This window comes from Gekko japonicus, unplaced genomic scaffold (assembly GCF_001447785.1).
Source record: "Gekko japonicus isolate JY-2015 unplaced genomic scaffold, Gekko_japonicus_V1.1 scaffold2215, whole genome shotgun sequence".
NCBI classification, from domain to species: Eukaryota; Metazoa; Chordata; class Lepidosauria; order Squamata; family Gekkonidae; genus Gekko; species Gekko japonicus.
Genome location: NW_015173204.1, coordinates 119,610 through 191,698, shown reverse-complemented (window position 1 = coordinate 191,698; position 72,089 = coordinate 119,610).

The following is a 72,089-nucleotide window of genomic DNA, read 5'->3' as shown; positions in this document are numbered from 1 at the left end:
GTTAAATTGGCCCTTAATCTGATAATAATATTAAATAAAACTTCAGAGTTAGTCAGTGAAAGAGTTTAAAACACAGTAAGATTATTACAGAATTTAGTACAAGTCTACAATCATTTTTTTCCACTACTTTGTAAGACTTCATAAAATAGGTGCGATTCGAACAAGAATCATTCTAGTTCACAGCTCAGTATCTTGTGTTACTATGCCACAGTTGGCCTTATGGATATGTAAATATTTGTTTTCATTACAAAATCTTCATTCCTTTTTGTTGCATCTGCTGTCACATATGTTTGTTTTATCACATTTTTCATTCCTGCTCGTTTTGCTTGGAAACGTGTTTCCAGCTATAACTTCCTTTTCATCCAGTGCCAATGAGACTGTCAAAGACTCTATGTATTATCCAAAAGACCCCCTCTACCAATTAAAATTAGGTCTTCTTTTGGACAACACAAAAAAACAATCAAATCTTATGATGTCTGTTCTAGAAAGAGAATCAAGAAAGCCTGAACCAAACCACTGAAGCAGCAATGACTGATAGAAACAAAGTGAGCAGAAACCCCAGTCAGTACAGATCTCTTCTTTCACAAGACGTATTTGACATGGATGACTGGAAAGTTTTAATGTCAGTTGCACATCTCCTGATCTCACCTGACTCTACCACCATCACTACCTTCTGAAACTCTCCTTGCTCCCTAAAATCAGGATGTTTCATTATTCAGCAAATATTACTAGACATGCTTGGGGGAACTGCCCTTACAAGACAATCTGATCCTAGACAGGATCACCCCCAACCTCACCTGTTCCTTAAAAGCAAACTGAGGCCCACACTATGTGTTATGCTTTCTTAGGTGTAGAAACAGGGATGCTCCAGCCTGGCTTTGAGGTCAACAATCAGATGTCAGGAGCAAAACAACTTGTTTCTCAACTGCCCGGGGCCCTGATTCAAATGGAGGGAAGGGCTGAGGCTCACTGACAGAGCGTCTACTCGACATGCAGAGGGTCCCAGGTTCAATCCCCGGTATCTCCACTTAAAAGGATCAGGTTGGAGGTGATGGGAAAGACATCAGCCGGAGAGCTGCTGCCAGTCTGAGTAGGCAATACTGACTTGGATGGACCAAGGGCCCGATTCAGGAGAAGGCAGCTTCAGGTGTTCATGTGAAGTCAAGGCATGGGGTAAAGAAAAGGCCCATCTCAAATGGCCCAGGGGCATTTGTCGGGCTCCTTAGTCAGGTCACACCACACAGGGCTTCATAAGAAGATAACTGTTTATTAGTGGTTTCAGTACTAAAGAACACGTGTACAGATTGTGTCAGGGATAGCCTTCAGTATAAGGGCCTCTGACTTATAGTGAAATCAAACATTCCCCCCCCCCCATAAGCATAAGCCAATGGATATAGTTTGCACGCGGGGCAAAGCAAGCAGGCAGAGCAGAAAAGCCGTTAACTCGCTCCACTGGAGGGCTGCACTCCATGCACAGGCCCAAAATGAGACACATGACGCCCCCTCCCCCCATTCAGTGGGTCATGCATGAACAAATAATGATGTGTAGCTCAGGCCTGAGAAAGCAACTGATTAAAAAAAGAAAACATCTTCACAGCCCCTGACCCACCAATCCAATTCCTGCCTGCTGCTCAGTCACAGGCAGCTTGCAAGGGCCTGACAGGGCTCCCATGTAGACAACACTGACTCGATCTACAGAACTGGAAACATCACCCTGTAGGGCTGCCAACCTCCAGGTGGTAGCTGGAGATCTCCTGGGATTACAATTGATCTCCAGGCTACAGAGATCAGTTTACCTGGAGAAAATGGCTGCTGTGGAAAGGGGAATCTACACCCCATTGAAGTCCCTCCCCTGCCCCTCCCAATCTCCAGTATTTCCCAATCTGATGCTGACAACCGTATCAGAATTGCTCAGGTTCGTTGAGTTTTAGGACTGCAAGGAGATCAAATCAGTCAATCCTAAAGGAAATCAAGCCTGACTGTTCCCTGGAAGGCCAGATACTGAAGCTGAAGCTCAAATACTTTGGCCACCAAATGAGAAGGGAGCACTCACTGGAGGAGAAGACCCTGATGCTGGGAAAGACTGAAGATCAAAGAAGAAGGGGACGGCAAAGGATGAGATGGTTAGACAGTGTTATCGAGGCAACAAACATGAAATTAAGCAAACTCCGGACTATGATGGAAGACAGGAGGGCCTGGCATGATGTGGTCTATGGGGCCATGAAGAGTCAGACTCAACTGCAACTGAACAACAGCAACAAAAAGGATTGCTCTAAAAACAAGCTCCTCGTGGGCAGTGTTCCCTCTAAACTGAGTTAGTCTGAGCTAGCTCACAGTTCTTTAGCCTCCGGCTCACACATTTTTGTCTTCACTCAGGATGGATGGCTCCAGAGCAAACTAATTGATGCAGCAGCTAAATCGCTCGCTCACAACTTTGATGCCAGTGGCTCACAAAGTAGAATTCTTGCTCACAAGACTCCACAGCTTAGAGGGAACATTGCTCGTGGGCATGACCCTAATCCTCCTGCTCTGTGAAAGAATATACAGTTTAATCTTTTCTCAACTACAGGGTCACCTAGGTTGCTACCTTTGGGTTACACCGAAACCATAAACCAGGCTCTCACACATCGTGTTAGGCATCAGTGAGAGAAATGAAAGTTCTGCCAGTGCGATACTACACAGTAAAACAGGGCAATGATCTGTAAATTTTGTCTATGATGAACCAGAGGGAGTATGAGATGAAGAGAACACTCAGATTCATGATTGGCAGTGCTCTTTGAAAACACAATTTACTACAACAATATCACCACAAGGGCCTAAACTCAGTCCACATTTTGTTTTCATATCTTACAGATGAGATTTTGCAAAAAAAAAAAAAAAAAAAAAACAGAAGGCAGGAATAAACAGAAAATCCCTGCGAACCAAATATCCCCCTCCAAAAGCAGCAGGCTCCCGGGAGAAACAGACGAGAAGGATTTTAACCTGCTGCACTTGATGGGAAAGAAGAAAATGGAAATTGCTTTTGCAAACCGTGGCAAAGCATGGGGGTGGAAGTGAAAAGGATTGTTGTGACGGGCGCCGTCTGTGAAACGAAGACGTGTCAAAGGGGGCCGAGGAGCCCAAAGCTAGGAGCCGGGGTGACCCGCCTCAACCCAAAGGCGGCGGAATGGCGGGTGCTGCGCAAAGTGCAGCCGCTTTGTACTGCAATGCATAAAGATCGGAAACGTTACATTCAGCAGCGCGAGGAGCTGGTGTGGAAAAAGACTGTGCTGATGTAGCATGCCAGTTTGGTGTAGTGGTTAAGTGTGCGGACTCTAATCTGGGAGAACCGGGTTTGATTCCCCACTCCTCCACTTGCACCTGGCTGGATGACCTTGGGCAAGCCATAGTTCTGACAAGAGCTGACCTTGAAAAAGAGCACTTTCTGTCAGAGCTTTCTCAGATCCACCTACCTCACAGGGTGTCTGTTGTGGGGAGGGGAAGAGAAAGGAGTTTGTAAGCCACTCTGAGACTCCCTTGGGTAGTGAAGGGCGGGGGATAAATCCAATCTCCTCCTCCTCCTCCTCTCTTCTTCTCTTCTTCTCCTTAGTTTCTGTCAAGAGCTCTCTCAGCCCCACCTACCTCACAGGGTGTCTGTTGAGGGGAGGGGAAGGGAAAGGAGTTTGTAAGCCGCTCTGAGACTCCCTTGGGTAGTATAAGTCCAATCTCTTCTTCCTCTTCATGCAACAATTTCAACCGCAAATAACGCGACGGTGTGTAGAGGTCAGCTGAGTGGTGAACCAAGGGTTGGACTGACAACCTCCTGGAGGGGCCTAGAGGCCTCCCGCTATTACAATGGCTCCCCAGATGACAGAGGCCAGTTCCCCTGGAGAACAATGGCTGCTTTGGAGGGGGGACTCTATGGAGTTGGACCCTGCTGATGCCCCTCCCCAAGCCCCACCCTCCACAGGCTCCACCCCAAAAAAACCTCCAGATATTTCCCCACCCAGAGCTGGTAACCCTCACAAAGGGGTTGGCTAGGCACACAAATTGATACAAAATAGATGCGAGCAGCCAGGCTGTTTGTGGTGAGAAAAATAAAGACCTCATACTAAGGGCCTCCATTACTACAATCTGGGGGAGGGGGGAGAGACAGGATCTTTATCTTGCATGGTATAGGAGCTGCGGTGGCTCAAGTGGTTAAGATGCTGAACTGCAGGCTGTGGAAGGTCGGTAGTTCAGCAGTTCGAGACCCGAGTTGCCGCATGACGGAGTGAGCTCCCGTCTCTAGTTCCAGCTCCTGCCAACCTAGCAGTTCGAAAGCAAGAAATTGCAAGTAGATAAATAGGTACCGCTTCGGTAGGAAGGGAACAGCGTTCCGTGCGCCTTGGTGTTTAGTCACGCCGGCCACATGACCATGGAAATGTTTTCAGACAGTGCTGGCTCTTCAGCTTTGAAACGGAGATGAGCACCACAACCCTAGAGTCGGATTCAACTGGCTTTCAAGCAAGGGAACCTTTACCTTTTACCTTACCTATGGTATGTGGTGGTCAATGCTTCACTGACCCTGGAATGATGCCACACCTCTCCTTGAGGTCCCTTTCAATATAAGTTGCCATCCCTGAAGATCTGGGAATGGCACTTATTATATACTGAGCTTAAGGCAGCTTTTCTCAAAAGTGATTTCTTTATTCAGCTCAGAACACAACAACGCAAGCACACAGAACAATACCAACTTATATACAATCTGGAACTAGCTAAACCACACCCCTAGAACACTGAGGTCCAATCACGAGTGATCCCTTAGGACCAATAGGGTTTGTTCCCACCGAAAGTCATAGTCTTTCTTGATTGGTCCATTCCACAACAACAGCCAATCAGGTTGAGGGAGCATGTGACTGACGCTCAGGCTCATTCTTCATTCAGGCTACCTACATAAGGTAATACCTAGCAGCACCTGCTCCCCGAAGTTGCCATTTCCTCTAGGAGAACTGATCTCTCTTGTATGGAGATCAGCTGTGAGTCTGGGTGAATGCCAGACCCCACCATGAAGTTGGTAACTCTAGCTGACCCTCCTCATGGGAAAGGTAGCATCTCTGAGAATGGTACCTTGGAAGTCCTGGATTTCAACCTCCCACCTAGTAATCTAACCGCACCCCTGCAGGACAGCAGGACAATGCACCACAACCGCTGGATCCTTGCCTGTGTTACCTATCACCCTCCAGGAGCATGGCCTTTCCCCCCAAGATTTACTGCATCTTGGGTATCAAAAAGCAAACAAAACAATTAAACATTGGATCTGGGATCATGCCCAGCCATCAGACAGGGCTCAGAAACAGAAATATCCAGCTATTCTGCAACAAGCTAAATGTTTTCAGCCAGCAGATTATCTTTTAGATCCCTTGAGATCTCCAAAATAATGGATTTTTTTTTTTACCCTGGCACACTTTTATGCTCTACCGTCAGCCCTTCTGAAAGGCAGATATCATTGTGGCTGTGGTCACACAGGCAAGGTAATTCCACTTTGTTCCCCGGCCCCTCTCTTCCACCACCCGCTCGTCTGAAAATCCTTCCCCTCTCTCCGCCGCCTGCCTGCTCACCTGCCAGCCCACCCAGGCGGCCCAGGAGACAGCTTGAGGACTCAGCGGAACTTCCTGAATCTCTCCCAGCAGGGGGAATGCCCGGTGAAGACCAACGGCCCCGAGATCCCAGCAGGGTCCGCTCCACAGCCGCTGCAAAACCTAAAGGCACACAAAACTGCTGCCACTGCCTCGCGCTCCCTGCGCCGCCACTGCCTCCTTTTTCACCTTCCCTCCCTTCCGAAGCCTGCAGCAGCCGCCACCGTTGTCACCCGGAGCGCCTTGCAGAGGAATTTGCTCTGTATGGCCTGGCCCATGCGCCTGAATGTTTAAATGGTGAATTACCCATGTGCTCAAAGGCTGAAGTCTGAAAAAAAAATCTCATTGTGGGGGAAAACGGTCAGATGGCCCTAATCGCAACCATATTGATAGCTGGCTGTCCAGATAGGTGAAATCACGTGTTCAAAGCGCGAGTACAAGGAAAACACTCGATTTTCCAAGGGGCAGGAAAAACCGCGAACATTGTGTGAGTGAGCCGGCTTCGCCATGGGAGGTGGATCGGCCTATCTAGTCAGCAAATTTAAATGCGGGAGGGAACAGCAGTGAAACCCAATCAAACGGACCGTGTGACCACACCCTGTGTCCCGCTCCCTCAGTGGCTTTGCCCAGGCCACACAGGGAAAGTAGAGTCTACTGAACATGTTCCGCTATCTTGCCCATTCTACAATGACATCCAACATCAGTATATTGCTCCAGTTCTCTCAACTATACCGGGAAGATCAGAACAATTTTATGTCTCTCTCCACTTACAAAGTTGCCAAATTTTGCCTCCGGGGGTGTGGGATATGCAAATGGCTGATGGAACCCCAGTAATTTTACTTGTTTGTTCAAGGAGGTTATTACTTTCGTTGTCCCCTTCTCTTAATTTGCATTCATTGTTTTCTGCTTGTCGCATTGCATGCTTTTTCCCTTTTATTATTTGCTGATACGTGGAGCTGATCTTGTATCGAAATTAAGTTGATTTGATTTGATTTGAGTCGACCTATTGCCCTATCTGTTACCTTCCCACTGAAGTGGTACCTATTTATCTACTTGCAACCTTTGCCCCATCTTTATACTCCAAAGGTTCAAATTTCCCACTACTGATCACCCCTTATGCGACCCCAGAGTAGTGTCCTCAGCATAAGAGTGAAATATGGACAATAAGAAAAGGAGTATTGTGGATATGTTATTTTCACAGTTTTGTTGCATTTTGTTTTTTTGATCTGAGAGTGAAATATGAGCAGCACAGAACATACTCCCCTCCACCCCCGTCAAGTCACAGCTGGCTTATGGCGACCCCATGAGGTTTTCAAGGCAAGACATTCAGAGGTGGTTGGCCATTGCCTGCCTCTGCATGGCAACCCGGGACTTCCTTGGTGGTCTCCCATCCAAAAACTAACCAGGGCTGACCCTGCTCAGCTTCTGAGATCTGAAGCTACAATCTGAGATCACAGTAAACTCTTTTTCCAAAATACTAGAAAAACCCAGTATAAAAATTAAAAGCCAAGGGGAAAAAAATTAAAGCAGGCCAAAACAGTGATATACACAAAAATAACAATATTAACCAAATGAGAACTGAAAGAAAAATGTCTTTACGCTGCATCTAAAGAACACTAAAGATGGTGCCATCACTTCCTTAACTTCTTCCCGGGCGCCGCACTTGTACCTGTAAAGAAGCTCTGCCTTGCATTGTTGGGGTGCTGTCAACACAGTTTCCTGTTGGGGATGGGGGGTAGGGTGTCCAGATCCAGGTTGAGAAAGCCCCGGAGACCTGGGGGTGGAGCCAGGGGAGGACAAGGACCTCAAGGGGGGGGGGGTACAAAGCCATAGAGTCTACCTTCCAAAGCATCCATTTTCTCCACGGGGACTGACCTCTGTAGTCTGGAGATGAACTGTAATCCCGGGGAATCCCCAGGTCCCACCTGGAGGCTGGCATCCCTCGCTAACAATGACCCTTCTGACTGGCCCCAAGGCAGCCATTTTGTGGTGGCACCTACTTCCTTTTCCGAAACAGGAGGTGGTGGCGGCTACAAGCATGGACGGCTTCAAAAGGGAATTAGATAAGCATATGGAGCAGAGGTCCATCAGTGGCTATTAGCCACAAGGTATAGATAGGGACTCTGGGGCAAGGGATGCTCTGTCTTCTTGGTGCTTGGGGGGGGGGTCAACAGTGGGAGGGCTTCTAATGTCCAGGCCCCACTGGTGGACCTCCTGATGGCACCTGGTATTTCTGGCCACTGTGTGACCCAGAGTGTTGGACTGGATGGGCCTTTGGCCTGATCCAACATTGGTGTCTCTTATGTTCTTATCTTCCAAGAGGGCTAATATCCTTAACAAGGCTGGGGACCACTGCCCTTGGCCGACCTGCAGTCAGGACACCACAACAGAAAAGGTCCTTTTGTAAGTCTTCACCCACCTCAACTCATTTTGTAGGTGCACCTTGAATGGGGCCTTACCCCATACATCAACAAATGGGCAGGATGTTCCCTGATATACCATACGTCAGATCTCACCAAGTGAAGATACAATTAAATAATAGTTCATGAAACAAATCTCAACCTCTGATGGCATTATTAGGTCAAAACATAAGGTTAGAACTGAGCCTCGGGCACTTATGGGAAAAAAAATCTGCTTCTGAATCCCCCTTGGCTTCTAGCTGGCTACTGTTCCAGACAAAGTATTGGCCTCAGGAGACTTTTGGTCTGAGACAGCATGGCTCATGGGGGTGCCATCCTCCAGGTGGAACCTGGGGATCCTCTGGAATTATGGTTCAACTCCAGTATACAGAGATCTGTCCCCCTGGAGAAAATTGAAGCTTTGGAGGGTGGGGTCTAGGGCATTGTACCCCACTGTGGTCCCTGTCCTTCCCAGACCCCACCCCCAAATCTCCAGGAGTTCTTCAGCCAGGATCTGGCAACCCAACCCTCCCACCCCTGCCGGTGGCCAAGGGGGGACTGGGAACTCTAGTGGCTCACCTTAAATTCTTAGAAACACCAACAGTTTGCGACATTTAATCCAGCTAGCAGACTATTTCAAAAATACAGATTATTTTTTTCCCAGGTTTTATCTTCTGGAGAGTTAAAAGTCTTGTCAGATGTCCTCATGTTGGCAGCTTCTTCCACGTTTATTGTTCCTCGGTGCCTCAACACACAGGAAAAGCAGTAGATGTGTATCAATGACTGCCGATATGATTAAGTATTAATTAGGCTTACTGCCGCATTTAATTGAGCGATGCTTTCAGCTCTAGCAATTCATGAGCTGTCTGAACTTAATTGTGTAATTGCCACAAATGGCAAACAGGACTAAATCAAGCTGAATTCCAGTTATTTTCATGCTCCTGACTCCTTTGCGGGAGGGCAGGCTCCCACAGCCAACGAACCCAGTGTGCAACATTAACACTTTCTGCAACCAAGCATTCATTTGGAAGTCTTGGTTTAAATCATGCCTGCATTTTCATCAAAGTTTGTTATAGCAGATCGCATTGTTAACTAACACATAGGGTTGCCAGGTCCCCCCTGGAAACCGGTGGGGGGTGGGGGGACTTACCAGGAGCAGCAGGGAGGTCCAGCCTACGTACAGTCTACATCACTGTCCAAGTGACCTGGAAGTGACATCGTCACTTCTTGGACCTCGGGGACACTCTTGTATTTGGGTAAGAACTCTATGGTAAATTTGGTTTCTACCATAACACATTTGCCCAAATACCAGAGTGTTGTCCCCAAAGTCTCAGAAGTGATAATGTCACTTCCGGGTCATTTGTGTAATAGCACTGGATCTCCTCGTTTTCGGGGTCAGTTCTTCCATGCCAGCCAGCTGATTGGTGGTGGGGAAGTGGAACCTGGGAGTGGGCGACCCCTGCCTTCTGCAGGGGATCTGGAAACACTACTAACACAATAAAGCACTTTGCATAAAAACTTTTCTGGCTGTTTGGTGTTTTTTCTTTAGGACTGTATTTGGTTATTTAAAATCACAATTCAGGAGAGCCAGTTGGGTGTAGTGGTTAAGTGCACGGACTCTAATCTGGGAGAACTGGGTTTGATTACCCGCGCCGCCACTTGCAGCTGCTGGATGACCTTGGGTCAGTCATAAGTTCTTTCAGAGCTGTTCTCTCACGAGCAGTCCTTGAAAGAGCTCTCTCAGCCCCACCTACCTCACAGTGTGTCTGTTGTGGGGAGGGGAAGGGATGGGAGTTTGTAAGCCACTCTGAGACTCCGAGTGAAGGGGGGTGTCAGCAAGCTGCCAAATGTTTATTATTATTTACTATATGCATCTATACGCTGTTCCCCCCATCCTTCCATGCGCTCAGGTACCCATGCGCACATTTTCCCTATTACTTTGTATTCCGTTCAGCATACGCCAACCCTGCTTTGATGTAACGTTATCTAGTCAAGGCCACTCGAAAAGAACAAGCTCGCTTTGCTTTGTCTGTAATTAGTAGAGACTGTGTGAACTGCAGCATTGTTTATATTAAAGTAGCAGTTGCGTTCCCAAGGTTTGGGCGCGAGAATAACCCTCTGGGCGTGCGCGGGAACCATGCTTATTGGCTGTATTGATTATGAATTTGCTTTAACCTTTCTAGCCCTCTAAGGAATAGTTATTCTGAACAGAACCTCTGTTCAAGTGCTCCATGTCTTCAATAAAGTAAAACCTTCTTGCAAGTGTGTACTACGTTGTTTGCTGTGGGACCTGACAGGGGGTTATAAATCCAATCTCCTCTCTTGTTCAGAGGACATCCATCAATCCATCCATCCATCCATCCTCTATCTTTGTATTTATTTACAACATTTATTAAAGTCTAATGAAATAAATTAGCTACCATTCTAACTTACGGAGCTCAATGGGGCTTATAGAATGGATAAAACACATAAAAAAGTAAAAATGTATAACAAACATAAAAAACAAGATTTAAAATCACAGTTCAGGACTGCTAAGAAACATTACCAAAAACAGTCCTAAATAAAATGGTCTTCAACTGCCCCCTACAGATCCCTGGGGAGGCTGTTCCATAATCATGGGGTTGCTGCTGAAAAGGCCCTGTCTTGTTTACCCACCAAACAAGCCTCTTTGATTGATGGGACAGTCAGGAGGGTCTTAATCCCTGGCAGGAACATACGGGAGAAGACGGTACTTCAGATACCCTGGTCCCAAGCCGTGTACAGCTTTTAAGGACAAAACCAACACCAGAAATTGGGCTCAGAAGCAGATTGGTAGCCAGTGCAATTGTGTAGTATTGGGGCACATGCTCCCAATAGCTGGCCTTGACCAGCAGTCTGAACTCAGCATTCTGCACTAGTTGCAGCTTCCGAACACTCTTCAAGGGTTGCACCCAGGGGTCATTTTGTAGAAAGAGAGGTGCAGGAGCTCATTATCATAACTCATTAGAATAACTCATCTGCGTATGCCACGCCCCCTGGCGTCACCGGAAGTGTGTCAGAAGGCAACACCCACCGTACAGGCTCCACTGGACTGTTTTGGATTGCTAGCTATTGGGGGGGGGGAACGTGTAGATCTGTCCTCACAGAGGAGGGAGAGCTTGTACCTGAATAAAACTTGGTCTTAAAGGTGCCACTGGACTGTTTTGGATTGCTATCGGGGGGGGGGGATCTGCAAGTTACCTGGCTGCTTCTTGCTCCTCGTGCCCCAACTGGGGGCAGCTGGGAGCAGGGGGCGTAGCTTGTTGCATGGTCCAGCCCCCTGGGCTCTTTACTGCCGGAGCTCCGCTCCTGTTGCACCAAGTAGAGTGCACTGCAATAGTCTAGTCTAGATGTAACTAAAGCATAGATCACTCTGGCTAGATCTGACTGACCCAAGAATGGGTGTAGTCGACAGACCAGCCCAAGTTGGGCGAAAGCTCCCCAAACTACCGCAGCCGTCTGGTTTTTGACAGTGACTGCTCTGTCAAGCAGCACTCCCAAGCTGCAAACCTGGCTTTTTGTGGGAAGTATAACCCCAACCAAGACAGAAGGGCTCCAAGTCCCAGGTCTGTCTTTTCACTAGCCCACAGAACTTCTGGCTTTTCAGATTACGTTTCATCTTGTCCACCTTCAGCTTGCTCACCATCCCTTTACTGACTCCAACCACACGTACAGAACATCAACAGCGTCCTTGGAATTGGGTGGAAAAGAAAGGTAGAGCTGGGTATCATCTGCATATTGGTGACACCGCAGCCCAAACCTCCTGGTGACTTCTCCCAGCAGCTTCACCTAGATATTAAATAGCATGGGGGATAAGATCGAACCCCACAGGGTAAATGGTCATGGGGCGGAGCAAGAATCTTCCAACACCACCCACTGAGGAACTCCCCTCCCCAAGATAGGACTCAGATCACAGTGCCCACAGTCCTACTACTGAGAGGCAGCTCAGTAGGATACTTTGGTGCAGTGTCAAAGGCCACTGCAAGATCCAGCAGAACTAGCAGGTTCACATTCCCCATCTAGTTCTTGGTAGAGGTCATCAGCCAAGGAAACCAGACCAGTCTTTGTTCTGAACCCTGCCCTGAAGCAAATCTGAAATGGGTCCAGAACATCAGTCTCTTCCAAGAGCATGTGGAGCTGAGAAGCAACCACTCCCTCTAGCGCCTTGCCCAAGAATGGAAGACTGGAGACTGGTCAGAAGTTCTCCAACACAGAAGAGCTCAGGGAGGGTTGATCACTGCCTCCTTGAGCACAGGTGGCACAACCTCTGCCCTCAACGAAGCATTTCTCTAGTACTTGCCATAGATCAAAAAACAAGCTAGCAAGTTTTAATAATCTTCTGTTTCTAGAATGAGGACTGCTGAAGAACAATGGCACGGCATTGGTTAGATTATTACCACCAGGAGTCATTTCCTATGGGAGCGCACAGGAGCGGAGCTCCGGCAGTAAGGAGCCCAGGGGGTGGGCACATGCAACAAGCCCCACCCCCTTCTCCCAGTAGCCCTCAGTCAGGCCACGAGGAGCAAGAAGCAGCCAGGTAAGTTGCAGAACCCCCCCCCCGGCCCGCCTTCAGGTACAAGCTCTCCCTCCTCTGTGAGGGCAGATTTGCGTGTTTCCCCCCAATAGCTAGCAATCCAAAACAGTCCAGTGGAGCCTGAGTGGGGGGTGATGTCAGGGGGCGTGGCATATGCAACTGTTATGCTAATATGTTATGCTAATGATCTCCTGTACCTCTTTTTCTACTAAATGACCCCTGATTACCACACAAGCATTTTGTGCCTGCGAGCAATGAACTGACCATTCCATCGGTTGGAATTAGCAACTGGAGACCGCTGGTCACATCCAGACTACTCTCAAGGTACTAACTGGCTATCCACTGGCCAATCCAAAGAACAAAGGATACATATGGACCAGGGAACTGTGCTTTTTGTTGTGGAATAAGCCGACAATCTCCTTCTCAAAGGAGTGAGGATCCTGGCCCTAAAAAGCAGTCCATCAATATCATTAATTGCTGGCAAAGGCCATACAGACAGCAGCTATACAGAGAGGCAGTTTGGTGTAGTGGTTAGAAGCGCAGACTCTAATCTGGGAGAACTGGGTTTGACTCCCCACTCCTCCACATGCAGCTGCTGGTGTGACCTTGATTCAGTCATAAGTTGTTTCAGAGCTGTTCTCTCAAGGGCAGTTCTCGGGAGAGCTCTCTGAGCCCCACCTACCTCACAGGGGGTCTGTTGGGGGGGAAGGGAAAGGGATTGTAAGCCACTCTGAAATGCCTTTGGGTGGTGAAGGGTGGGGTATAAATCCAATCTCTTCTTCACTTCTTCTTCTCTATAGTTATATAAGTGCCGTATTATGGACCTAAATAGTTAGTGCAGCCATTCTGTATACATAGTGGTGACCAAGATGGTGTTGAAATGTGGTGTTGGAGGACAGTTTCACAGATACTGTGGATCACCCAAAAGACAACTAAGTAGGTTCTAGACAAAGTCAAGCATGTACTTTCCACAAAAGCTAAAAGGGCTAAACTCGGTCAAATTATGAGAAGACAAGACTCGTTGGAAAAGACAATAATGCTAGGAAAAGTTGAAGACAGCAAGAAAAGAAGAAGACTCAACGTGAGATGGATTGACTCTATAAAGGAGGCCATGACCCTCAGTTTGCAAGACCTGAGCAAAGCTGTTAAGTTACAACAGGACATTTTAGAGGATGTTCATGTACAGAGTTGCCATAAATTGGAAGTGACTTTACAGCACTTAACCAAGCACACACACAACCAAGATGGTAGGGTCCAAAACAACTGCAAATGAAGGGCCATTGTAACCAAGCACACACCACAACCCTCCAATAAAAACTGACTAGATATACAGATATAGATCTATCTATCTATTTGGTCAGCTTTTATTGGAGGGTTGTGGTAGAGCCAGTTTGGTGAAGTGGTTAAGTGCATGGACTCTAATTGGGGAGAACCGGGTTTGATTCCCCACTCCTCCACTTGCAGCTGCTGGATGACCTTGGGCAAACCGTAGTTCTGATAAGAGCTGTCTTTGAAAGGGCAGTTCTTGAAAGAGCTCTCTCAGCCCCACCTACCTCACAGGGTGTCTGTTTTGGGGAGGGGAAGGGAAAGGAGCTCTGAGACTCTGAGTGAAGGGGGGGTATAAATCCAATCTCTTATCTTCTTCTTCTTGTGGTAGACAGTAACCGTGCATCCAATATGCACTTTCTCTCTCTTCCTTTAGAGAACAGAATCCCTAGATTTTAAACCTTATGGTCCTTCTAAAAACAACCTCTGATAAATACAAAGCATAGTCATCATCTTTCAAAAGAATGATCTCATAAATGAAAAGAGGAAACACAGCAAAAATAAACCTCCCATTTTTCAGCCTGTCAGATGTATTTTAAGAATGCCTGATAAAGCAAAGATAGCCAGCATCACTGAATGTATTTGTAACATTCAAGAACTGCAGTAAGTTATTTTTGACATTTTCTTCATACAGATGCATGCCGTTGATTCAAGGCTCTTTGTTGTACTTCAGAGGACAGCGGAAGACAGGAAGGCCTGGCGTGATCTGGTTCATGGGGTCGTGAAGAGTCGGACTCGACTGTGCGACTGAACAACAACAACAACAAGTCCAGTTCACTCTGAATTACAGAATGCTACCATCTAAGGGCAGAACTAAGTATTACAAGAGACACGGGGCACCTGACATACCAGTCTTCCCTACAGTGACCAGTTTAACACACTGTATGAAATTACAGCATCACACACTGTGTTTTATTACCTGAATAAAGATCCCGTACAGACCAAGGGCTAAGAAAAAAATATGATAGTCTTTGATAGGATGTGATAAAAACCCCTAGTTTAAAGCCCGGGTGAACAGAAATGTTCCGGCTTGGCAACGAAAAGAGGCAAAGGCACCAGGTAAGCTTCAAAGGGGCAGGGCATTCAATAGACAAGATGCCACCACTGGAGGGGGGGGGAGAGAGAGAGAGAGAGAGAGAGAGAGAGGGAGAGAGAGAGAGAGAGAGAGAGAGAGAGAGAGATTGACTCTGGTTATAGAGTTGCCAACTTCCAGATAGCACCTGGAGATCTCCCACTATTACAGTTAACTTCCAGATGACCAAGATCCATTCTCCCCGAGGAAACTGCTGCTTTGAAAGGAAGACTCTATGGCATTGTAGCCTGGTGAGGTCCCTTCCTTCCCCACACTCAAGTATCTAAGATGTTACAGAGCTGAATGTCATCCACATATGGTTGGCACATAAGTCCAGATCCCCAGATGATCTGCCCAGCACTTTCATGTCGATATTAAACAGCACAGGGGATAAGATGGAACCCTGAAGGTCCCTATCACATGAAAGACCCACAAGGCCAAACAGCAGTTTCCCAGCATCACATTCTGGAGTCAGCCTGTCAAGCAAGCGTAGAACCATCTACTTCCAATTAGGGATGGGCATGGTTTGTGGCTGAACTATGAACTAAACCACAAACCGATACACCGGTCCATGAGCTGAACCAGGTCCTATCAGTTTGTGAGCCACTTAAAGTTTAAACCCCTGCTTTCTGTTCCCCCTGGCTTTTCATGGGGAGCACAAAGCGTAAGTTTCCAAACAGCTGAGTGATGGGGACCCCCACTCAGATGTTTGGTTTAAATGGCTCAGAGCCACTTAAACCCTGCTTTCTGCTCCCTGCAGCTTTTCACAGACCGCTGCTCAGCTGTTTGGAAACCCCTGCTTTAATAAGTGTTTCCAGCTGCTCAAGATTCGTGACTCAGTGAGCTTCTAAGAGTACAAAAGGAAAGGAAAGAAAACCCCTGCTTTCTGCTCCCCACGGCTTTTCGCAGGCAGCAGAAAGCAATGGTATAAATGGTTCTGAGCCATTTAAACCAAACAGCTGTTTTTCATGAAGAAATTCCTGCTTCCTGCTCTTCATGAACCACCATGAACACCCATGAATTCAGCATCAATGTGGCATTTTTTCAGTGCATGAACATCACTTCATGGACCACAAAACCAGCCAAAATGTGTGATAAACAATGGTTCAGACTCTTCCCTACTCCCAATCCAGCCAGTGTCTCCAGGAGGAGAGCACGACTGAAGATATCAAATACTATTGAGAAATCCCAGAATATCAACAGTGATGTACCCTCTGTAACTCTCCTCGAAAAGGTCATCAGTCACAATGACCAAGGCTGTGACAACTTAAAAGCAGGCCTGAATTTTAACTGAAACAGATCTAGGGCAACCCATCTCCTCCAAGACTGCCTGAAGCGACAGAGGCGCCACCCAATCAAGTGCCTTGATGGAAAAGGGAACATTGTGTTAACACTGAATAAAGCCTTTGGAGCCCTTCTAGAAACAACGGTTGTCATTCCCAGTGGCTGAGTAGAACCACAGCATATTCCTAGTAAACACATCTGCAGATTGATTTATTTATTTTGGTACCGCACAGAGAATGTGGCTGGAATCCGAATAACATTTTCCTGGGAATAAACTCCATTGAATAAAATGGAACTTGCTTCCAAGTAGACCTGTTTAGGATTGCTCCTGGAGTATTGTGTACAGCCTGTCTCATTTCCAGAGTGCAGGAGATGAGTTCTACAGATTCATTCACCATAGCCCCCCAAAAAAAGAGGGGGGGGAAATAATTCTTCCGCTACCTATCTACATGCGTACTATATGCTGCAGAAATAAAATGCCACTGCTCTCTTTTTCTCCACGATCTTTGAAGCTTGTCTGCATCTCATCTGCCTTGGAAGGGTTATATACAGAGACAGTAAAATCATGGCAGCTTTCCAACATTAGACATCTATGAGAGAGAAGCACTACAACCTTATTTATTTCCTACCGGGCATAATAATGTCTCAGGTGAATAGTGCAAATAAAGCCGAAAGTGAATTTCTTTGGCGGTTAAAATGAAGACGCCCAGAAGTCGCTGATTTTGGCAATGAAAAAGCCAGAGCCTGCAGTTTTATAAACATTGTATCTCCGATTAACATACACAGATGTACAGACATAAGTTTGGTTTACCAAAAACACTGATTTAGTGAAAACACATTTTTTTGCAAACAATGTCAGTTTTCCACTTTGTACTGTGTCTGTATACTGTACGGTATTATTACATACAAAACATATAATTTGTATGTATAATGCTGGTTTACTGATGCAAAACGTGTAGCTTTTCCAGAAAAAAAATGGCACGAGGAAACAAATAAAAATGCAACATAAGGAATAAGGGATGTGAAAAAGAAAACTGAACAGGGAGATTTCAAACTGAAGCAGCTGAGATGAGAAATTTGAAATTTATCCTCATTTAGTGAATACTAGAAAAATCCTTGCTAAGTGGTTTGAATTAGTTTGAAGCTTTCATACTGGTTGATGTTCAACTCTGGGCACTCACATTCATTCTTGATCTTTTACTTTCAAGGTTGTTATGCATTGCAGTCAATGACTCTACAAGTGTGGGGTTCAAATAGGATCTGAGATATTAACATAAGAAGAGTCCTGCTGAATCAGACCAGTGAGTCCATCTAGTCCAGCATTTTGTCTTGCATAGTGGCCAACCAGTTCCTCTGGAGGGCCACCAATGTGGCATAGAGTGGCCTTTCCCTGATGTTGTCTCCTGGCTCTGGGATTCAGAAATTTACTGTCTCTAAATGCGGAGGTTCCCTTTAGTCACCATGGCTAGTAGCCACTGATAGACCACATATCCTCCATGAATTCCTACTCTTCGCCCCCTGTCATTCAACCAATTTTTAATCCATAAGAGAACGTGTCCTCTTATACCATGACTGACTGCTAAGTTACACAAGAATGCTGAGGTAACTTTTCAAAAGCTTTTTGAAAATCCAAACATATAATATCTATATTGCTTGTGCACTTTCCCAAAGAAGTCCAAAAAGCTGGTAAAGCTGGACTTCCCTTTGCAGAAGCCATGCAGGTTTTCCTTCAGCAGAAGATTCTCACTCCCCCCTGTTTGGACGCAGGGGCCAAAAGGACTGAAACGAATCTTGCTATTGCCAAAGTGAGCTGAGGGTCAATTAGTGGCTTGATATAACGATCCCATATATTCTCCAAAAAACTGCATTCAAGTAAAACATGAAAAGATGTATCAGTCCTTTTAAGCCACAAGGGCAAACTCTATTGGAATAGGGCCTATTCATAAATCTCCCCTATAGAACTATTGAGGGAATAATATTCAAGCCTGCGAACAAGAAAGCTCTGCAGTATTGTGGGACAGTAAGATAGCACTTTTCTTTTTTAACTTCAATCCATATACTGCAAATGCTTTGGGTAATGGAGACATGAATTTAAATGTACTTGATTAAGCCATTAAAAGGCAGATTGACCAGCTCTGGTCGAAAGCCTAGGCACATTGACTAAATGCTTTTGTTACAGGTCCCAGGCAGCGTGGCGGTAACTAGTGCCATTAGGAAAAACACATCTGTATGTCAAGCTTTCCTCCCTCTGCACCATACTGTGCAGCAGGCCCGTAGCTACAGTGGGGTATTTTGGGGCCCAGCCCTCCCCAACATTCTGCCGGGGACCCCCAACTTACTACCCAAATCCTATTTCATTGTTGATTGAATATCCCATCCTGTTGACTGTATTGACTTGCTCTGTGTAATCTGCCTTGAGTCCAAGTGAGAAAGGTGCACTATGAGTAACAGCCATAAATAAATGTCCTCAGTCTTGCTGCAAAAAATCATTAGCTGCCACTGGTGAAGTAACAGAAACACATGATACACTGATATCTGAACCAACATAAGAAGATAAGAACATAAAAGTAGCCATATTGAATCAGGCCAATGGCCCATCCAGTCCAGGACTCTGTGTCACACAGTGACCAAAAATGTCAGTTGTCCCCCAAACACCAAGAATACAGAGCATCACTGCCCCAGACCGAATGTTCCATCTATACCTTATGGCTAACAGCCACTGATGGACCTCTGCTCCATAAGTTTATCCTTCAGAGAAGAGGGGCAGAGGGTGACCCACAGATATCTTTTTCAGTTAGATCACACAAAATGTTCTGTTTTGCTCTTAGTTCCATGGTGCTCAATGGAACTTGGCTTTGTATCAAAATTGCTTTAATTCCTTGATAGTTCATGCACTGATGCTACCAGGATCTAGGCATCAGGCCACAAAACATGCCACCAAATACCTCTGCATAAAACAGCCCATTATTCATTGAGCAGACCAAGCATCCAACATCTTATTTGTTCTTCCATCTGAAGAATCATGTGCTGGCTGTCGCCAGAGGCAAGACACTGGGTTTGATGATTAACTCTCTGATGCGGAATGGCAAAGCGGCCCTCCCAGAGAGACTGAAAGAGAAAACATTTATTTAGCAAAGGTTCTTGAAATGCCACCCAAGTGTATTTTGCCTAAAGGATCTTATGAACTGAGTTTTTCAAATTGCCACAACGATTGCTTTAGAAAAGAAAAAAGAAAAAAAAACACTAATGTTTTTGACATCACATCGGTAAGGAGTGCCAAACAATGAACCTCATTCCACAGAAAGCTGGTTAACACTGGCAGGTCTGTCACTGGACGCAATGACTGGCATGCGTAAATGAAACACCACAGGTATACCACTCCAGAAAGAACTGCTACCTTGAGCACAACACTTTTAAGTGGAATCCTCCCAAGAAAGGTATTTCTGCACATGGATAACTGTTACTGGACCGAGGTGCAAATTGTTTCACAGAATTGTCTAGCCTGGCTTGTTCCTTCCATCACCACATCCCCAAAGAAACTTCACCACTCTATTCGTGTTTTGCCTTTCTTCATTATCTATTTGGACCAAGAAAGAAACTTTCAGAAAAGTTTTCAAATTTCACGTCAGATGAAAACCTCATGACAACGTGAGGGTTTGCGAAACCTCCTGAAATATTCTGCTGACCTTCTCCAAAACAATTTGGTCGTCTTTGCTATTTTTGAGATGTTCTTCCTTTGGAGGAAGCCCCAGATTTGATTTGAAGTTCACTTTAGACACAGTGCTTCCATTTAAAATAAACACCGTGGTGGAGGTGACGAGGCCTATCTGCTCTGGTCAGGGAATGAATGCCCTAAATTAAATGTGTCCTGAGTTACATCCCTACATCCCACTCTTAGCCCCCCATCAGTGATGAGTGGATAATTACACTAGTTCAGTACAGGATCACTGAAATAATTTATGGGAAGTGATTACAAACAACCTTCCACTGAACTATAGACATGCTGTCATCATCAATGAGAATCTGCCCCACCGTTAAATACTAAGCATCCTGAATGGGAAACTCTAGTAGTGGGGATCCGGGTGCTATGCTCTCAGAGCTACTGTGGCAACTGGTCAGGGGAAGGAGCTGCTGGCCTGTTCTTTGCACCAGTGACACAGGTGACCAGAAGGTAAGCTCATAAGAACATAAGAGAAGCCATGTTGGCTCAAGGCCAATGGCCCATCCAGTCCAACACTCTGTATCACACAGTGGCCAGAAATACCAGGTGCCATCAGGAGGTCCACCAGTGGGGCCAGGACACTAGAAGCCCTCCCACCGTTGCCCCCCAAGCACCAAGGGTAGGGTTTCCAGCATTCAGGTGGGAGCTGGGGACCTCCTGTAAAAACTTGGTCGCTTGAACACAGATTCCGCATAAGACATAACACTCAGGAAGCCCCACCGGGCCACTTTAAGGCAATGAATCCTTCAGAAGAGGATTTAAAATCTGCAGTTTTATATCACGTTTTAAATCTCATCCTTACAATTACGTGGATATTAAGAGAATACTCTTTCAACAGGGAGCTTGATTTATACATTTATTTAATACCATAGAACCAATAGGTCTTAATCAAAATAATGACTTTTTTGTGTGTTTTTTGTAAATTATGCAGTATATGTCTCTTTAAGGGCCATGGTCCTCTGTTCATCAGGGAACACCTGTACGAGTAAGGAGTTATATTAATGGATCATGCTAGGGCTTTGAGTAAGAGCATCTAGCCCTCTATATGTTATACCATTGAGTTGTGGATTTGTCTGGAGGCATTTGGGCTCCACCTTCATCTGATCTCTGCTATTGGTCACTGTAAGTTGTATTCTTATGGGCTTGTTCCAAATGAATGTATGAGGACATGTTTGTTTATTGCCTTTATGGTTTTCTAACTTTAGGCACCTAGGAATTATTACTACTGTGAATGAAGACATGTGTACTTCTCGGAAAAGGGTGTTTTCCGAAACCGTCTGAATCATCCATCGGATTACAATTGAGAGAAGAAAGGAGATTAGTGACAATTGCCACTTCATTGTGCCTTCTCTGGTGCTAATGGACATTTGGCTATGCCCTTTCTTCCCCCAGCCACTCATGTCGGCATTGCAATGACAATAGGGAGACATGTGTACATTATGCAATTTTGATGCTGAACCTTATAGTTTGCTTGGAGAATTGTAGCACCATTAATGTCTGATATGTTGTTATGAATACACTATTTTCTTATTAATATTCAATTTATAGTCAAAGTTATTTTGCGTTTCTGGTGAGTTGCACTTCCAGTTTCCTTGATCATTGCTTCCTCCCATCCTTGTTTTTTTTTTTTTACTCTGAGCTACTGTGGCAACTGGTCAGGGGAAGGAGCTGCTGGCCTGTTCTTTGCACCAGTGACACAGGTGACCAGAAGGTAAGCACATAAGAACATGAGAGAAGCCATGTTGGCTCAAGGCCAGTGGCCTATCCAGTCGAACACTCTTGGTGCATTCAGACGCGCGTTTCAGCCGGCATAAACTGTACCGGTTGGAACCGGTGCAGTTTATGCCGGCTGAAATGCGATCACACTTACCTCCCTCACAGCGGAGCCCATCGCTGTATGCCCGTTCACCCCATATTGCATTTAAAGTTTAAAGGTAAGGACTTACCTTTAAAGTTTAAAGCCCAAACTGGCCTCCCTGAAGTCCCGGACTCCTCCAGAAAGTTAAACTAAGGTCCTTTTCTTAAAAAAAACAAACAAACGCCGGGGCGAAGCTTCGCCTAAGTGCATATCGGCAACCTAAAAAAAAATGGCGGGTGAAAATCGGAAGCCTCGGGCTTCCGAACAGAAGTGGCTAGACACCGGTGGAGAGCGGTCAGACGGCGGGTACAGCGATTACAACCGTTGCACCCAGGATACCACCACTTGGGGACCTAGTGGCAGAGTACAACGGTTTAAAGGGCTTTGCAACAGTTAGGGACGGAAGGCAGATGTTCTATGTGTGAACGCCGGTAAGTACACCGATTGCAGCCGGCACCTATACCGTTGCAAACGCCGCGTCTGAACGCACCCTCTGTGTCACACAGTGGCCAAAACCCAGGTGCCATCAAAAGATCCACCAATGGACCCCAAACTCTAGAAGCCCTCCCACTGTTGCCCCCCCCCCCCAAGCACCAAGAGTAGGGTTTCCAGCACCCAGGTGGGAGCTGGGGATCTCCTGAGATTACATCTGATCTTCAGAGATCAGTTTCCCCTGGAGAAAATGGCTGCTTCAGAGGGTGGGCTCTATGGCATTATACCCTGCTGAGATCCCTCCCCTCTCGAAATCACACCCTTCTCAGGCTCCATCCCCTGAGTCTCTTGGCACTTCCCGAGTGGGACTTGGCAACCCTACCAAAAAGTGCAACCTAGCCAAGATCACATGACATGGAAGTCCAACAGGCTCCTACTGACGTAACGAGGGATCCTGCCCTAGACTCCCCACCCTGAGCAGCTTGTAAATCTCAGGCACAGCAATGGGTCGTTCCAAAATTGCCATCTTGGCCACTTGGCCTGCCTCTGTGCCAGCTGCCCTTTCATATTGAGATGGAAAGCCAGCATCACTGGTTGCCATCTCCAGTTCCCAGCTAAGCCTAGCTGCCTGGAAGATGATTCTTCCCCTTTCACAAGCTGTGGGGGAGAGGGGAAGACCTGTCCTTGCTTACAGAGAGCCCCTCCCCAACCCATCAGAAGCAACTACTTGCCAACAATAGAGTCACTCGATAGAGGTTAAAAAAAACCTCAAGAGATTATTCCCTGCTTACCAATCCTAGCACCAATTCTGCCTCTATATCTACGAAACAATGCCGTTTCAATCCACTTCAGCGACCGTTTGCAAGTGGATTTAGCCATTTCGCACAGAACAATCCAGTTGCAAAATACATTCAAAGTGGATTGAACGTGTGTTGTTTAGTGTGTGTGAAAGCGCCCATTAACTCAGTACCACCACAGGCCACCAAGATGGACATCTAACTTCAGATCTTCTAATGTGATATATTCTATCACGGGTCAACAAAAGCCTTCTGCCCTTCTGGTGTCTCTGCAAGAAAATGGAGACTAACCAGAAATTAAAAAAAAAAAAAGGAATCATATCCCATTCTAATGATTTACTTTTTTTGGTACTGGACATTGTTTTCATATAGCAGAGAAGAAGAGAAGAAGAGATGGGATTTATACCCTGCCCTTCACTTGGGAGTCTCAGAGCGGCTTATAAACTCCTCTCCCTTCCCCTCCCCACAACAGACATTTATACCCCGCCCTTCACTTGGGAGTCTCAGAGCGGCTTACAAACTCCTCTCCCTTCCCCTCCCCACAACAGACACCCTGTGAGGTGGGTGGGGCTGAGAGAGCTCTGACAGAAACTGCTCTTTTTCAAGGACAGCTCTGAGAGAACTATGGCTTGCCCAAGGTCATCCAGCAGGTGCAAGTGGAGGAGTGGGGAATCAAACCCGGTTCTCCCAGATTAGAGTCCGCACACTTAACCACTACACCACTACACATACTTCTCTCTCTCTCTCTCTCCCCACAACAGACACCCTGTGAGGTGGGTGGGGCTGAGAGAGCACTGACAGAAACTGCTCTTTTTCAAGGACAGCTGTGCCAGAGCTTGTGACTGACCCAAGGTCACATCAGCAGGTGCAAGTGGAGGAGTGGGGGAATCAAACCCGGTTCTCCCAGATTAGAGTCCGTGCACTTAACCACGACACCACTACACATACTTCTCTCTCTCTCTCTCTCGTTCTCTAATACTTGATCTTCTGACCATATTTTTTTGGGGGGGAAACCTCTCCCCTCCCCCCCCCATTTTGCTATTTGTACTCTTTATATGATAGCCCCTGGGTTTTGGGGGCACTGTGTGACACAGAGTGTTGGACTGGATGGGCCACTGGCCTGATCCAACATGGCTTCTCATAGAATCACAGAGTTGGCAGGGACCTCCAAGGCCATCTAGTCCCTTGACTCCCCAGTCGCATATACCTGCCAACTGGGAGCAACACTTCATTAAGAACATAAGAACATAAGAGATGCCAATGTTGGATCAGGCCAAAGGCTCATCCAGTCCAACACTCTGTATCACACAGTGGCCAGAAATACCAGTGCCATCAGGAGGTCCACCAGTGGGGCCAGGACATTAGAAGCCATTCAGGTGATGAAGCTTACCAAAGCTTATGCCATAAAACATTTCTTAGACTTTAAGGTGCCACAAGGCTTTGTCGTTTCACTTAGAACCATGGGTTTTTGTTTTGTTTTTTTAAATCAGGTTCTGTTTGACCTTGACTCTGGTAGCCAGCCTCCTCTGGTTTGATATGCACTCCTGATGCTAGGTCCAGAGGGTACAGGTCCTAGGAGAATGCTTGCTGTTTGGTTGTTTTCTCTCCAGAAGGCATCATATCTTTGAATCAGTATCTGTGTCCACCTTCAGATCTGACCTCATGCATTTAAAGCAATACATGTCAGACTTGTCTCACACTGTGAATAAGAAGACCAAACATCCCCTTCTACATTTTTTTCGCTCTCTGTGTTAGGATGAGGTGGTTGAGAAGATGAGGTGCTGCCCCTTCGTTTATAATCCCTCCAAATATCCAAAACATATAAACGTCAAGGGCACGGCTGTCAGCTTAAGAATGACGGGCAGCATCTCAGCTTGGGTGCCTACAAAACAAATGTGTCGCAGCTTTCTGCGACTAAACAAAAATACTTTTTTTCCCCCATGAGGATGCAGCAGTTTGATGCCAATGCAAACCCATCATCCCTAAGTAATTAGAAATGATACAACTGGTTAAGTATACCACTTACTTGCTGCTGTGCTAACTGAAATTAATATCTTGATAATATGTAATATCACTAGTTTCTTATTATTAAGACAACTATATCGGTAATCACATATGACACTTTGTAATGTTACTGGAATCTGTTTATTGTTTAAAACCAATAAAAAGACTAAAAAAAAGAAATGATACAACTGGAAAACCAAATACAGAAGGGATGAAGAGAGGAAAGAGCCCATGATATGCCACATAAGAAAGGACTTAGCAGTTTGGGCATTGTATACTTCAAGGTCATTTCAGGGTGTAGCTGTGCTGGCCTACAGGGGAACAGTTCGATCCAAATCTGCAGTAGCACCTTAGAGACCAAGAAGATTTGGGGGGTTTTTTTGGTGGGGGGAGAGAAGCTTGCAAGAGTTCTGAAGCCAATTTTGACTCTTGAAAGCTTAGATGCTGGAAATCTTGTTGGTCACTTAGGTGCAGACGGAACTTGAATGTAACAGATGAACTTCAAGAATTTAGTTCCTCCAAAACTTTATTCTTGTCCACCTTACAGCAAAGTTTGTAGGGAGGCTAGCTTCCAGGTGGGGCCTGAGGATCCCCCAGAATTACAGCTCATCTCCCAACTACAGAGATCAGTTCCCCTGGAGAAAACGGATGCTTCGAAGAAGAGAAGAGATTGGATTTATACCCCGCCCTTCCCCCCGAGTCTCAGAGCATCTTATAGACTCCTTTCCCTTCCACTCCCCACAACAAATACCTAGTGAGGTAGGTGGGACTGAGAGAGCTCTTTTGAGGATTGCTCTTTTAAGAACAGCTCTGATAGAACTATGGCTTGCCCAAGGTCATCCAGCAGGTGCAAGTGGAGGAGTGGGGAATCAAACCCGGTTCTCCCAGATTAGAGTCCCCACACGTAACCACTACACCTAACTGGGTGGTCTCTAGGGCATTGTACCCCACTGAGGTCACTGACCTCTCCAGCCTCCACCCCCCAACTCTCTAGGAGTTTCCAAAGCTGGATCTGGCAATCCTTACCTATGTACCACCAGTATTGTGTAGTAGTTTCAGCATCAGACTAAGATCTGGGAGACAAAGTTTCAGATCTCCGGTCTGCTATTGGAAGCTCACAGTGGGTGACCTTGGGCCAGTTGCTCTCTCCTTCAGTCTAACCTACTTCAGAGGGTTATTGAGAAGAAGAAGAAGAACAAGAACAAGAAGAACAAGAACAAGAAGAACAAGAACAAGAAGAACAAGAAAAAGAAGAAGAACAAGAAAAAGCACAAGAAGAAGAACAAGAAGAAGAACTAGAAGGAGGAGGAGATTGGATTTATACCCTGCCCTTCACTACCCAAAGGTGTCTCAGAGCGGCTTACAAACTCCTTTCCCTTCCCCTCCCCACAACAGACACCCTGTGAGGTAGGCGGGGATGAGAGAGCTCTTGACAGAAACGGCTCCTTTTCAAGGACAGCTCTTATCAGAACTATGGCTTGCCCAAGGTCATCCAGCCAGGTGCAAGTGGAGGAGTGGGGGATCAAACCCGGTTCTCCCAGATTAGAGTCCGCGCACTTCACCACGACACCAAACCAGACCTGCCAGCCTGAGCTGCCTTCGAGTTTAGACAGCATAAAAATGTACTAGTGAGGCAGCGTAGGGAGGCCAGCCTCCAGGTGGGGCTTGGGGAACCCCCGGAATTGAAGCACATCTCCCGGCAACAGAGGTCCACTGGAGAGGATTCATGCTCTGGAGGGTGGACTCCGTGGCACTCTAGCCCACTCAAGTCTCTGTCCTCTCCAGGCTCCGCCCCCCTAAATCTAAGAGTTTCCCAACCTTGATCTGGCAACACTACTCCCCTATCCCCCACCGTTGGCCGGGGAAGACCTGGAGACCCCAACTCAGAGGCCCATTCACATATGAGCCTGAACGGATTCCCACCGCTGCCAAGCTTTTATTTACCGACCATATTTATATCCCACCTTTCTTTTTTGGAGCTGCGGTGGCTCAAGTGGTTAAGACGCTGAACTGCAGGCTGAGGAAGGTTTGAGCAGTTCAGCAGTTTGAGACCCGAGTGTGCCGCATGACGGAGTGAGCTCCCGTCTCTAGTTCCAGCTCCTGCCAACCTAGCAGTTCGAAAGCAAGAAATTGCAAGTAGATAAATAGGTACCACTTTGGTGGGAAGGGAACAGCGTTCCGTGCGCCTTGGTGTTTTGTCATGCCGGCCACATGGCCACGGAAACATCTTCGGACAGCGCTGGCTCTTCGGCTTTGAAACGGAGATGAGCACCGCAACCGTAGAGTCGGATTCGACGGGCTTTCGAGCAAGGGAACCTTTACCTTTTCACCTTTTCTTTTTAGAAGGTCCATTGAGAGGGCTAACAGCAGGGCCTTTTATTCATTTTTATTTTTGGGGGGAAAAGAGGTGCCAGAACTCTCAAGAGGGAAATGAAGTTTTCAATCTGTATAACTGAAAACTCGTGAACTTTTAAACATTCTAAAAAGAATTCTGTCAAAGAGTCTCCGGAACTGAGTTCCGGCACGGTCTCCCAGGAAAAAAAAGAGCCAGGCTAACAGAAAACACAGAGCAAGAGAAAACCATTCAGCCATTAAAATTTTAAAAATCAGTCAGAAGCCCACAAACAGTATTAGCCCTAAAAAGAAAAACCAAATGGCATTCCAAGTCATAAGCAGACAAATCAGGCTGTGTGGAACAGAGGCCTTTTCTGACTGCAACGGGAGACTTGAAAAGATGAGGCTGTGCTTGTCTCACGGGGGGGGGGGGGGGGCCCCCCGAAGACCTTACTGCAGGTTCCAGCCAGGCCCATCTCAGTAGATTCCTGCAAAAAGACCACAATGCCAGAGCCCCAAACCCAGGAACATTTATACAGAGCTAAGATTGCCAACCTCCAGACGGGGGCTGGAGATCTCTTTGAAGTATAAGTGATCTCTGGACTATGAAGACCAGTTGCCATGGAGAAAATGGCAGCTTTGGAGTGTTGCATTGTACCCCATTGAGATGATGAGATCCCTCCCCTCCCCAAGCTTCACTCCTGAATCTCCAGGAATTTCCACCTCCCAGAATTGGCAACCCTAAAGATAAGAACATACAAAGAGTCCTGCTGGATCAGACAAGTGGTCCATCTAGTCCAGCATCCTGTCTCACAAAGTGGCCAACCAGTTCGTCTGGAGGGCCAACAACAGGGCACAGAGGCCAAGGCCTTCATAAGAACATCAGAAGAGCCCTGCTGGATCAGGCCAATGTGGTCCATCTGGTCCAGCATCCCGTCTCACAAAGTGACCAACCAGTTCCTCTGGACAACCAACAACAGGGCAGAGGGGCAGAGGCCTTTCCCTGATGGGGTCTCCTGGCTCTGGGATTCAGAGGCTTAGGGCCTCTGAATGTGGAGGTTCTCCTCAGTCACCACTGCTAGTAGCCGTTGATAGACCTACTCTCCATGAATCTATCTAATCCCCTTGAAGCAGATAGAGAAGGCCGTTTGTACCTGAGGTATTCAGGGTTTTTAAAGACCAAAACAGTTGACTAAGGCAGCCCCTTTCTGTCTGAATTTTAATACTGGGGCTTTTAGGTATATTCTGTAATCACAGACAATGTTTCTGGCTGTTGCTGTTGAAATCCTTCCCAAGGCTAATTGAAGCATGCCGCGACAGGCCCACCTGGGGGCTTGGGTTGCTCTCTGCTGGCCTTTATTACAAGGTCAGCTTCACGGACTTGTTTCGATAGCCAGATTCTAGCTCCCCAAATATCCGCTTTTCTAGCAATCGTCCAGGTGCAGTGAGTGGAATGTGGAACAAATAACAGCTAGTGTGGAAAACCAAGTATTTAGGACAAGGGCATGTTTCATTTCAAGGCAGTCATGTTAAAACACAGTTTTCATGCTTTTCTAGCAATCTCGGACCTTCTGTCAAATTTCAGGTTTCTTGCTGATGTGGAAATAACCTAACCATTTTCATACCTCACGAGTGAGTGACCTACTCATGTGTCTCAGTGGACATTTAATCTGATATACTATTATATCCCTTCACCTTAAACCTTGAGAAGAGGAAAACCAACATAAGAAATGAACATATTAATAAAGTGTAACTGTATCTGGAAAATGAAAGTTTTTCGGTTATGTTGAGAAGTGTCCATCTTTTTATCTTCACCTTTCTGTTCTAGAGCTTCCTTTAATATGTGTTCAATATGGGGGGGGGAAGGACTCGGCAAAAGGATATGGAATATGAAACACCACCTGATTAGTTGCTTGCTGTTTTTACTGATTTAAATTTTATGTATATATGTATTATGTACTACTACAGTATTTATTAGAATATATTAATAATTTGTTTTGTCAAATGCCTTGAGCCCCAACCAGGAGGAGGGTGGTATACAAATCAAAAGAGCCGAAAGGGACATAAAATGATTTAGATGTTGGAGTGCCTTCCCTATAAGAGACTTATTGCTTAGGGGACTTTCCAGGTGTACCTTTCCCCTTATATCTTCACAATAAAAAGGGTTAGAGAATTAAAATTTGTGCAAATGAAAGCTGGACATTCAGAGGAACTATAGGTCATGTCAGTGGATCATTATAACAATATTATACTACAGAGCAACAGTTGTTACTCTTGTTTTTTTTTTTAAAAAGGTCTCAGGTAGTTCCGCAGGAAAAATGGAAGCTGCGGGTGGCTCACAGGAAATGTGGCACCGATGTAGGTGAAGTCTTTAAAAATGTGGGTGAGGAGCGTTGATTAAAATATGGAATTGCATAAAAGAAAGATATTATAGAAAAATCCCAAAATGGGTATCCCCTTTAGCCTTTGTAAAACCATCATTAATAACATCAAATAAAGGAGAATGTTATGAAATCTTGTTAAAAAAATAATGAGTTAAAGTCAGAGGAAGAGTTGCGAAGTATACACCTATCTTGGTGGGAGTATCTGCAGTTAAAATCTAGATATATTAAAGATGTATCATTGGGTTTTGAGATATCAAATAATGACTTGGACAAAGTTTGGTTATCTTCAGACGACAAAATAATTCAAAAATTATATAATTTGTTATTGGATGACTATATGCTAGAAGAAATGATAAAACCTTCAATGATGTTATGGATGAAAGATATAGGACATAATATAGATATAGACTCATGGTCAAAAAGTCTGCTAAGTTTATGAGGGCGATATCGTACAAAGAAAACATATTTAAGATGTTTTATAGATGGCATTGGTCGCCAGATAAAATAGCGAAATGTTACAAAAGTGAAAATAATAAATGTTGGAAATGTAAAAGAGTTGCTGGTACATATTTCCATATGTGGTGGAATTGTATAAAGATCCAAAAATACTGGCAGAAGGTTCAAAAAATAATTTGGAGAATTACTAACATAATTTTACAGTTAACACCAGAATGTTACTTGTTGAATACGACAATAGATAATCTGGATTATGATGATACATTTCTAATAATAATGGTTTTAACTTCTGCTAGAATTCTATGGGCTAAGTTATGGAAAACTGACAACATTCCGAGTGAAGAAGAGTTAAAGGCTAAATTGTTAACATTAGCAGATATGGACAGAGTGAATGTTCAAATGCAAGACAAAGATGATAGTACATTTAAGAAAAGATGGTCGAGGGTATATGATTGGATTAAAAGATAAAGAGATAGACTCAAATGTATTATAATGTACAATATGCATGCTTGTTTTAATGGTTATAAAACCCCAATTAAAAAATATTTTTTTAAAAAACAAACCCTTTCTATCCAGATGGCCAGCTAAAGTGTGTGGACTGGATTCTTTCTGGAAAGGTCATTCCAAGCCAGATTAGAGAAAGAGCTTACCTAAAATGGGGAAAGCTTGGAAAGTAGATGTTTAAGAGGATCTGGATGCTCACCAAGGTGCTGCAGTTTGGAAGCCAAGACAAAGAAAACCCTCTGCGTCGATGCTCATAAGCCACTCCTGTGAAGACCCAGCTTTAAATGCCATTAAAGGGAGGCAGCAATGCTGTATTGTTTTGACTGGTGTGTTCTCTACCCCAATCTCCACCTGACAGACTGAACCGCAGCGGCTTCTGAAAGCAGTATTTCCCAAAGGAAGCTTGAAGGAAAAGGTGGGGCCCCCCCGAAAAAAACATTAACTTCATTAGTTGTAGATTTTCTGTGCTGTATAACTGTGGTCTTGGCATTGTAGTACTTGACGTTTCACCAGCAGCTGTGACTGGCATCTTCAGAGGTATGACGCAGAAAGATGGAGTACTCTCTGTGTCAAAGCCTTCGGCAACATAACATTAACTTCCATTAACTTTCTTGGGTGGAATAAAGTGGCTCAGTAAAGAGGCTTAGAATTATATATATTGCTGGGCTCCCACGGTTTGTAACATTTCGGTTGACAAGGTAGGAGTGCAGAGAACAGATATGAGCTTACCTTTGATTCATGAGGTCAACTATGGCCTTTCCTCGACCTTAGGAATCTCCGACTAGAAATCCCAATAACTTAGCCTGCCATCCCTGAAGACTCTAAGGAGAATCTGCATGTAGCATTTGCTCCGCTGTTTTACCAAACCCACACTGGAACAGAAATTCCCATCTACATTGCATGGCACCTTCACTTTGATTCATTGTCGAATTTTATAGCAGTGTCCAGACTGCATGCGGCTTTCACTTCATTTGATCTCTGGTTTTATGGTGGCTGTCTGCTTAGATTTATGGCAATGTTATGGCCATTCAGGGGTGACTCTGCAGTCAGTACGGTATTAACCTGGGGTATTTGAATGTGGTTTTGAGCTGCATCTTTTTCTGTTCCACTGTACAACAATGGAGCAAATACTAGATGCAGTTTGGGCCTAAGACAGCACTATCTCCTGTTTTAAGTGTTCACTGAAAGTCGCTTGCTTTATCCCAAAAGCCAGGCTCTGAGACATACAAAGTCTCCTGAGCAAGGACTTCTTCCTGCCTAGTTCTCTGGACCTTTAGAGCCTATCTGACAAGAACAAGGCTGTTAATGACAGGACATTTTCTAGAGCATTAATTCACAGAGTCTCCATTAGTTGGAAGTGACTTGAGGGCATGCAACACACACACACACACACTCCGTTGGAGACACAGACCAGATATGAAAACATTCACCATTAGCCAGCCTACATTCAGAACCAGGATCTGAGACAGGATAACTCCAGTCTAGAGTTGCCAGACCCCCTGGTGGAGGTCCCCCACTGACAGGCCCCACCTCCCTGCCACCGATCAGCTGGCCAGAGGGGGAGAAACTTACCTCAAAAAAGAGGGAGATCCATCTAATGTTCAGCGATGTGTCTACATCATTCCCTACGTGACCTGGAAGTGATGTCATCACATCCAGAATATTGGGCAAAAACTCCATGATAGAAAGAGCTCTCTCAGCCCCACCTACCTCACAGGGTGCCTGTTGTGGGGAGGGGAAGAGAAAGCAGTTTGTAAGCCGCTCTGAGACTCCTTTGGGTAGTGAAGGGTGGGGTATAAATCCAATCTCTTCTTCTCTTCTTTACATACGCGTGGAAGGAATTCTACCATGGGGACAAGTAAACAAAGCCTGCTGTCCAGGGATGGAGTTTGGAGACAGGCTCTCTCGCTCCACAGGAGCAGGAGGTGCTTCCGTGGTCAGGGCAGGCACTCATCTACAGTGAGCATGAGGAGGAGCATGTCTATGCTTCCTTCAAACACATTCCAACGGAAGAAGTATTAAGTTAGCAGAGCACCCAAGGCACATAGCACAGCAGCATCTATCTGGTTTGTGCTGATAAGAAACAAAGTTACACATACCATGCCTTTTTCATCTTTGCAAAGCAAATATGGATCCCTTTTTGTAAAGAGCTCCATCCTGGATAGGATGGAAGAGGAGGAAGAGAGTTGGATTTCTACCCCACCCTTCACTTGGAGTCCCAGAGTGGCTTACAATCTCCTTCTCTTCCTTTCCCCACAGCAGAAACCTTGTGAGGTAGCTGGGGCTGAGAGAGCTCTGAGAGAACTGTGGCTGGCGCAAGGTCGCCCAGCTGGCTTCATGTGGAGGAGGAGTGGGGAATCAACCCTGGTTCTCCAGATGTAGAGTCCACTGCTCCTAACCACTACGCCACATTGATTCTCAAAGAATTTTAATCGAGTCTAACTAGCTGGGATGGATGTAGATGCAAGAGGCATGGCCTGCCCTCGTGGTGCCAAGATGGAGAAGAGTGTAGAGAGAAGGTTTCAGCCAGAAGGAAGGAAGATTCCCTGAGAGCAGGGATACCCCACTGAGGCTCCTGTCTTCCCCAGGCTCCATCCCCAAATCTCCAGGTGTTTCCTGAACTGGATATGGCCACCCTACCCCCCCATCCCCCACCAGTGGCCAAATCAAAGGGATGTTAGAGTGACTCAGCGTGCCTGTACATTGGGGGCCACCACATCACTCTAAGGGTGTATAGATATCATCTCCTTGAATGGGATGTCTCTCTTTGTCTTAACCTGGGAGCTGCCCTCTGACCCCTCCCCTCTCTCGCTTTGTCCTCTCACTCACTTCACATGGCCTTCCATGGAAGAACATGTCTCTGCAGATCTCTCCTGTAGATCCGGTGCCCTCATACTCCCACACACATGATGCCAGACAAGCTGGCCATTGGTGATAGGGAAAGGGCTCTTTAGATTCAGCTTCTCTCTCTCCTTTTGACTGCAACCTGAATGTGAACTGGATCTACCTGAATAAATGTAGGTTTACCCTTTTTTTGCAGTATACTTCTTGGGAGATTTTATTTACTGCACTCCATACCACGCTTCTCTGACTCTTCTATTAACCAAATATCCCAATAAGGGATAGCAGGGGAGCAGCTGAAAGGACGGCCATTCAGAGTCCTGACCTATCTACCTCTCTGACTTTGTGTAGCCCCCTTCTGAAGTCTGAGGCTAAGAGACAGCTCAGAGTCCTTCACTTCCAGCCCCCACTTCATTTTCAGGGCAGATGTTTTGAGCACAGGGGAGCATGAACCCTGCAACCGGCTGCCAACCGTGCAGCATGATCGGGGATGTGGCAGCACGGTCAAAACGTTGTGGCCTACACCACCTGCCTCACGTTCCTTCTTGAGGCAATAGGTCCTCCTCTCCTTCTTTACCCCTTGAATGATGCCCTGCCACATCTCCTCCAATACCCAGCGCCAGTCCCGGAAGGAACACCCCTGAGGCAAAAAGCACAACATCGCACAGCTTCCTTTGAGCACTGGCACAGCTGACAGTGCAATACGACGAGTTCGGATATTCTTTACGGGAAGTGGGGAATGGGCCCTCAGGCAACGACAGATGATCAGCGCTGCTGCCGGACTGAGACTAAACTGCTCATTTGCCTGGCCCCTGCCTTACAAGAAAGCCGGCATTAACCCAGGGAAGATGTCTTTGTGCGACAGGGCCGCCTTGTCAGAACGGTTCATCAATTAAGGAAATAGCGTGCAACCTTGCACACAGCCACAATGACAGACAGACAGGGAGAAAAGAAATAATGGCCAAGGAACGCTCGTCCCTCATTTTGGTGCTTGTCTTTCCAATGCAAGGACACTCTGTCAGCTATTCTCACAGGTGCCCACGGTAGTTTTCAAAGAACCCTGTGGAGTAGGAGGAAAGGTGGAACCTAAATAGGAAAGCCGCAAATAAAATGCTTGTGATTCTTTGGTGCTGGTCAGAAAACCATATCGTTGTTATTGGGGCAGGGCCGGATTAAGGCCAACCAATGCCCTGAGCACAGCCCAACAGTGGTGCCCCTTGGCACGAAAACTTACCTTGCGTACGTGAAAAAAAATCAGTAAAATAAAAAATAAAATAAAGAGCTTACACAAATCTCACAATACAAGAACTCGTGGGCACTCAATGAAATGGCTGAGCAGTCGGGTTAGAACAGATCAAAGGAAGTACTTCTTCACCCAAGGAATTCACTGCCACAGGAGGTGGTGGCAGCTACAAGAATGGACAGCTTCAAGAGGGAATTAGATAAGCATATGGAGCAGAGGTCCATCAGTGGCTATTAGCCACAAGGGATAGATAGGAACTCTCAGTCTGGGGCAAGCGGTGCTCTGTATTCTTGGTGATGGGGGGGGCAACAGTGGGAGGGCTTCTAGTTTCCTGGCCCCACTGCTGGACCTCCTGATGGCCCTTGGTATTTTTGGCCACTGTGTGACAGAGTGTTGGACTAGATGAGCCACTGGCCTGATCCAACACTGGCTTCTCTTATGTTCTTCTGTTCAAATCAGCTGATGCGTTAAATGCTAGCCAGGCCCAGCCACTTGTGTTTACACCCGACGGAAGCAGAACTCTCTTGCCACAAGATGGAAACAAATGTGTTTTCTGACTTTAGCCCTTCACCATGCCAAAGAAAACTTAAAAAAAAAACAACAATGCAGATTTAAACATGGAGGATAAGGAAAATTACAAAAAAATGACTACATTCGAGTGTGACAGTGAAACTGGGGGGTGAGGAAACTGTGGTGCCCCCTTCCCTTGGTGGTGGAGGAGGAGAAGGGCCTTTGGCCTGATCCAACATTGGCGTCTCTTATGTTCTTAAGGAGAAGAGGAGGAGGAGGAGAAGGAGATTGGATTTATACCCCACTCTTTACTATCCGGAGGAGTCTCAGAGTGGTTTACAATCTCCTTCCCCTTCCCCTCCACACAACAGACCCCCTGTGAGGTAGGTGGGGCAGAGAAAGCTCTTTTGAGAACTGCTCATGAGAGAAGAGCTTTGAAAGAATTTGTAACTGACCCAAGGTCACACCAGCAGCTACACGTGGAGGAGCGGGGAAACAAACCCAGTTGTCCCAGATTAGAGGCCACACTCCAAACCACTACCCCAAATTGCCTTAGACACACACTGATCTCGCTTAATGGTTAATCCAGGACTGTTCTGGTGACAAGCATACCAAGCAGTCACAGATTTGAGAGTAATAGTGTCTGACTGCTGATCTGCTACACAAGTTGTTGCACAACGAAGCCAGTTTTGGGTGTGCTCTGCAACGGTGATTGAGATCTACATTACTCTGCTTTGATACTCGTGATTTTGAATGAACAGCGTGATATCCGGCTAGGCAGTTGCCAATAATGTGCATGCTATATGCAGTAACCACTCTGATTTGCCCTGCGGAAACTGCAGAGCGGCTCCCGCTGATGCCAGCCTAAACACACAATATTAGGTTTGCAGAGCAGCAGAAATAGTGATGGAGAGAACGGGTCTTCTAAATCCAAACAGCTGAAATACTTTGCACACCAACTCCCCCCCCCCCCGGAGCTCACGGAGGCTTGCTAGTGAGAAAGGAAGCATCAGATCAGGCCGTAAGCCTTAGCACTAATTGGCATGAGATTGCTCCAACTTAGAAATCCTCTCCCTGGAGGGAAGCAGGCAGAATACATTCTAAAATCAGTAATTATACATTGTGACAGATGACTGGTAAACAGACTTGTCATTCATCTGGAGTTATTATGGTGTTTGTTGCCTCTCGGATGCCAGCTCCCTTTGGGATTACAAGATATCTCATTGCAGGAGCAAGTGGAATCTGGATTCCAGTTTCAAAGGTTGTTGCGCCTGGCAATCAACAAGGTAAAACACTCTTCATAGAGGAACATGAATCCTCATTGAAGAGAGGGTCTTCTGCCCAACACGATCCCACTATGCCTTTAAGAAATTGCTTCTGAAATACCCCCCCAAAATTCCTCAAACTAAGTGAGTGATTGGAATGGAAGCTCGGTTGTACACGGCTGTGCACACCAGTGTGGCGGACTTCACAGGAAATATGGACGGTATTCATTTTCCTCCCAATTAGCGTTTCCTGTTGGCACAGGCCATACTTGATGGCAATTATGTTCTTAGCAACGAGCTCCTGTATACTCCCATTTATGAACATTTCCTAAAGGCAGCGTCATGGCCAAACTCACTTTCAATTAGACTTCAAGACGACGGTATGTTTTATTTAATAGTAATTGTTTCTAACTAAATAGAATTTTCATTGTTCGATATAAGTAATAAGTCTGTTCATTAGGCCAATGAAGCTTGATGGGTTTTTGAGAGTAGCTCGTGGAAACTCTTGCATTATTCATCATTTCAAGGGAAACTATATGCAGTTTACCAAAGGAAATTTGTTCCATAATGGAGGGTGACAATAATAGAAAACTGTTGGTTGGACATATTAGGATCAATCTCATCTATATAGTGTTGTCAATTTCCTTTTGGTGGCTGGGGACTGGATAAACATATGGAGCAGAGGTCTATCAGTGGCTATTAGCCACAAGGTATAGATGTAACACTCTGTCTGGGGCAAGTGATGCTCTGTATTCTTGTTGCTTGGAGGGCCACAATGGAAGGGTTTCTGGAGTTCTGGCCCTGCTGGTGGACCTCTTGAGGGCACCTGGGTTTTGGCCTCTGTGTGACACAGAGTGTTGGACAGGATGGGCCATTGGCCTGATCCAACATGGCTTTTCTTATGTTTTTTTGATCTCCTGGGTTTACAGGTGGTCTCCAGGCAACAGAGATCAGTTCCACTGGAGAAAATGGCCACTTTGGAAGGCGGACTGTATGCGAGTTTGGTGTAGTGGTTAAGTGTGTGGACTCTAATCTGGGAGAACCGGGTTTGATTCCCCACTCCTCCACTTGTACCTGGCTGGATGACCTTGGGCAGGCCATAGTTCTGATAAGAGCTGTCCTTGAAAAAGAGCAGTTTCTGTCAAGAGTTCTCTCAGCCCCACCTACCTCACAGGGGGGGTCTGTTGTGGGGAGGGGAAGGGAAAGGAGTTTGTCAGCCGCTCTGAGACACCTTTGGGTAGTGAAGGGCAGGGTATAAATCCAATCTCTTCTTCTTCTTTTCCCTCACAGGGTGTCTGTTGTGGGGAGGGGAAGGGAAAGGAGTTTGTCAGCCGCTCTGAGACACCTTTGGGTAGTGAAGGGCGGAGTGTAAATCCAATCTCCTCCTCCTCCTACCTCTCCTCCCGAAACCCCACCCTTTTCAGGCTCCAGCCCCAAAATCTCTAGGTATTGCCCAAACCTACATCTATAACTGAACTATGGTAACATCCCCATAGCTTCTGGCAGAGGACTTGAGGAGACAGAACAGCTGAAAAAATACCAGGCCCAACCAATTCAGAGAGCACACAACACGAACTAAAGATTTTCCTTCCTCACAAGGCTGTAGTAAGGACCAGTGAATACATGCACTATTGAAGTCTGAATCGGTCTGATCACTGAATGTGAGTATTCATTATTTCTCACCTCCCTTCATTGGGAAATTATGGACAGGAACAGAAGAGTAACGTACAGCTTGCAAACAGTAAAAAAGAGTGGCTACAGAATGTTATGTTAGAGATACCAGACTCCAGGTGGGACCTCATCTCTAGATTATGGAGATCAGTTCCCCTGGAGAAAATGGATGCTTTGGAGGATGGACTCTATGCCACTGTATACCACACTGAGGTCCCTGTCCTCCCCAGGCTCCACCCCCAATTGTCCAGGAGTTTCCCATCCTGGAGCTGGGAACCCTACCCCCCCATCCCGTCGGTGGCCGGGGGGGGGGGGGGACCCAGTAACTCTCCCTGTCCCCAAGCCAAGCATGCCTTCGATAGACCAAGGGTATGATTCAGTATACGGCAGCTTCCTATTGTCAAATCTCAGACGTGGTAACTCTCACCACACTCTTGTATCAGCAAGATTTGTTTACTGAGAAGTGAAGAAGCATGGACAGATGCTGTGTCAGAACTGACACTAGGACTGAAGCTATATGGTATGCAAGACACCCCCTCTAAGGTACACTACCCAATCAATATCCTCATTAAGCCTGTCAAATAGCCAAACTTTCCCAAAAGGCCACCCCCCCACACACGCACCTGTCTAGAAACTCCTTGCCCCCAAAGTCAGGGTGGGCACTGAGATCATACGTTTCTCAGGCCTCGTAGATTACTGTACTGCGTAAGCCGACACTCACACCCTCACATTCACAGGCACGCCTCCTTTCTAGCCAGAAAGAGAGACAGCATGTAGACGAAAACAGACTGAGTTCTTATGAGAAAGCAATTCACCCCTGAGGCAGCAGAATCTAGGGGCAGAAAGACCACATCAAGTGACAAGCGAGGCTCGAGCTCGACACATATGTTCACATGTGTGTTCATGTGTGAGCGCCAACTGACATATGCCTTTGATCATGCAGGCAAAAGACAATACAGAGTGTTAAGTCTAAAGAGGCCGGCTCAGAGGTAAGCCCAACTTTATTCAGTGGGGCTTACTACCCAGAAAATATTTTACGATTGCAGCCACAAAGTGCACCTGATTTTAAAAGACACATGATCTGCCTACAACTGCCCCAGAATGGTTGGTTTTGAATAGGACTGTCGACATGTGTCATACAACTTTCAAAAAATTTGGATACACACGACCCAATCAGTTAAACAAGTATAAAGCCAACAGTCGTGATAGTCTGACCCACAATCAAACAGTCATAAGACTTATAAAGAATGCTGTTTATGTATTGCAAACTAAAGCACTACAACATGATACACAACTCAATAGAAAATCCTTGAACCAAGGTACATAATCACATAATCAACATCGTCTGCGGATTACATAATGTTTCAAAAAAATGGATCTTCTTCAGGAGATATTATAGTGGTGCCAAAGCTCTCAGTTTCATAAATGTTAGACAACAAGTCTTAAGAATATTAAATTCAGATAGGACGCTGATCTCAATTAACATTCAAGCTCAAAATATGCTGATACATTTCTACTGGAACCCGGGTGTCTCTCGGGATCCAGTAGAAACATTTATGAAACTGAGAGCTTTGGCACCACTATAATATCTCCTGAAAAAGATCCATTTTTTCATACAGCTTTCATACACAACACTTGTGGCATTTATTCATACAATCTACATAATTTAAATCCTCCATATAGAAGTTATCATGGTCTCGGTCAAACGGGCCAGATAGCACAGGGGGGAAGCGTGGCTGTTTGTCCTGGAGCAAAATCAAGTGTGGTAGCCCGATCACACGGTCCCCCGAGGCTTCGCACTTAGGCTGTTAGCTGGAGATCACACAACGATGCTAGAGCGTGGCAAAGAAGCGGCACGTCAAGCGTTTCGCGTTCGTGCGCATGCGCAGTTCTGCGGAGCAGCACTGCTTTCAGTTATGTGTTTTTGTGCATGCTCTTACGAAAAACATCCGGTTTGTGACATGACGTGACTGGGCACCGGATGCCACGGGATGCTAGCGCTCCCGCGATCAGACGCCCGCCTGTGCTGCGCGTTTTCCGGATACTAGTGCCCTTTCCGTGGTACTTTTTTACTGTGCGTCTTTGGTGGGACGCCACGGGTTGGCCACGGGTGCGCTGCGCTTCCCAGATGTTACGGTGTGATCGCACACTGAAAATCCGCGTGACATTCATGCCTTTAGCGCGGCAAATCCTCCGTGTGGCTGGGGCCCATACTGGTTTACCAACACAGTAAACTCCATTGCAGAAGTACACATTTTAGAGGGGCAACCTGGTTAAAAGATACAGATAGGGGTGCAACAATTAAGACACCTTGCCAGCATTCACATACGATGGAAATTCTCACATTGCAATGGCAGAGACAAGAATGTGGACAACGTCCCCGTTCGTTGGAAGCCCTCTCCATTTACGATGAAATAAGGATCTTTCTTACCCCCCTGTCTCTCCTCGTTCCCTACAAGGTTATACAGTACACAGTTTAGAACTGCATTCAAGACAGGTTCCTGCTGTCACTTCCATTCTGGCTAAATGTGGTTGTTTCCTCTTTTATAGCAGATAATTACAGAGCATCTCAGAGCTTCTGAAACGCCATTAACTGAATTCCTCGGTTATCAGTGGCTGGCAATGTGCGCCACCGAAATGAAGACTCACCCAGGATAAAATGCGTCTGCAGGTTTCAAATGTACCCAGCATTGTACAAATAAATTAGCTCCCCCACTGCTTCCCCCCCCCCCAATGTGGCAGTCTGAAGTCTGGCAATCTGCCACAGAAACCCTCTCTTTCCAGCTCGCTCTCCCTTAATTAACACAGCCTTGAAGAAACCATATATTTTAGAGATGTTTTATTGCAGGAGGGTTTTCTTTTTTAAAGAGTAATTTGTTTCGACCAAAAGGGGACTCCAAAGTAAATCAGACAGTCACAGAAAGTAAAGTCTTAGTGTACTAGGAACTCCCAGGTGCCCAGGGTAAAACTCAGCTTTACTCTCTACTATAGGGTTTTATTTATCTATTTATTATTGCATTTCTATCCCGCCCTCCCCGCGAACGGGCTCAGGGCGGCTCACAAACAAGGGCAACATGTGTCAGTATAAAACATTAAAAACAAGATAAAACAGTATATTTAACAGTAATAAAGTGCTCAGTGATCGCATTAAGATGGTGACCTATAGATGTTACCCAAAAGCCCGCTTCAGCGGTACCGAACCATCACAATACTGTGGCTAGATTTTTATAATGGGCCGTCCTATTACCCGTTATTGCCAAGAGATAGTTGTTGTTGGTGGTAGTGGCGGCTCCTAATTGAAGGCCTGGTGGAAGAGCTCTGTTTTCCAGGCCCTGCAGAACTGTGAGAGATCCCGCAGGGTCCTGATCTCCTCCTGGAGCTCATTCCACCAGGTAGGAGCCACCACTGAGAAGGCTTTGGCCCTGGTTGCCACAAGCCTGGCCTCCTTAGGGCCTGGGATCAATAATCAATGTTGGGCCCTGGACCGTAGTGCTCTCTGGGGTATATATGGGGAAAGGCGGTCCCTCAACTACATCGGACCCTGGCCATATAGGGCTTTAAAGGTAAGTACCAGCACCTTGATGCGGACTCGGAAAGCTATTGGCAGCCAGTGCAGAACTTTCAGCACAGACTGGATGTGCTCCCATCTAGGGAGACCCATCAACAACCTGGCTGCAGCATTCTGCACTAACTGCAGCTTCCGAATCTGTGACAAAGGCAGTCCCATGTAGAGAGCGTTACAGTAGTCTAATCTCGAGGTGACCATCGCATGAATCACTGTAGCCAGGTCATTGCAGTCGAGGAAGGGGACCAACTGTTAGGTCCTGAGCTCTTGACAGCAGGGTGTGGGATGGAGCTTTCTGGGAGGGGTGTGTGTGGAAACATCGTTGATGCCAGAGACATTGCATGGCAATGCTGTGGTATTTGGGGTAAAACTGTATGGTTACCACTTCCATGTGACATCATCGTGCTGGGGATGTCACACTGCATCATGGTAGTTGGGGGCAGGGCAGGAGCCAACAAATTCAGGGGATCCCCCTACGCCCACCTGGAGGCTGGCAACCCAACCCTACTACCTGGTAGAGTAACAGCTTGGTCAACCAGCATCCACAAGGAATTTGCACTGCAAGTTACCCAAAGAGCAGAAACTTGTGAATAAATAAGGACGAAGAAATAAGGAAGACATAACTGTTAAATTTTTATCAAATGTTCCAATCTAAATGAAGAATATTATACAAAATATCTTTGGGGCCGGTTCACTATTGGAAACACCTCCAATTCCCAACAAATTTCCTATTGCTTCTCAGTGATGGAGATAAGGCGATCCTGTTAACTGGGCACCGGTAATATCCCGTTTCCACAGTTATTCTTCAAGAACAGGTACCACAACCACAATCCATATTGCATTTAATCTTCCAGCTTCCTGGTTTGGTCTGACAGCTCCAAAAACTTTCAAAGAACCCAAAAAAATTTGGAGCTGTTTTATCAATCCTTACAAAACCATGCTCTAGTCTGGGAGCCAACAGTATGTGTCTTGCCTCAAAATACACTGTGAGTGTTGTGCCCCAAGGATTTCTCTACCTGAAGGAAAACAAAATCGAGCAGAGCTAAGGGTCCCCCCACTGCCATACCCCACCTCTCCACCACTGATCAGCTGGCTGGTGGGGGGAACTTACCCCCTCCAAAAGGGAGGGAACCGCCAATATTCTAGAGATGTGCCTATGTGACTTCAATGTGACCTGGAAGTGACGTGGGCAACATTCCAATTTGGGGGCAAAAACTCCAAGGTAGATGATAATTCTACCATAGTGTTTTTGCCCCAAACCCAGAGTGTTGCCCCAGCGTCCCCAGTGTGCCTATGTCCCTCCCTGGTCATGTTGGAAGTCATGTGGGCACATTGCTGAAACACCAGATGAAACATCCTGATAAGCCTACTCCCCCATCCCTCAACCCCTCAACGGCTGCCAGGAGGGACCTGGGAACCCTAAGCAGAGCTCATGTGTGTTGTTATCACAACCATGAAGAGCTGACAACTGCCTATCAATGGCAGCCAAAAATATCATTGCCATTGTCACCCCAATGGCACCCCAAATCTTCTGGCTAAGATATCCAAGGTCTCTATCAGACGGGTTTTTAGATCTGTGCCAGGCACGAGTGCCTGGTGGATTTAAAGGTCATGACCAGACAGCAACATCTGGGAAATATGCCTGTTCCGTTCTGCCTCACTTCGGAGCCATACTTAAAAGATACTAGTTAAAATCTGTAGTTTTCAGTTCTCGATGGGCCAATTGCAGACTTTCCCCCATCTGATCATCCCAGCGTGCAATCCTCCCGCCGGGATGCGCATAAATGTGTAAACATGCGACAGCCACAGAGCTCCACTCAAACATTCCAGACAATTTCATGTTTCTAAACGGCCCATGAATTTTATGAACTGCATTAAAAAGGTACCTAGAGAGAGGTACCACTGGGGGGTGCTTTAACCATTGCGGGAAAACAAGTACACGTTGAGGTGTGGATGTGCATGCGCAAACAGAATATTTTTTTAAAAAAACAACAACCACGTGGCTCCTTCAGGTGGATGCCGTCTAGACAATCCACCATGGAGTATGTGCGCAGTAAAGGGAGCTGTCTGGTCATGCAATGCCGGATAAAAAAAGATCAGGATCAAATTAGAACCGGGCCAATGACGGTATTAGCTGCCCATCTGAACGCACTCCAAGAGTACCAAACACACTGCCAATCAGGCTCAGACAGCTCAGAAAATATTTAAACCAGGTACCTTCTGGCTGATGGTTCAGACATGTCATTATTAGAACAAGATTAGGGACGCCGGCCTTCAGGTGGGACCTGGAGAGCCCCCAGAATTCCAACTCCTCTCCAGATTACAGAGATCAGTTCCCCTGGAGAAAATGGCTGCTTCGGAGGGTAGACTCTATGGCATGGGACCCCACTCAGGCCCCTGTCCTCCCCAGGCTCCACCCCCAAATCTCCAGGAGTTTACTGACCTGGATCTGGCAGCCCTACATGCCCATCCACGGCTGGTGGCCAGGAGGGATCTGGCAACCCGAGCTAGATTGGAATCCAGTAACACCTTGGAGACCAACAAGAGGTTTTTTTGGGGGGTGGCGGGTATGAGCTTTTGAAAGCTGTATATCTTTCTGATTCCAAACTGTGAAGAAGGAGGAGGAGGAGGAGGAGATTGGATTTATATCCTGCCCTTCACTATCCAAGGGAGTCCCAGAGCGGCTTACAAACTCCTTTCCCTTCCCCTCCCCACAACAGACACCCTGTGAGGCAGGTGGGGCTGAGAGAACTCTTGACAGAAACTGCTCTTTTTCAAGAACAGCTCTGACAGAACTATGGCTTGCCCAAGGTCATCCAGCAGGTGCAAGTGGAGGAGTGGGGAATCAAACCCGGCTCTCCCAGATTAGCATCCGCACACTGAACCACTACACCAAACTCACTACGGGAAGCAGACTATCTTGAGAAATACTGGCCCAAGGAAAAGCCATCGCCTCAGCTGACCTACACCTCTGTTGGCTCTAATCTCTTCCCATCACTGGTTACTTCACTCAGAATCAGATCTCCTGCTATCTACAGAAGGAGAAATGGCAGACAGTGGGAAAAGCACTCTCTGGGTAGCAGACTCCAACTGCTTTAAATTACTGGGCCGACACCAAGTGCTGGCTCTGCTATTTCCCAGCAAGACAATAAACGAGAATGCATTGCCCTGCGTGGGACATAAAAGCGGCTTCAATTGCCGCTCCTCTCGCGTGACCATATTGTGATTAAAAAGCATTTTCTCATAAAGGCGGCTCACGCCAGTGGCTCTCCTCCCCTGCCTTTTGTTTGCTCATTAGAGGACAAGCATGTTTTTCTCTCTTCCTATTAGCAACTGCTTAGGAACGCTTTTGGCATTGAAGTTCCTCTGAGAAAAGCTCCAGCATAGGTTTCCTATCGAGCAAATGGTTATCGTTACGGACTGCAGGTTTCTCTCAAGCAACCTGGAGGGATACTGAGGGGCAGCGATGTGCAGTGGGGTTAAAGGGCCTGAGTAGGATCTGGCAAAACTGGGTTTGCATGCCCGTTCTCTGCCACGGAAGCGTACCAGGTGCCTTTGGGCCCCTCACAACCTCTCAAACTGAGGCCGCGGTCACACGGACCTCTTACCGCGCTAGTTTTCCCACAGTTCTTCTATCCACGACATTTTATATCGCTTGGAGGTGGTCAGACGGTCCCTCTGTCTTCCGCTTCACTCGCGTGAAGTACAGATCACACAGCGCGCCGTCCCTGCGGCGGCGCGGTTTTTTTAAAAAAGCAACAAAAAACCTGCACATGCGCTTGGGCGTACATACAAACTAAGAAGACCAAAATAAAAGCTAGCGCCTGTTTGCATATGTGCATAACTTAAACCGGAAACACAAAAAAGGGGAGGAGGGTAGCGCGGTCACAGCGGATTGCTGTCTAGATGCCAAAACCGCAGATACAAAGTGCGAGATATCGGAAAACACCTGTCCCAACGGGTGTCAGAAAATGCAGATAAAAAGAGCGGGAACCGCGGGACTGAGCCCGCTTCGGTGCGGGAGGCAGGTTTGCCAATATGAACAGGAAACTTTAATGCGCGAGGGATCAGCAGCGAAGCCTGCACTAAATGTCCATGTGACCTGACCCTCAAACACCTCACAGAGTGGTTGTCATGAGGGTAAAGGGGGGGGAGGGGAGAATGATGTGATATGCTGCTGGGGGGTTACAAAAAGGAGGGGAAAGTGGGATACAAGTTTAAAAAATAAGATACACATATATGTAATAGCTGATCCGAAATGCCTGAAGTGCTCACTTTTCGCTATCTGAGTGGAACATGTTGATTGATGGGACGCAGTGGAAGTTAGGCAGTGTGAATCTGCTACAATGAAAAGCCATTTTGTCCCAGTCTCTAGGAATATAGCAGAAAGTCATACTTGCCCACTGGACCAGAGGACAGCAGAGGAAACTTTGCTTCAGTGACTTAGGAAATCACTTCTTCTTCTTCTTCTTTTTTTTTTAAAAAAAAGAAAGTGTTGTGATTATGTGGTGGACTAGCTGGATTTTGAGTGCCCTGAGCTCATATAGTTGCAGATCCCATAACTGGGGCAGCCCAAGAAAACTAGGTCTCCCACATCTTTAATAAATACAGGGGAGAGGCATTTTCATCTCTCTATTTCCTGTGTCCTCCATTCACTTATACAGGGGACAGCGACCTGGGACTGTACAGAATTTCAAATTATTTTGGATGTTCACAAGGACTGGTAGAATCGAAGGGAAACGCGGAAACATTTGTAGAAACAAAAAGAACATTTTCCCACATCACTCCCAAAAATGTATATTTTTAAAAAACGAGTGTGCATTTGTACAGGTCAGATCTAAAGAGACACACCCAAGGGTGCTGAGTAGGGTTGTCATCTGCCTCCTCTCCCACCCCCCTCAGCCCCCATGCCCACTAATTTTAACAGTGGAAGAAAAAACAGGGTGGGAAACAGCATTGATGGGGATGCATGTTTTGCAATAAGCTTCGTCAAGGGATCTAATCAAACAAAGTTAAAATAGATACAATTGCATTAATGCACGTTAATACCAATCTCTCTATATAATAATTCTGTTTTGTTCATGGATTCTCCTGAATATTCCAGACGCTCCCAAATCAGTTGGCTCCCTGATTTGTCACTCAGAAGCTGTCCCTATCCATTGGCTGTGCTGCCTGAGTATCGCCTCCAATATTCTAAACAGTTTGCTGTTCCTCTCCTCCCAATAGCCAGTCGGAACGCAGAGGTCATTTGCATATGCGGCCTGATTGGCCTTTGCCTCTAACATTCTAAACAGTTTGCTGTTGCTGTTGGGACTCACTGAATGTATCCTGAGGTAAAATACATATCCTAATTTTCCCTTAAACGGTCACTGGAGTTGCTAAAATACAGATCCCAATCTTCCCTTAAATGTCACTGGAGTTGCCAATCTCCCTGAGGGCCTGGAGATCTCCTAGAAATCACTGTGTTCCCCAAACACAGCACATCATTTCCCCTACAGAAAATTTCCCAGTTATTACAATGGCTGCTTTGGGCAATGGACTCTATGGCATTATACCCTGCTGAGGTCCCTCCGCACCCCAAACCCTGGCCTCCCCAGGCTCTACCCCTCAAATATACAGGTCTGGCCCTCCCCTTAGTATTGTCAGCCTCCAGGCAGCACCTGGAGATCTCCAAGATCAGTTCTCCTGGAGAAAATGGCTGCTTTGGGCAATGGACTCTATGGAATTATACCCTGCTGAGGTCCCTCTGCACCCCAAGCCCTCCCCTCCCCAGGCTCTACCCCTCAAATCTACAGGTATTTCCCAACCCAGAGTTGGCAACCCTGTAACTGGCTATGGAACCGCTTTCCAGACCCTTGGAATCCAGAAGACATGGCATAGGAGATGCTTTTCTACCTTACCTGCCACTCCATAGCCCCAAATCAACATAAGTCAGGGTGGAAGGAACTATACCTTTTACCACGAGGCTATCCTCCCATACTACCCACTTGGGGCAGCAAAATGACTTGAGACAGCCCTGCCTTATAGCTAAGCAGAAGGAAATAAACATGGCTTGCCTCCCTCTATTTTCCCCTTCCCTCTGCCGCCCCACCAGACACAGCCAGGGCACTCACCTGGAGCTTCCTTCTAGAGCTCGCTGTATTTCTTCCACAACGGGCCTTACTCCTAGTATTATATCATTTTGAATAAACAGCATCAGTGGTGATGCTTTAGGAATTTTCCCCAACCTTTATATTAAAGACCATAGAGACTGGGGAATTTCCTAGAGCATCACATGGAAGTGACATTACAGCCAGCAAGCCACACTTTAGGAACTTGCCCCCAAGCTCTACAGAAAACACAGAAATTGGGGGAGTTCCTAGAGTGGCAGTCAGAAGTGACATTACAGTCAGCAAACCCCCTCCACCCAGATGTACCATCCCTTCCAGGTGATGCTTTAGGAATGTCACCAATCTCTATGGTAAAGACCATAGAAACTGGGAGAATTACTGGGGGGGGGGGCATGGATAAGGTAATGAATGTCACTCCCCCCCCCCATCCAAACTCTACCTTTCCCAAAAATCCCACCTCCAAAACCTCCCGGCATTTACCAGAGCAGGCTTTGCCAATCCTAGTTCTGAGTACTAAAAAGACATACCCAAAGATGCCAAATGAGAAAGAATAACAGTGAAGCTGGTGCTTTAGATAAGAAAGTCTTAGGAGCATTTCCTAGGATATCTAGGCAAACGTTCTTAGGTGAGAGAGAGATTGCACCTAAAGTCCTACATTTTGATGATGTGAACACCGCATCCCATGAAGATTCAGCTCCAGATATACACTGCCAAATGCAAGATTATATCTGGAGCTGAAACTTCATGGGATTTGGTATTCAAATCATCGAAATGTAGCACTTTATGCAAGCTTAGTATAGCTATGGCTTACCACCCTGTCCTTTGAAAAGGACAATACCTGAAACTCTTTCACCCAGGCTGCTCTCCCATGGTCCTTTTGGGGCAGTGTTGCTGCAACTCAGATGGCCACACCTGCATCCCATCTGGTACTCGTTGCCCTCCAGCAATCAACCCTCTTCCATCGTGGTTTTCTTGACACTGGGAAAACCAGGTACTTTACAATTGTTTCTGGCTTCACCCCACATTTCTGCCTGTCTGGACTGCCTCCTAGCGATTTGAAGCTGTTTAGGACGTCTGAACATTTTCCTTGTGCTTTTGCCATTTTTTTTAAAGTTGGCTATGTGCGCATGACTTGATCGCCGCTTGTGTGTTTCAGCTTTCTCCTGCCTACAGCTTTGTGGCACATGGAGTAAGGAAGGGGTTAATCGACAAGATGAGTTTGTTTCAGAGGGGGAGGGAGGGGGAGGGAGTCTGGAAACAAAGCCAATGACTGCAGCTACACTCCAAGTTTTTAATTTAAAAACACTAGCAGCACACAGGATGAAGCTTCTCTATCCCCCCTCCCTGCTTTTAAATGTTTGAAACGTGGAATTTCTCAGAAGCACAGTTTCAAAGACACTACCCTAACACTGGACTCCATTTCCCAGCAACCTCCTCCAGCAATCCCATTGGCCACCATTCTGCCAGGAGTTTGAAGCGCTAATTCCCATCAGTACTTATGCACATGCCTGGAAGACTAATGATTTTTTAAAAAGCTGCCCACTGCCCCACTTCCTGGCTGCTGCATCTCATTGATCAAGGACAGGGTGAACGCATGGTGAGGAGGGTTAAGGGGGTTCAGTCTGATCAAAACTCTCCATTACAAAAAGAAGAACAAAAAAAACCCCAACAACCCTGGATCAATTAGAACTGGGGCCACACTGGATCTTTTTGCCCATCTGACTAAAGCCTCAATGAGCCAAGCTGTATAGGCAATACTGTAACAACTGGAAAAAAACGATATCCCCAACCACCTGGATTTAGTGAAGGGAAAACAAACCTCACTTGTCTTGATTTTTTTTTTAAAAAAAAAATGCAGATGAGAGAAATATCGATTTTAACGGAAAGTTCTAGAGCTGTATGGCAAAAATTCTGCTTTATAAAAGATAACTGAAACCATGCCCCATAAAATTCCCTCCTGTATTACTTATTATTGATAACTATAAAATTAATCAGATTCTAGATACTTTGCAAGGGCCGGGAATCTTGCTATGGTATAAAAGAAACTAATTAAGAACTAGGAAATCAAGCTTCTGTGAAGAGATCAGTTCTGAACAGTAATGCAGTGGAGAGGGGTCTCAAAGGTATTTATAATTAGAAATCATCTGGAAAAGACAGCTTTAAATAAATGCATGGTGTTTCCTGATAGCAAACAGATTTCTCTCTCTTTCTTAAAAAGGTAAAGGTTCCCTTGCTCGAAAGCCAGTCGAATCCGACTCTAGGGTTGTGGTGCTCATCTCCGTTTCAAAGCCGAAGAGCCAGCGCTGTCCGAAGACGTTTCCGTGGTCATGTGGCCGGCATGATTAAACACCAAGGCGCACAGAACGCTGTTACCTTCCCACTGAAGTGGTACCTATTTATCTACTTGCAATTTCTTGCTTTCGAACTGCTAGGTTGGCAGGAGCTGGAACTACAGACAGGAGCTCACCCTTTCTTTCTTTCTTACTTTCTTTCTTACTTAATGTTAATAAAAGCCTATGTATGGTTCACTCAACACGGGGACCCTAGAGCAGGGGTGGCCAAACTAAATTTCTTGACAATCTGTTAAAGGGACTAAACTTTGCCTCTGGCTTGGATAAATTGGTCTTGTTATTATCTGATACCGATCCATTTGTTACTTATAGACTTTCACTTTTTGCCTTGGCTACAAGGAAAATTAGGGCCAAAACCACGGCTTCGGTAGATGAATCTGATGATTAACCGATTATATTTTTAAGGTTTATAATTTTACTGTATATCGATATTCGTAAACAACTGCCTTTTACTTATAACAATTTTTTTAAAACCATTCTTGTAATTACGTTTTACCTTTTACCACTATATTCTTAATCCCCTTTTGTGATGGCCTTTGGCTACATACAATAAATAAATGTCTGTCTGCCATTTAAAGTTAAAATTGCTTTCTTTCCACCCACGTCTCCCTTCCTCCCTGCCTCCCCATTTATTTGCTTTCTTTCCACATTTCTCTTTCCCCCCTCCTCCCTCCCCATCTATTTCTTTCCACCTTTCTTTTCCCTTTCCCCCCTCTCTTTTTCCCTCCCTCCTTCTCTCTCTCTTTTCCCCTCCCTCCCTCCCTCCCTCATCTATTTGCTTTCTTTGTTTTTCTCTTTCTCTCTCTCTTAAGGAAAAGGTATAGGTTCCCTTGCTCGAAAGCCAGTCGAATCCGAATCTAGGGTTGCAGTGCTCTTCTCCGTTTCAAAGCCGAAGAGCCAGCGCTGTCCAAAGACGTTTCCGTGGTCATGTGGCCGGCATGACTAAACACCAAGGTGCACGGAACGCTGTCACCTTCCCACCGAAGTGGTACCTATTTATCTACTTGCAATTTCTTGCTTTCGAACTGCTAGATTGGTAGGAGCTGGAACTAGAGACAGGAGCTCACCCTGTCTTGCGGCACCCGGGTCTTGAACCGCTGAACTACTGCCCTTCCACAGCCTGCAGTTCAGCATCTTAACCACTTGAGCCACCGCAACTCTCTCTTACACACAAATAAATATCATTGGACAAATAAATATCATTATCACTATCTGTTTGTACCCCTTTTGTTTTTATTTTGGCAGTCTCATTTAATGTTAATAAAAAAATAAATTTGCATATTTTCCAATAAAGATGTGTGTGTGATATTTGTTCATGTCTTGCAGCTCTCAAACTCTTACTTTTTTCAAAAGTTACTTTTCCCCCACCATAGAAAACAATGGAGGGGATAGGGGCAACCTGTTTGGGGGCCCGTAGAATTGGACCCCCTGGTCGAATGTTCTTCAAACTTTGTTGGTATCTTGGGGAGTGGCTCCAGCAGCTACCCTGCGAGTTTGGAGCCAATTTGGTGTAGTGGTTAAGTATGTGGGCTCTCATCTGGGAGAACCGGGTTTGATTCCCCACTCCTCCACTTGCACCTACTGATGTGACCTTGAGTCAGTCACAAGCTCTGGCACAGCTGCTCCTGAAAGAGCAGTTTGTGTCAGAGTTCTCTCAGCCCCACCCACCTCACAGGGTGTCTGTTGTGGAGAGGGGAAGGGAAATGAGTTTGTACGCCGCTCTGAGACTCCAAGTGAAGGGCGGGGTATAAATCCAATATCATCTTCTTCTTCCCTCAAACCTCCTCCCCTCCAACCCCCCGAATATACCCTATGCTTTCGCCACTGACTTCAATGGTCCATAGGATATAATGGAGCCGAATTGCCGCCGAAATTCGGCGGCAAGCTGATTCAGATCAAAGAATCTGAATCAGCCTGCAGCAGCCCAAAAGGGGTTCAAATCGGCCATTTTCGGGGGTGCATTTGGTTTGGTCGAACCTAATGCACATCCCTACTCTAAACCATCAGGACAGTATTGTCTACTCAGACTGGGAGAGGCTTTCCAGGATCTCAGGCAGAGGTCTTTCACATCACCCGCTGCCAGATCCTTTAACTGGAGATGCCAAAGCAGAAGCAGCACGAGATTGGAGGCAGGGTGCGCCTTGCTGGCCAGCGAAATACAAGAAAGAGCAGCGGTGGGGGATTGGAGGGCCGAGGGCAGGGGGCTTGCCTCGCCCAGAGAGAGCGGCGGGCAAGAGAGGGTGGCATGATGCTTGCCAGTGGTGGCGATGAGTACAATAAAATTAAAAGTTGGAAGTTGGGGGGCCTGGGCTGGGTGGGAAGTCAGGGGGGTGGGCCCCAAAAGGCTCCAATGTAGCTACGGGCCTGGTATCATCTGGTACTACTTCAAATGTATTCTGATCAGTGAATCTGTTCTTGAATTCCACCTGCAATAGGTTCATTGCTTCGATGTGTCTTTGAACACTGGATTATAAATTCCCGTCCTTCTCGAATTTTAGAACGTTGCCGCTTGAGAAGTTTGAAAAGTTACCTTAACTAACTTGCTTGACAAAAATGTCTACTTTTGCTTCTTTCAGTTCAGAAAACGTGTCACACACAAGCTTTCCTTTTTTTTTCCTGAAACCTTATTTTAAATGTGTTTGGATGCCCTGTGATCAAGTAAGAAAGCCAAATCAAAAATCCACCCAGGGTCAGGAAGTACTTCTGACCTTTTTCTTTCTCTTTGAGAAAGGCATCAACTTCACGATGGAGACTGAAAAAATGTTTGAGGACTTTGCCTCTGCTATAATCTGCATCTGAGAGAACATTTTGAAACTGACAATGTGTAAGGCCATGATGCCTGGTTTAATTAATGTTGGATACAACAATACGCATCACACTTTCCCACTGAAGAGTCTTACTACACAAGGCTTGCTGATGGATGAGGTAGTGAAATTGCGTGGGGAGTGTACTGTTTAATTTCAATATCTCTTCACTGATTCTTGCAACTACACCAGTTTTACTTGCCACCATATTTCTTGCACCATCAGTTTATCCCAACCGAGACCAAGATTTTCAACTGATTTACACACCTTCAAGAATATGTTTCCTGCAGTGGCACAGGTACCTGAGCTTTCCTGGCTAGCAAAGCACCCAGAACGGCCAAAATGCTAGTATGGAGGATAACACCAAGAGGGGGCTGACAAAAGGAACCATGGAGGCCCGAAGAAACGGTGTTGCTATGGTGTCTTTTTGCAAGAAAGGGACAGGAAGAACAGCAGTAGGTGGTGCCTCTTGAGGCAGAAAGAACAGTGTGGGTCTGAAGGAAAATGCCTCGAGTGTGATAGGAGCAAACAAGCAGGTTGGAGGGCCACACAGAAAGAGCTCGGGGACCCCATGTGGCCCACGGGCTGCAGGTTGGGGATCCCTAATTTAAAATGATCCCGGGGGGAGTATGAGTATACCCATAGGTCTCCCCAACCAGTCAACTAGCTCACACAAGAGACCACTGCAGGTCAGGGGGGCATGGGGGGGTAAGGCAGAAGCTCCTTCACACTCAGCAGTCACAGTCTAAATTGGACACCACATGCATGGGAATTGAGAATACCAAGCCACACCTGACTGTTACACGGAGAGAAGGAGACAACAGGTTACTTACTCTCTCTCATTAATTAATGATATAAGGTGATGATTCTGATAAAGATCTTCGATTATAATAGACATACTAGTCGTACTCAATATCAATGTTTTAGCTGCATACATTATTGTAATTGTATCCGAACTCATGGCAATATTTGATAACAGGTTTAACTGTCTATATGGTTTGGTATATATGTAAGTTGTAAATCTATCTTTCAAAAAACATTATAAAAAATAAAAATAAAAAAACCTAGGGGAAATCAAAACCCCACCACTCTGGCTCACATTCTCTTCTCTGATAACAAGCAGGGAGCTGAATTTTGTTGAGAAGTTCAGCTACTCATGAGCAGCTCAGGTCGACTCAATGGGTTACCCCCTGCGTATGGAATCCATACAGTATGATCAGCAGCACGTCATGCCTGCACATTCACACACAGCCCTAAAAAGTGCATGGTGTTGGGAAGTGTCATCAAGTCGCAATTGACTTGTGGTGACCCCATAGGTCTTGCCACTGCCTGCTTCCACGCCATGACCTCAGTGCTCCTTCGTGGTCTCACAGCCAAGTACTCTCTTTGTAATTTCCTGTTACATCCAGGGCTATTTTTGGGCAGGATCGCACAGGAACGGAGTTCCGGCTGGCTCCTGAGTTGGCCATGCCCAGTAGGAACTCATTAGCATAATAGGCCACACCTAACAGCAGAAATTAGGATTGGCTACATTAGGGGTCTGTGGCCTAACATGCAAAGAAGTTCCTGCTACAAAAAAGCCCTGGGTTTTGACAACAAACAAGGTAGACAGAATAAGAAGCAAAAGGTGGGTGTGGCTGGATGAGCACACTTCTGGTAATAAGGGGGTGTGGCCTAATATGCCAATGAGCTGTGCTGTCAGGGATATGGCCTAATATGCTAATGAGTTCCTGCTGTTGGGTGTGGCCTATTATGCTAATGAGTTCCTGCTGGGCTTTTTCTACAAAAAAAGCCCTGGTTACATCTCTGTTCGGACCTTTGCAACATCAGCCCTCACAGGGCATTTTTGATGTTACACACCACAGAGAGGTGCTCTAGCAGGACAGGAAGGCCTGGGAAGACACGGCCTGCCTCTGAGCATCTACAGAGTAAAATCCTGAAATCCTGCAGAACCTCCCTTCCACCCCTCCTGCCTTCACATTTCTCTTTTGACTAGCCTTGGATGGATTCAAAACAGATTCCGGATTTCTAAAAAAAAGAGAGGAAAAGAAACAGATTGCTCTATTTCAGGGAGAAATTGGATTTAAGAGGATATAGAATGATTTGTTTTAACAAATGTGACAAGTGAGTAGCAAGCATGATGAGGATTCGTAAAATGGCACCCAAGCGTGAGGCAGTGTCGGGGAATTTGAAGGCCAGAAAGCCTCACATCTCTCCCAGATGAAATGGCAGAAAACATTATTAATGAGAGAATTCAGAGGTCCTTTCGGGGGGGGGAACACGGGGGAACGCAGTTCCCCCGGGTGAGGTGCAGGGGGGTGGGGCACATTCCAAAGCCCCGCCCCCTGCTTCCGGCCGCCCCCTGCTTCCAGCCCTCATTCAGCCAGGAGGAGGCAGGAAAAGAGAGAGGGTAAGTTGCTTCCTCCCCGCCTCTCCCCACCCCTGCCTGCCTGGGGCAAGGGAGGGCCTTGGCGGGGCTTCCTCACACTCCCGCTGGGCCGCTGATGTCAAGGGGTGTGGCATATGCTAATGAGTTATGCTAATGAGTTCCCCTAGCTCTTTTTCTACGAAATGAACCCTGAGAGAATTGTTAAGCATTGCTCTGTTGTACAGATCTATGTGGAATTCTATGCACTGTGCTGGTTGCCCCTTCTCAAAGAAGATACTGTAGAGCTGGAAACAGAGCAGTGGAGACAACCAAATTTATCAATAGGTTGTGCTTTCTGCGTTCAGACCATTTCATACACTCACATAGCCTTCTTTGGTAGTCCTCACAATAACCTTGTAATCTAGGCCAGCATATCATCATAGGAGGAGAAAAGGGTCTGGAGACAGGGCTGTCAACCTCCAGGTGGTGCCTGGAGATCTCCCACCATTACACTTGATATCTAGACAACCAAGATCAGTTTCCCTGGAGGAAATGGCTGCTTTGGAGGGTGGAATCTATGGTATTATACCCCGCTGTGGTCCTTCCCGTCCCCAAACCCCACCCTCCCAGTCCCATAATCTCCAGGTATTTCCCAACCCAGACCTGGCAACCCTAGACGCAGCTGAGAAAGTTGCCCACCGAAGGCACCTAGTAAATCCGTGGCAGTGGGAAAGTCTGAAACAGGGAACTTTCAGAAGCAGCTCTATTCTATGCACCAAGTCTATTTATGGCACATGACTTTGCTAGACTAACCAGCTCTTGTTCAAAATGAAATTTGAATCAATGGAGATTCATCTTGATTTCCAGTTCAATGTTTACTTACTCGAAGGCTGCGCTCAAATGTCAGGCTTAGCACAGTCTGGCCACATGTCTAAGTTATCTGGTATAATTTGTTTCGTCCAAACATGCCACCCTTATCCTGTGGGTGCTCAGGTGGCATCCTTTTTTTTTAAAAAAAAAGTGTTCTGGACATGCACAGAAGCACTTATTTGAACCACTGCTCCTTTTTGACAGTTCTGCGATCCTTCTGCCAAGTATTGTGATCATTGCTTCCTATACAACTGTATTTCCCTCCTGATCTTATTCCCTTTCTCACTCATTTCAAAGGGAACTTTTTCCTTTTCCTCTCCCGTAGAGCTTTCCTGCCAGAGCAATACTATGAAGTGGCTTGGAGTGAAGTTCCAGGGGCAGAATCCCAAGAAATGGCAGAAAAGGTCGTATTTTTTTGAATTTGTCACTCTAAAACACCCCCATGGGCTCCCAATCACAACAAAACATTGAAGAAGAAGAAGATGAAGAAAAGATTGGATTTATATCCCGCTCTTCACTACCCAAAGGTGTCTCAGAGCGGCTTACAAACTCCTTTCCCTTCCCCTCCCCACAACAAACACCCTGTGAGGTAGGTGGGGCTGAGAGAGCTCTGACAGAAACTGCTCTTTTTCAAGAACAGCTCTTATCAGAACTATGGCTTGCCAGGTGCAAGTGGAGGAGTGGGGAATCAAACCTGGTTCTCCCAGATTAAAGTCCGCGCACTTAACCACTACACCAAACTGTATTGCAGCAAAGAAGCATGCAAGTGGTGATTCAAAACCCTTATGTGAAGATCCGATGATGCACACATCGCTAACTGATTTTATTTATTTATTTTAGAAAGGAGCAAAAATGGAGGGGAAGATTCAGACTTCCCAAATGGCTTGAGATCACAACGGAGAGTTCAGACATCCAGAAATGTAGGATGAAACCAGCTATAGCCATAAAGATTGGACTTTCCCTGGTGTTGAAAAACTCACAATCAGAGTGGGGTGGGGTGACAATTGGGGAATAGGATACTGATGATGCTATTTGAATGTGCAATTTAAATCCAAGGGGTGGCTCAAGTGGTTAAGACGCTGAACTGCAGGCTGTGGAAGGTCAGTAGTTCAGCAGTTTGAGACCCGGGTGCCACATGATGGAGTGAGCTCCCATCTCTAGTTCCAGCTCCTGCCAACCTAGCAGTTCAAAAGCAAGAAATTGCAAGTAGATAAATAGAGACCACTTCGGTGGGAAGGTAACAGCGTTCCGTGCGCCTTGGAGTTTAGTCATGCCGGCCACATGACCACGGAAACGTCTTTGGACAGCGCTGGCTCTTCGGCTTTGAAACGGAGATGAGCACCGCAACCCTAGAGTTGGATTCGACTGGCTTTCGAGCAAGGGAACCTTTACCTTTACCTTTAACAGCAACAGCATCATATCAAGCAGCTCGTCTGATCGCAGCCTAAGATGCCCTAAAATGTGATGTTCAGAGGAGTAACACAAGTCAATCACCTTTTTGTTTGTCCAAAGTGGGCATATAAATTATTTATGTTTCACTTAAAATATTAGAATATCCCCTCTCTCAAAGTGTCAAAGGCAGTTAACGTCAATAATGATAACAGAAATCCAAGTGCACTATCATCAATAAACAGTCCAGTAGACATCCTAAAAAATCAGCAAGTCATCAAACAGATTTCAAGCGAGCAGCAACACAAAATTAACCAATATAGAGAACAACCAACTATCAGCTAAAGCATGGCAAAAAGAAAGCAAATTACATGCTGTTGTGTCCGCTGACCGCCACCAGAGCCCAGCGCACACTCCTGAGCTTGAGTCCGGTTTAACAATAGGGACTAGGATCCTAGTCCCCCCACTGGGGGAACCAATGGGACCATGGCGGGAATTCAAACCCGCCAATGGGACCCAGGGGCGTGTCCCCTGGTTGTGTATATAGTTGGCCTGCCGGCCGTTATTGTTTGTCTTTGTTGTGTACCAGTAAAGTATGCTGATCACTACATCAGACTCCATGCTTATTTCATGCGTCTAACCCACTACACTTCACATGCCAATGGGGAAACCAGCCCCCGGGTGGGACCTTGGGATACCCTGGAATTACAGCTCATCTCCAGACTATGGTGATCATTTCCCCTGGAGAAAATGGATGCTTTGGAAAGTAGACTCTATGGCATTGTACACGGCTGAGGTCCCTGTCCTCCCCAGGATCCACCCCCCAAATCTCCAGCAGTTTCCTCACCAGTGGCCAGGGTGGATGCACCAAGCCTACATGCTATTGGGCTATTTGGTTAATATGGCAGAGTTTCGCCCAGGCATAGAAGTGTGATACTGAGTGCAGTAATGGTATCTCCCAAGAAGCATATTGCTAAAAAAGAAAACTTACATTTATTCAAGTAAATCCAATTCACATCCAGGCTGCAGTCGAAATGAGAGAGAGAACCCTAACCTCTCCTTGAGTCCATTATTTTTCCAGTCCACCTATAGGGATCCCAGGGCAATATAAATGACTTCCCTGTTCCCAGAGGGAGAAATTTAGAGTCTAGTGGCATCTTTAAGATCGACAAAGGTTTATTCAAGGTACAAGCTTTCGTGTGCAGGCACACTTTATCAAATGCGTTAGAATGGCAGGCAAGGTTCGAACGTATAGCCAGAGAATGAACAGCAAATTAACATGTCACATGAGGAAGATGTTTTACGATATGCAAAGAGAAAGGTTTCCCTTGCTCAAAAGCCAGTCGAATCCGACTCTAGGGATGCGGTGCCCATCTCCGTTTCCAAGCCAAAGAGCCAGCGCTGTCCAGAGACGTTTCTGTGGTCATGTGGCCGGCATGACTAGACACCAAGACGCAAATAACAACTGTCCAAAGAAGAAGAAGAAGAAGAAGAGATTGGATTTATACCCCACCCTTCACTCCCCAAAGGTGTCTCAGAGCGGCTTACAAACTCCTTTCCCTTCCCCTCCCCACAACAGACACCCTTGTGAGGTAGGTGGGGCTGAGAGAACTCTTGACAGAAACTGCTCTTTTTCAAGAACAGCTGTGCCAGAGTTATGGCTTGCCCAAGGTCATCCAGCCAGGTGCAAGTGGAGGAGTGGGGAATCAAACCCGGTTCTCCCAGATTAGAGTCCGCGCACTTAACCACTACACCAAACTGGCTCCAACTTCTTCTGGAGTCTTCTCCAAAGTCTCCATCCAACTTCCTAACCACTAAACCATCAGTGACTCCTCATTCTAGTACTCCAGGAAGAGCAGATGCTTGACTTCAGATTCTCCTCTGGTTAAAAAGTGCCAAAGGATGATCAACACAAGCCAATTAGCTGTGGCATGATTTTACACAGTCAGCAGAGATCAGACCAACTTTTAAAAACAGGACCTGGGGGGGGGGGGACTTCATACATTTCACCCAGCGCAGACAGCAAAGGCAAGGTCCTTTAATTCTGAATAAATAAGACCATTATCCCTTTTGGTTTACACCCAACATGCCAATTAAGTGCACACACACCGAAGGGGGGGGGGGAAGAGAAAGATCTAAGGAATTTTAATGGGCCACATCGCTCGCAGAAAGGAAACCCCGTGTGTCCCATCCTTCTGAGGCTACTGGGCACGCTGATTCTCGGCAGATGGCAACAGAGCAAGATCTGTAGCACTGTCACATTCTTATTATGTGGCACTTTATGACAGACACTGCGAAGGGAAACATGTGATTTCATTGCCTGCTGATGCACTCAAAATTCATGGTCTCCAACAGCATTTGGCAGTTCTTAGTTTATGCCTGAGATTCGGCAGTAGCAGCAAAATACCGATGAATCTCCACCTCAACCTTTCAAAGGGATTTTCTCCCTCTCCCCTCCGTGGCAGAATACACTTGCTGGTCATGTGCTTGTGCTTCATTTACCTGCATTTTTTATGCATTCGGCCCACTGCTGCAGTGGGGAAATGCAGGGGATTTTTTTTTACAGCCCCCCCCCCAGGCTATCTGCCACCTAGCTTTCTGAGACCTGCTTAGCTTCAGGAGTTTAATGAGAACATCTCTCCAACCCACCCACCCCGCTGTTATCAGAGCTGTAGATGGTAACCTATAGAGCAGTTGATCTAGTGGCATTCGATAAAACCAGGAAGGAGGTTAACGACATAACAGATTTTGCAATCTGGGAAGAGGTCTGTGAAACAAATGGGCAAGTTTGCACACTTAGATAACATCACTCAATTAGTACAAAAGAACAAGAGTCTAGTAGCACCTTAAAGACTCAGGAAAGCCCCTGTCCTGCCACAAATTGTGTTAGTGGCTAGTAAAGGTAAAGGTTCCCTTGCTCGAAAGCCAGTCAAATCCGACTCTAGGGTTGCGGTGCTCATCTCCATTTCCAAGCCGAAGAGCCAGCGCTGTCTGAAGACGTTTCTGTGGTCATGTGGCCAGCATGACTAAACACCGAGGCGCACGGAATGCTGTTACCTTCCCACCGAAGAGGTACCTATTTGTCTACTTGCAATTTCTTGCTTTCGAACGGCTAGGTTGGCAGGAGCTGGAACTAGAGACGGGAGCTCACTCCATCATGCGGCACCCTCGGGTCTCGAACTGCTGAACTACTGACCTTCCACAGCCTGCAGCTCAGCGTCTTAACCACTTGAGCCACCGCAGCTCCATTTTCTGTGGCTACAGACAGACTAACAGGGTGACCCATCTCGATCTATCACTCAGTTAGTTCATGCTCAGGACCGGTTCACACATACAGGTTAAGATTGTTAAACAGGTTATAGATCATCGGGAAAGAGAGTGGAAATGAAACAGACAACATCCTAACGCTGTTACCTAAAACTGCAGTGCAGCTGCCTTTGGAGGGCTTGGTACAGTTCTGGTCTTCCCATCTTCAAAAGGTGAGGGGTGGAAACGGAAAACACATGGAAAAGAGCAACCCGAATGATCAGGGGGTGGGAGGTCGTTCCCTATACGGAAAGGCAAGAAAAGTGTAAAACATCTTTCATTAAGGGGAAAAACGTGTGTGTGCGCGTGCCTAAAAAGAGGTTTATTCCCTCATTCAGTTAGAGAATTTGGATGAAACAATTTCAAAAGACTTTCCCTATGCAAACCATTTAGAAGCAGAGTTCTCCAGGATTTATCTGTTAAAGGACGATTAACAGCCATTAAATCTGATAATACAAAAGAGTAAGGGGGTGAGTTTGGTTTCTTGAGCTCATACCCAGCACACCATGTTGAAAACCTGTAGAGACTTTTTTTCTTGGAGAAAAGAAAGAGCTCTCTTTATTATGCAAGACAGAAAATAGAGACATGGGAAAGTTAACCCTACAATTACTGTAAAGATGAGTGCTAAAATTATCAAAGTTCCTAGCAGTGCTTAATCATATTAAGTAATAATTTTAAAAGCTAACCACGTTTTAGCTTTTTGTCTCCCTGCTTTTAGAGATTATCAAAAAGCCCAAGTTACGCAACCGGAAACCTCACCTAGTTCTCTTCTGAGAATTCCACCCAGAGAAATCTGATTTGCTTGTCACAGTACTGCATATTTATAGAAAGAAATATCAATCATATCTTTTCTAAATCTGTCCTGTCATAATTATGGGATTATTATCTAGATAAGTGATTGGTTCATAATTATGAGATAATCAACCCAAATGCAAATAAGCCAATCAGCAAGTGCATATGACTTACATCTGATGTAGCAAGACAATAAAGCCAATCTCAACTCAGTTAATCTAACTTTTCTGTAACTGCTTCAATTGACTGTTCTAAGATGAAAGTAACTTTTAAGCAAACAGAGTTCATGGACAATTGAAAATTGCTTAAACTCTTGGTTAGCTTGTAAATTCAGCAAGAAAAAGGTTAGCGATGTAATAACTATCACTATAGGGAGACTAAAGGAATACCTAGTTGAGAGATATACAATTCTCCATTGAATACTCTTGTTATGACTAGAGCTCAGGGTCAGCCAATAAAAACAATGCTTGGTGGTGGATTCAAGATTGACAGAAAGTTCTTCCTCACTTAACAGCTCCATTAATTGAACAGAATCCATTGCCACAGTTTGTGCTGATGGCCACTACCTCAGATGGCCTTAGAAGGGAATTTGAGTGATGGATGGAGGATAAATCTGCTAATGGTTATCCACCCCAACACCACAAGTGAACTCCACTATTGGTGGCAGAATGCCCCAAGGTTTTATAGAATCATCGAATGTTAAAATTGGAAGGGACCTTGCAGGTCATCTAGTCCAACCCCCTTCACTCTGCAGGACTATACTGAAAGATAGCCCTACATACCTACAACATACCCGAAAGATGGTCGCCCAGCCTCCGCTTGAAAACGTCCAGCAAAGGAGCATCTACAACCTCCCAAGGCAGACTGTTCCACTGCTCAACCACTCCTACCGTTAAGAAGTTTCTCCTGATATTTAGCCGGTAACGACTCCCTTGTAATTTCCACCCATTAGATCTAGTCTTGCAATCCGGAGCAAGAGAGAATAGATCTGCTCCATCTTCTACATGACAGCCCTTCAAATACTTGAAGACTGCCATCATGTCCCCTCTAAGCCTTCTCTTTCCCAGGCTCAACATACCCAACTCTTTCAGCCTTTCCTCATAAGACTAGGATTCCAACCCTCTCACCATCCTGGTTGCCCTCTTCTGGACACGCTCGAGCTTGTCAACAACCTTCCTAAAATGTGGTGCCCAAAACTGGACACAGGACTCCAGGTGAGGCCTGACCATAGCAGAATAGAGCGGAACTTTCACCTCCTGTGATCTGGACACAGTGCTTCTGTGAATGCATCCTAAGATTGCATTAGCTTTCTTCACAGTCACATTGCACTGCAGGCTCATGTTTAGCTTGTGATCAACCACCTAGATCCCTTTCGTCCCTCCCATTCTATATCTGTGCCTTTGATTTTTTGTACCTAAGTGTACGACTTTGCATTTATCTCTACTGAAATTCATTTTATTTGTCTCAGCCCACTGTTCCAGCCTATCTAGATCATTTTGAATCCTGACTGTCTTCAGAATTAGCAATCCCACCCAGCTTCGTGTCATCTGCAAATTTGATAAGCATCCTCTCTATGTCTTCCTCCAGGTCATTTATAAAAACACTGAACAACACTGGGCCTAGGACCGAGCCCTGCGGCACTCCACTCGAGACTTCCCTCCACGTAGACACAGAGCCATTTACGAGCACTCGTTGGGTACGATTTTTCAACCAGCCACGGATCCATCCAACAGTTGCACCATCCAGCCCACACTTAAACATTTTATCCTCAAGGAGATCATGAGAAACTTTGTCAAATGCTTTACTAAATTCTAGATACACTATGTCCACAGCATTGCCCGAGTCAACCATTTTAGTAACTCTGTCAAAAAAGGAGATAAGGTTGGTCTGGCATGACTTATTCTTGATAAACCCATGCTGGTTACTACCAATTGACTCATTCCGTTCAAGGTGCTCACAGACAGAGCGTTTAATAATCTGCTCTAGAATTTTCCCAGGTATTGATGTCAAACTGACAGGCCTGTAATTTCCCGGGTCTGTCTTTTTCCCCTTCTTGAAGATAGGGACAACATTTGCTCTTTTCCAGTCATCCGGCACAACACCAGTACTCCAGGACATCTCAAAGATTAGAGCCAGAGCCTTTACATAATAGAGCCCTGAATTTGGGGCTCGGACTACAAGCGTGCGACCCCCCACCTCTCCCCACCAGCACCTAAGGGTCCTTTTAAACCCTGCTGGGGAGAGGTGGGGGGAGGCCAGCTGGTTGCCCTGGGGGTGGGGCTTCCCCTCCACCCACCAACTGGCTGGTGGTCATGAAGGAACCCCTCCAAAGCGGGTAACCCCCCCCCACCAGACCCGGGAGTAAGGCAAGGCTACTCCAGGTGGCACCTGGAGATCTCCCACGATTACAATTGATTGGCTGATTTGAAGAGTGAATTCTGTTGCATTTACCCTGCTGAGGTCCTGCCCCTCCCCAAACCCCACCGTTCCCAAGGTCCGTCTCCAAGTATTCCCCAAGCCAGAGCCGGCAGCCCGAAGTGTTGCCAGATTCCAAGTGGTGGCTGAAATATCTCCTGGGATGACACCTGATCACCAGGCGGCAGAGGTCCCTGCCACACGGGGGGAGAAAGGTACGGGCAAAGTGCGGCTTTTTAAAGCCACACCAAAAGAAACACGCGGCAGTGGGATCACATTGATCCCCTGAGCCGCGGCGCATTCCCTCCCCGGCACAATCAGATGCTGGGGGAAGCCACGGTGTGGAAAGGGAGGCTGCCGAACTGCGCATGTGTGAGCATGCACAGTTCAGCCAGAACCCCAGGATGCGCCGGCAGTAGGACGTGCCGGCGATCTCACGGCCGGGCTTGATGCGGCCGTGCTGGAAGGTCCACCTCGGTAGGTGGTATATTTTTGCTGCAGTTTTTCGGGCGGAAGGGCCGGATTGGGGACGGGTGCGCAACGCTTCCCAGATGTTGCAGTGGGATCGCGCCCGTTTGCTGCACCCCCCATCCGTCCCTCTCCCGGCCCAAAAACTTTCGTGTGACCGGGGCCAGAGAACAGTTTACTTGGAGAGAATGGCCACTTTGGAAGGTAAACTTTAGGGCATTGTAGCTCATTGAAGTCCCTCCCCAAACCCCACTGTCCTCAGGCTCCACCCCCAAATCTCCAGGTACAGTTGCCAAGCTGCAAGTGTTGCCTGGTGATCTCCAGGCATTACAACCAGTCTCCAGCCAACAGAGATCCATTTCCTTGGAGAAAATGAGTGCTTTGGAGGGTGTCCTCTATGGCATTGTACTCTGATGAGGTCCCTCCCCTCCCCAAACCCCGCCCTCCCCAGGCTCCACCCCCCAAAACTCCGGGAATTTTCCAACCTAGAGCTGGCAATCTGATCTCCAGGATAGTATTTCCCAACTCGGAACTGGCAATCCCAGTGGTGTCAAAGGTATGGAAAAGGCTCCACTCAAGTGGCCCTTCGTGACTGTGCGAACAGACGCCATTAAATTTGTTTGAAGGTCACACCCAAAGTTCCATCAGTGGAGTTGCATTTATGATGCTGCCCAGGGGTCATTTCCTGCAGGAGTGCACAGGAGCCCCACCCCCCTGCTCCCAGCAGCCCTCAGTCAGTGCAAGAAGAGGCAGGTAAGCTGCAGAGCCCCCCCCCAGCCCCTCGGGCCAAAACAGTCCAGTGGCACCTTTAAGACCAAGTTTTATTCAGGTACCAGCTCTCCCTCCTCTGCGAGGACAGACCTGCACGTTCCCCCCCCCAATAGCTAGCCATCCGAAACAGTCCAGTGGAGACTGAGCGGTGGGTGTTGCCTTCTGACACACTTCCGGTGATGTCAGGGGGTGCGGCATATGCAAATTAGTTATGCTAATGAGCTCCTACACCTGTTTTTCTACAAAATGACCCCTGCCCAAAGTTCCAGCAGTGGAGTTGCATTTATGACACTGCCCCATTCACACGCGCAGGTCACCGTGCAGCAGTTACACAAGGGGTTAATCGGTATGTATGAGCCGACCGTCAGAACTGCCACACCGGGACAGAACCCCGCTGAATGTGTCTCCCATTAGCGATTGCTGACTGTGACTTACCAGATGTTACCCCAACTATTAAATGTCAACGACAAGTCATAATGCAATGCACCAAAAAATAAGCAGATGACATTTCCTATATGAACTCCCTCAGGCCCAGAACACTATTGGATAAGTATAAAACTTTCACTTGTGAAATCTTACTTAGCTCATTTGTGTGCCTATTGGAAGGTGGGGGTAGGGAGGTTCCTTCGGAGAGTTTGGATAAAAGAGCAAAACGTTTCAGACTCGTTCGGCAAGCACACAGATGCAAAATGGAAAAGGCAAACAAGCAAACAGTTAGTGAAATGGAAGTTTTGCCCGTGGGAGTAACAGAAAACAAAGTGCCCAAAGGACAGCTTAATTTCTCTAACTAGCAGCAAGCCTGGGGAAGGTTTGTACTTAAAAGTCAGGGTCTGGAAAAAAAACACCCCACAAAATGTACAATTGAAAAGATGTGTGGTCAGTGGCAATGGGGGATGGATTTGTCACTGGGCCTCCGGGGGCTCTGGGTTTTGTTGTTGTTTTTCTAAAGGTGCCCAAAATTCTAATTTGCAATGAGAAAGCCAGCTGTTTCTCTCCATTAGTTCGAGTGGAGGGAAAACCCTATAAGGCTTGAGCCTATTCATTGGTTTAATAAGGTGCCTTGGAAATGTCATGTTTACATTTAGTGAAAAAGGGGTGGCTAAACAGGGAAGGTTTTAAACAGAACTTTGCTTGCCATCTAGAATGAATTTTAAAAAAAAAACAACGGTGGGAAAGGACAGAGCTTTGGGCCTTTTTCGCTAAACAGCGCTGCCTCCAAAGACATCTACCCGGGTTGGCTTAAGCCTTTGGTAGGGTTGCCAGGTGCCCCCTAGCAACTGGCAGGGGATGGGGGGGGCGGGTTGTCAGATCCAGGTTGGGAAACTCCTGGAGATTTGGGGGTGGTGTCTGGGGAGGACAGGGACCTCAGTGGGGGACAAGGCCACAGAGTTCACCCTCCAAAGCAGGCATTTTTCTTGTCCATCTGTAATCTGGAGATGAGTGGTAATTCTGGGAGACACCCAGGTCCCACCTGGAGGCTGGCATCCATAGTCTCTGGGCTCCTCAAACATCTTCTCTTCTCTAGGGAAGAAGCTGACTATGTGTTCACCCCCCCCACCCCGGTTACATTGAAAGGAGGGGAGAAGAATGGAAAGTGCTTAAGGCAGCCTGGGACCTGGGCCACTGAGGGGGGCAAATTTCCAGAGCCCTGGTCACTCTAGGAGGCCACAGCCATGTAGTTTAATGTGATGTCTTATAGCATTGCCAACCTCCAGGTGGTGGCTGGAGACCTCCTGGGATTACAACTAATCTCCAGGTGACAGAAAATCCATTTCCCTGGAGGAAATGGCTGCTTTGGAAGGTGGACTCTGGAGCATTATAACCCATTGAAGTCCCTCCCCCAAACCCCGCCCTCCTCAGACTCCACTCCCCAAAACTCCAAGTATTTCCCAACCCAGAGCTGACAACTCTAAAAGTCTGGATTGGGTCTTGGTAGCCAAAGCGCCGAAGAATAGATTCTTTTGAACTATGGTGCTGGAGAAGACTCTTGAGAGTCCCTTGGACTGCAAGGAGATCAAATCAGTCAATCCTAAAAGAAATCAACCCTGACTGTTCCCTGGAAGGCCAGATAATGAAACTGAAGCTCAAATACTTTGGCCACCCAATGAGAAGGGAGCACTCACTGGAGAAGACCCTGAAGCTGGGAAAGACTGAAGGTCAAAGAAGATGGGGACTGCAAAGGATGAGATGGTTAGACAGTGTCATAGATGCAACAAACATGAAATTGAGCCAACTTCAGAGGACGGCGGAAGACAGGAAGGCCTGGCATGATCTGGTCCATGGGGTCGCGAAGAGTCGGACTCGACTGTGCGACTGAACAACCAAAGCCAAAGGAGGGAATACAATCCTGAACAACCAAAGCCAAAGGAGGGAATACAATCCTTGCCTGTTTTGCCTGAGGCACTCTTGGCAGCCATATTTCATTGGTGGGGTCGGCATCTCTACTTACCTCCTACCTTTATGTTCCCTTTAGTAAGGAATGGGTCTTTGGAGGCAGCTCATCAGGCTCCCTCTGGTTCTTTAGCATTGCCAAATGCAGGTTTGGGAATTCCTGGAGGTTTTGGGGTGGAGCTCAGGGAGCTTGTGGAGGGAAGGAAACTCAGTGGGTTATAGTGCTCTAGAGTCCGCCCTACAAAGCAGCCACATCCTCCAAGGGAGCTGATCTCTGTTGTCTGGGAATCAGTTTTAATTCCACGATGTCTCCAGGCCCCGCCTGGAGGTTGGCAACCTAAGGCAGGGATATTAACCGCTGAAGTGTTTACTAATGGTGTACAGCATGGTGTAGTGGTTAAGAGCGACAGACTCTAATCTGAAGAACCAGGTTTGATTCCCTTCTCCATCCTTCTGCGTTTAGATAGACTGTGAATGGTGATGAGATCCAATGAGTGTGCAGATTTCCATAGTTGGGGATCATTTTCTCATCTAATCTAAAATGGCGGCCATATCAGGCACTGATAAAGGAAAAAGCAAAATCTTGTGCCTGCAACGTATCCCCCCCCAAAAAAAATGGAGGTGGGAACTTTGTTCCAGGTGCTGTTCAAGTCCCTAACCTAGAAGTCATCCATATTATTGTTTCTGGAGCAGCCATAAGGACTGCCTTGGTAAATGAAAATATTGACCATCTTCTTTTATATTTTCTGAGAAAATTAAACATTCCTCACTGTGTAGCCGGTGTGGCTCTCCATTCAGAACTGGGCCAACTTTCCCGTGAGGCAAGAGAAACTTAAGAGAAACGTCTGGCTCTTGGTGTTAACCTGAACACTATCCAGGACCTGGGCTTTCATGTAGCATTTGCTTTAATGAGAAATGGTGTAAAATCAATCAGTCACCTAAGCTCTGCCTTTACAGCATTGCCACACCTGTGCATCTCATTTTTTTTTGGTATCCACTCCCCAAAATGTCTTCCCTCCTAAATTTATCTGTTGATTTCCTAAAGCCCTTTTAAAAGCCTTCATTTTGGCCAGACTAAATGCTCACTCCTCAGAAGTTATGAGGGGAAGGTTCGTATGTTTACCTTATTCAAAATGACTCTGCTGCTGTCTATTAGGCAGGGGTCATTTCGTAGAAAAAGTGGTGCAGGAGCTCATTAGCATAACCCATTAGCATAACTTATTTGCATATGCCACACCCCCTGACATCACCGGAAGTGTGTCAGAAGGCGACACCCACCGCTCAGGCTCCACTGGACTTTTTTGGATTGCTAGTTACTGGGGGGGGGGATGTGCAGATCTGTCCTCGCAGAGGAGGGAGAGCTTGTACCTGAATAAAACGTGGTCTTAAAGGTGCCACTGGACTGTTTTGGGCCGGGGGGGGGGGCTCTGCAATTTACCTGGCTGCTTCTTGCTCTGACTGAGGGCTGCTGGGGGCAGGGGACAGGGCTTGTTGCATGTGCCCGCCCCCTGGGCTCTTTACTGCCAGAGCTCCGCTCCTGTGCACTCCTGCAGGAAATGACTCCTGCTATTGGGTAAGATTGACATGATTGTACATATCCTTCTAGAGTGTCCTTTGTATGCTAAACTCAGGAGGCATTAAGTTTCCCTGTGTTTGCAAGCTCATTCTGACATGTATTCCTATGTATGTTCCAGTTACTTCTCTACTTGCTGACAGGAATCCAATGAGAACTCTATGGGTGTGTAAAGTATCGTCAAGTTGTGGCCAACCTACGCCGACCCCACACAAGGGGCTTTCTAGGCAAGTGAGCAAGCAGAGGTGGTTTGCCATTGCCTTCCTCTGCAGTTTTCCTTGGAGGACTCTCATCCGAGTCCCAACCAGGGCTGACCCTGCTTAACTTCTGAGACCTGATGAGATTGGGATATACCATGCCACCTTCCCTCCTTTTGAATAAAAACTCTAGCAGTTACAATTTTTTAAAAAAACTCCTTTTGTCTATAGGGTGATAAGTGAATAAGAACAAATATTCACTGCTGAGATCAATGTATCATAGAGCATTTGTTGGATGAAAGGAAAGGGGTTCCCACTCTTACACATGGAGCCTGCTGGGTGACCTTGGGCCAGGCCCAGTTCTCTCAGACCTCTCTCAGCCCCACCTGCCTCACAAAGTGCCTCTTCTGGGGAGATGAAGGGAAGGCAATTGTAAGCCACTTTCAGGCTCCTTTGGGTAGCGAAAAGTGGAGTATAAAAACCTACACCCCTTATGCTGCTTCTAGTGCCACTGTGTTATTTGACTATATTTACTTCTGGACGCACCTGTAATGCTTGCGGAGTGACCTCCAAGTCTCTAAAAGCACACTCTCTCTCAAAACTAATTTTGTGTCAAGGCTCTGTAGAAGGAGCTCAAGGTAGCACATACAGACTTCATCCATTTTTTAATCTCTTTCCCACCCTGTGAAGCAGGGTAAGACGCCGAAAAGATGTCTGAGGTCACCTAGTGAGCGCCACAGCTACTCAGACATTCGAATCTAGGTCACCTCGCTTCAATCCAGCACTATCCAATTCAGCACACAGCCCCTGACTAATGCTAGTTGTAATTTAAAGCAACATTTGCAAACCCGACAGCAGTTCTGGAGTTCTGCAGAACCAACTGAAATATTAATGTAGTGAACAATAACAGCGTTACTGGAGATAAACTCTTCTAACATGCTTGACATTTTGTTACCAGACACATCTCTAATAGCAGAGTCGTTCTTATTTAATTCTAAAGCTTGTCACGATTTGGCACAGACTTACTATCCAGCAAGAATCAAACCGATTTGGAGCCATGGCACCCTGGACATAGAAACTGAGACCCTAGACAGGAGTGCCTGGTATAGAACACCCATTCTTTTTTTTCTTTTTTTTTTTAAACTCCTGTACCAGGTACATGGGTGCCCTGATCCAAGACAGCAGCATGGGCACGTACTTCCCTGTGATATTTTGTGACCCTTTATATGTTTTATAATGGTTATAATGGTTATTTTAGGTATCACAAAGTTCGAGCAGATACAGTTTAAAAACGAATTAAACAAGATAAATTAATGTATTGTACGGTGCACTTAAAATACACATTTAAAACATAGGCCTTGGATTTAGCCTGTAGACTGAAAGTCACTAGACTAAGTAGTCCTCAATGCCTAATGCGTATGGATATCCCAAGGCCAATGTTCCCTCTAAGCTGTGGAGTCTTGTGAGCAAAAATTCTACTTTGTGAGCTACTGGCATTAACGTTGTGAGCAGGCGATTTGGCTACTGCGTAAATTAGTTTGCTCTGGGGCCATCCTTCCTGAGCCAAGACAAAAATGTGTGAGACAGAGGCTAAAAAAACTGTGAGCTATCTCACACTAACTCAGCTTAGAGGGAACACTGTCCAAGGCTGCTGATGTACAAACAAGACCACAGTCACAGCAAACAAGACCAAACGTATCTCAGCCCTATGGTTTGTGAGTAAGGCTTATTCCAAAGTGTACAAGCCCTGGTTTCTTTTCATTAGTCCACTGACTTGTGAGAATTCTCACAGATGTCTACACACTGGGCGGGTGGGGGAAACTGTAGAACCACTTTCATGCTACAGTATTGTAGAGAATGGTATCCCCACACCAAAGATTTGAAGTAATCCAAAGGTTATGTATACAGCCACCAGTTTGTATTAGGAATCCTGGCATGGAACCAGGTGTAGGGGAATCACATCTGAGAGCACCTGGCATGAAAACGAAGCATTGGCCAGGGGCAGGCTAAAGAGGGAAGCCACTTACCAGAGGCCAGGAGATGCGGAAAATGTGGAAAGCCCTGAAGCATGGCTGGAAACAAAAGGCCACACCAGCAGCTCTGAGAAGCCTGCTTAGAAGAAGGCTGGACAACCCCCCAGGTGGAGCTGGTGAGGGCCGGCAGCCCTGGAGAGGAGCCAAGCCAGCAGCCATTAGCAAGCAGCTGGGAGTAGCTGGGGCAGCAGGCAGTGATCCGTCTCAGCTGAGTTAGTGTGAGCTAGCTCATAGTTTTTTAACCTCTGGCTCACACCTTTTTGTCTTGGCTCAGAAAAGGATGGCTCCAGAGCATTTCTGCAGTAGCCAAATCGCTCACTCATGACTTTAATGCCAGTAGAATTTTGCTCACAAGACTCCACAGCTTAAAGGGAGCATTGGCAGCAGGCCGGTCCCGCCTGGGTGCTTGTGGGGGCCAGGCTTAGAAGCAGTAGGG